Here is a 72,089-nt window from a genome sequence, read left to right on the forward strand (position 1 = left end):
AGAATGAAAGAAAGAAAGAAAGAAAGAAAGAAAGAAGGAGGGAGGGAGGGAGGATGCTTATTTCATCGTCTCTTGCACTTCCTCTTTATCCAGGTTCTTACACACACACACACACACACACACACACACACACACCACTTAGGCTGGTTTCTCACATTGCTCTAAGCCATAATATGGTTTGTTCATAGCATGTTGTGAGTGAATACGGCCATTTAAGGTACCTAGTCCACAAGAGTTTTTACCATGACAGCATTGTTGTTCTTTAAGGTATCACAAAATCCTTTTGTTAAAAAAAAAATCAGGGGCAGAGTAATAAAACTACTTTTCTGCTGGTTACCACTTTTTAGAAGGACATTTTTTGTTTCTATCTTCCAAATATATGGAGGAGGAGGAGGAGGAGGAGTGCCAATCCTATTGTTCTCTGGTGCCACATGAACAACAGCGCTATTTGCACAGAACTCACACTGTTTTCTTTGTGTGAAAAAGGAGAGAAGGGAGTGACAGCTTTATTCCACTGCAATTGTAGCCCTGGCAAGCCCTCCTTCTCAGAAGGGATAGACTGAGGCTCTCACTGAGGCACTCCTCCTCAGAAGAGGGGGGCCCCGCTACTCTCTCACCACGCACTCAGAAACGCAATAGAAGAAGCCATTGGGGTGAGGAGGCCGCTCGCCTGTCAGGATTGCTGACCAAACACAAAGCTGCACTGAGGTTCTCCGAAAGGATTCCAGCCAAGGAACAAGCAGTGCCTGGATGCAGATTCCATTCCGAGATAACGTGCTTCAGTGGAAAAATAAGTCTAGATCAAACATTCGTGAACACATACAACGGTCTCTCCGGAAGAGTAAATCTCAGCTGAATGACTCAAGGAACTTATTGGGGCGTAAAGAAGGCAAACTACTACTGAATTTCCATATTGTACTAGCCATTGTTTACTAAAGAGCAGTTGGCTGCTTTGCTTAACATATGGTACTATAGCATGTTAAGCTCTGGTACACAAGTCACAATAGCTAAATTCACACAGTCCATGTTATAATACACACACACACAGAGGGAGAGAGAGAGGGAGGGAGGGAGAGATCGTATTGCATAATGTCTTGAAGTATGAAGATTTTACATATCTGTAACATATATCTTATACAGGTACATTTACACTTAGCAACATGTTCAAACTTAAGATGGAACCTTGAAAGATACTTATGACCCAGTTCCAACATCATCCCCCACTTCCAGTGGTAGGATGCTGCCGGTTTAACAACTGGTACAGTTATCACATGTTTCATGCATGCACACAGTTACTTCTTGGGGAGTAACTCTCAATCAGTTGAGAGGATATAGGTAAGTAAAGCACAAGAGGTGGCCGGAGGGCCCACCTGATCATCAGAGTGAACCAGTTCACTCTCAGCTGATTGTCAGAGCTACTAGTTCACCCGAACCGATCCAAACCAGCTGAATCCCACCCCTGCCCCCCACCCCGAGCCATTACATGTTGTTCAGGCATAAACACTCATATCGACAAGTGAAGAGTTCAATTAGCTATGTTACTGCTCATGCCTATAATACAGGAATGTTCTCGGACTGGTGGCTTGCACCTGGGCCAGACTATATAAGGTTCAATATAATTCAAAGGCAAGGTCAGACCTTGCCCTCTTGTGCCTACATGGAGATTCTAGAACAATTCCCCACTTGAGGCCCTTGACTTGCCCTGTCTTTCTCTGCCACATAACTGCAAATTGGGTGTTCAGCGGCTGGCTCACATTTACAGCTGTTATTGGTGGTCATATTACCACAATATACACTATATTGCCAAAAGTATTCGCTCACCCATCCACCATAATCAGAATTAGTTGTGAGCGAATACTTTTGGCAATATAGTGTATGATGGTTTTGCCAGAAACCAGCATGTACGTCCAGTTTTTAGCAAAAACTAGTATGTGCATCCAAATTGTGGCAAAAAAACAAAAACAATCCAAAATGAGCAACGGGATTTTTTTGACAATCATCAGAAAAAAGTTATAAAATAAGGTCTGGTCATGTAGAGACCCACTTTACAACTGTCATCACTTACAACTGTAATTGCCAGGCCCAGTTAGGATTGTAATTTGAGGACTACCTGTATATCACTTTCTCTGACAGTCTAAGGCAAGGATGGACTGTACATATGATTCTTCTAAATGCAATACAGTAGATTCCTTCCTGCCTGTATATATCTAACGTACCATGGTACATGTTGTGGCCTGCAGATTCGGACAGTGAGGAGGTTGGGGAGGAACATGGGCCAGTCCTGGAGTCTGGGGAAGGCTCTGATGAAGGCTCTGTGTTGGTGGCAGAGGTGGGCCAGAGCGGTATCATCTGCCTTCTGAGTCAGACATCAGTGAGGCAGATGAACAGCTGGAGCCTGTTCCCAGTGTGTGCATGCACTGAGTTGCCAGACAAAGGGAACAGTTAAAGAACAGGGGTCGGCTTGGGAGTAAGACCACAGGTGGACAATGGGACCTCCCAGAGGAAATAAAAGAGGAGCGAAAGGGGAGAGGAGTTTGCAGGAGATAATTAGTTCACTTAATTGGCTTGTGACTCTCTGAGACTTCTTGCCAAGTTTTGCAGATATCGGCATGTCAGCTCTCCAAGCCAGATAAGGTCTGTGACTATAAATCGTCCCTTGAAAGACTTTGCTGGATGTGAATGAGCAGAATTCACAGTAAATTAATAAAAAGAGGTTTTGTTGGAACAAGGAGTTTGCTTCATGTTTTTGGGAAGCCTCGGTCAGAACAGTCCATGAATTCATTTTCCAATGCAAGTAGTCATCGCTTAACAACTGTCCTGTTTAGGAACCATCAAGGTTACAACAGCCGGAAAAGTAACTTTATGACTAGTTCTCACACTCAAGGCCATCAAGGTGCCTCCATGGTCACATGGCCAAGATTCAGGTGCTTCACAAGTGGCAGGTGTTTGTGACCATTACAGCATTCCACAGCCATATAACTGAGATTTGGGCACTTCACAACTAACAGGTGTTTAGCACCATTGCAAAATCGTATGGTCATGTAATCACCAATCACACATTTCCCAGCAAGCTGAGTCAATGGAGAGCCGTACAGTAAAATTCACAGTCATATAATATCTCACTTAACAACCATGGATGATTGCTTAATGACTGCAGCAGAAGTGATATTGTAAGTTTGCCTAGCAATGGAATCGAAGATCCCAATGGTAGGGAGGACTATCTTTGCATGGCTTGAACCCCATTGAATAAGATTGGGCTATGTACGTCTTTTGAGTCCCACTATAGGACTTTTTAAATGAATTTTGCAAGCACAACCTATCCTTTTCATGCAAAAAACCCGGAACCTCTTGCATCAGTATCCAGCCTATGGAATTGCTAGGGCACACTGATTCGTGCTTTGGTCCAGGAGTTTGCCTTGATGCCTCATTATTGGAATCCTTACTATCCAGAGCGCATCTCATTAAACTTCACTCAGCTAATACTGATGCCAGAGCTATATGCTGGGTTTCGAAGACACAGCTATCTGATAGTCATGCCTATTGCAAGAACTAAAAAGGTGTTAAGAAATATTCTAGCAACTATCAACATGCAGACCTGATCTATAATAGAAATAAAGTTGAGATCTTATGTGCTTTTGGTTTGTTCTGTTTTTGCCCATAGCAGATAGACTGGGGTTCTCCCTGGCGCAGAAGGAGAACCAGAGGCCACCTGAACCTTATTCTTCTAGGGGACTCAACTACTATTGGGATTACTAGTTCTAACAAAGTAGCCTCCATATCCCCCCACAACAGGAATGACTCTGAACAAACATTAATTATTACCGGTCAGCCACCTTGTCTCAATCCTATAACTTAACCACAAGAGTCCAGGGTCAGTCGTTAGACATTGCAAAATAAACTACAGAAAATGCTGAAGGCCAACTGATGTTTGGGTAGCTTCTCCTTTTACACATGTTTTTGCAATTGGCTGGGTTTGCACAACACATTTATAGCTAAGTTGTAAAGTATCATTGAGAGGCTTTACAACTTAGGAAGCCCAAACCAGGCTCTTTACATGAAGGGAAACCCTGATTATTGCAGATCACTGGCACCCCTCTACATTCCTTCAATACAGCTCAGTTAACTGTGACAATGGCCTGAATTCCTTCTCCCAAAGGACCACACACAAAGACTGTTTTACAGCATTTCTTCTACAGTTACGAGATGAGCAGTCATCCATGTTAGAGCTCCCATTTGGTCTTGGTTTTTCCTTTTTCCCGTAGCCAACAATGCCACAGTGCCTTGCCATCTTCCCATCATACGCCTCAATTACACCAAGTTGTAATTTTGCACAATTTACATAGTATATAAGCGATGCTTGAGCAGGGTCCACAGTATTGTCTGGGATGCTACACATCCTCTTCGCAGCCTGTTTTCCTTCGGGGAGGTGGCTTCCTGGTATCCGAAGCAGAACATCGAGATTCAGTCATAGTTTTGTTCCATATAGAATCAGTCTTCTGAACTCTCAAGTTTCCTCTTTCCCCTAGTTAGTGAACAACAACAACAACAGTTTGTATCCAATAGAACAAAAAGGAAATTATAAAAAATCAAGAGGAACAAAAGATCAGCTGCTCATTGAAAAATGGTACTAAAAAATGCAAAATGAAGAAAAAACAAATTTAAATATGGCATTTGACTCATTACCCCACAGTTGGATTAACACCTGTCTGGAAAACTTTGGAATCAACAAAAATCTCTGTACATTTTTAAAGCAAATATACAAAAATGGAAAACAATTCTAAAAGCAAATGGGGAGAACATTGGTGAAGTCAAGATCAGACGAGGAATCTTCCAGGGGGACTCACTTTCACCACTACTGTTCAACATTGCATTAATTCCACTGACAATAATCCTATGAAACACAAAACTGGGATACCAAATCTCAAGCCAACAGGGCAAAATAAACCATCTACTGTACATGGATGACTTTAAAATGTATGCATAAAGCCCCACTGAACTTAAATCAATACTCAATACAGTTCAACTGTTCAGCAGTGACATTAAAATGAACTTTGGACTTTAAAAATGTGCTATATTATCCAGGCAGTGAGGAAAGATAGAAAAAAATAGAAGGAATAAAATTGAGAAATGGAAGCATAGTGAAAGCATTAGCAAAGGATGATGGTTACAAATACCTAGGCATATTGAAAGCAGATAACATCTTGAATAGAAAAGTCAAAGAGTCAACAGAAAAGGAATACATCAGGAGGGTCTGCAAAATATTAAAATCAAAGCTGAATGCTGAAAACATAATTAAATCCATTAATACATGGGTAGTTCCACTGATACACTACTCAGCTGGAATCATCAACTGGACTTTCTCTGAACTGGAAAACGTGAACCGGAAAACGTGTAAACTTTTGAATATGTACCACACTTTACATACATGAAGTGACATCGACAGGTTGCACCTGCCAAAAAAAATAGGGAGCAGGGGGCTATTGCAAATCCATCAAATTGTAGAAGAAGAAAAATGAAGTTTGAATGATTATGTGAACCAAAGTACAGAAAAATTGCTGCAGGCTGTGAAAATAGAGAACAGTATAAAAACAATAGAAACAAAAGCAGAATATAAGGAAAAATAGCTGGATGACAGATTAAATAGATGGAAAACCAAAGCTTTGCATGGACAGCACTTGAAAAACATTGAAGGAAAATGTGTTGACAACTTGACATGGACATGGTTTAAGATGGAAACCATCAAGAAAGAAATGGAAGGTTTAATACTGGCTGCTCACGAACAAGCACTACAAACTAAAGCCATGAAAGCAAAGATACAATAATCCACTGACAATCCAAACTGCCAACTTTGCAACAACAAAGTCAAAACTGTTTCACATTTAATATGTGAATACAGCAAAATTGTACAAACTGAGTATAAAGCTAGACACAACCAAGTTGCTAAATTAATACACTGGTCATTATGTAAAAAATACGACTTACTTGAATCCAAAAAGTCAATGGAGCACAAAGTGGAAAAAGTTACCGAAAATGAGAAGGTAAAGATCTTGTGGGACTTTCAAATACAGACGGATCATCATTTGGAACACAACACGCCAGATATCATGGTTGTAGAGGCTGAAGTGTAGAGTTTATTGATATCGCTGTACCAGGAGATGCCAGAGTCGAAGAAAAAAAAATAGAAATAAATCATGAAATATTGCGACCTGGCCATTGAAACTACACAGCTATGGATGAAACATGTAACAGTGATACTCATTGTCATCAGGGCACTTGGTACCATGTCCAAGAATTTTACAAAATACATAAAGAAATTGCAGCTTTCTGCAATAACACCAGCGGAACTGCAAAAAACTGTGTTACTAAGAACATCATATATTTTAAGAAGATATTTGGTTGATACCTAGGATGCTGGCAACAACCTGTATCAACCAACAGCACCAGTCAATTGTATTTGTGACCCATCTTATATACCGTATTTTTCAGAGTATAAGGTGCACCTTTTTGCCTCAGAAAAGAGGCTGAAAATCTGAGTGCATCTTATACACCGAATATAGCATTTTTTGCCTCCCGAAGCCCTGCCCCTTCACCAAAATGGCCGTGCATGGTCTTATGGATGCTTTTAGAGAGCTCCTGGGAGCTGGGGAGAGCAGAAAAATGGCCCGTTCCCCCCCCCCCCAGTCCCCAGCATCACTCTATAAGCTTCCTAAAAGCTATGCATGAAATTTTTCTGACAGTTAATGGACCCGTTTTCATGAAAAATGGGCCATTTTTTGCTCATTTTTGCCCCCCTTAGATTTTTACAACCCCCAGTATGCCCAAATATGGGAGGAAGATCACTACTTCCATTCTCTGTCCTTCGGCTTGTCACAAGAGACCATCCAGACAGAAACCCAATATTTTTACTGTTGCCTTTTTGTTACAAATACAAATACAATATATATAGATTAGATTTTACAACCCCCGGTATGCCCAAATATGGGAGGAAGATCACTACTTCCATTCTCTGTCCTTCGGCTCGTCACAAGAGACCATCCAGACAGAAACCCAATATTTTTTACTGTTGCCTTTTTGTTACATTTGTTATATTTGTGCTGATAAATAAATAAAGGCCTCAATTACATGTTAAATGTTAAATGTTACTCAGCTTTTTCCATATTTTCTCAACCTTCCGATGACTCTGAGAACAATCATGTCCTTATACAAATTTTCTTCCTCGATCCTTAGGTTTGACTCAGCTCTAAATACTGACTCACACACTCCTCTCAGATGGCAAATATTTAGGCGAGTTGTATTTTTCTCTCCTTTCAAGTTTTAAAAAAAACATCCCGGGAGCAATTACATGGGTTTGCCAATTTATTGTGTAGATGTCTCCTTTTTGTCAGAAACGGGAGGCAAATGGGCTCATTAGAATCTGAGTAAATATAAAATCTGTTCCTAAATAAAAAAGAATAAAAATAAAATTTAAACAAGAAACACAAAAAATGTATTAGTGAAAAGAAACCTAGATCCAATTAAAAATGTACATAGCATTTACAGTAAAACAAAGAACCCTATCAGAACAGAAAATAAGATTTTTTCCTATGGCCAAAAAGATAAGAGAAAGGGGAAAATGTCATGCTCACCTTTTCAGCTGTTCAGGTTGCCAAATTTAAGTTTTAGAAAGGAATCTTAGAATATATATAATCTAACAAATGAAACTACAGTATGCCTGACAGATAGTCCTTCAACCTCTACCCCAATACCTCCAGAAAAGAAACATCCACCAGTTCTTAAAACTCTCTGATTCTCTGTGAAAACAGTGATAAAATTTTCTGTAATAATTTTCTCTAAATTCTCTTTCTTGCATTTTCCAGGAATATGCTTAGTGTTCAGATAAATCAATAGATGCACAGAGATAAATAACATTTATGTTCTATTCAAAAGAGAAAATAAAAAGCTTAAGAAAGAAACAAGCAGACCAGAAGACATCCTATCCAGATAAGCAATGATTAATACCAGAGGAACAATCAAGCAGAGAACTATACCTCAGTCAAGGAACTTCCATGGAGAAAAGGACATCCATACCAATATTGGTGGGCAAGCTATTTTACATAAACAAGGAGCAAACCAAATATCCACTGTGTTGATGTTACCTAATTGGGTAATGAAATGTCTGCAAGCAAACAACCAAGCTCAGGGAGCCTCCAAAGTTCAAACATGGGCTACCTCTATGCTCTTCTATTAAAATTAAAGTATGGCAAATTGCCCTCCTCTCATCTGTCAAAATTAGGTATGTGATTTGCAGGATCCAATCCAAACATGACAGAGAAGGAAGTAATTCTAACGCTAAAGAAGCAAATGGGTGCGAAATACTTGATTTTATGCTTAACAACAAAGCAGAGTAAAGATCCTTGTATATAAGTTTTTTTTCTCATGTGTGTGCATACATATACACATGCTCTCTATCATCTCCCTCTCCCTATTTCCACATCCATCTATCTATCTATCTATCTATCTATCTATCTATCTATCTATCTATCTATCTATCTATCTATCTATCTGGGTTTTATTTTCTTTTGACCCCCAAAATAAGCGCTTGGCCTTACTTTTGGGGAGGTCTTATTACTTTTGAGGTGCAGGAGGCAGTGAGCGTGGTCACCTCATGGCTGCTACTTGTGTTGTAATATTTTTGGGGAGGGCTTATTTTAGCACATGCGTTCAAAAGCCCGATTGGGCTTATTATCTGGGGAGGTCTGATTTTCGGGGAAACAGAGTATCTATCTATCTATCTATCTATCTATCTATCTATCTATCTATCTATCTATCTATCTATATATATATATATATATATATATATATATATATTGATACCAACATTGAGATAGATAGATAGATAGATAGATAGATAGATAGATAGATAGATAGATAGATAGATAGATAGATAGATAGAGAGGGAGAGAGAGAGAGAGAGAGAGTGAGTGAGTGAGTGAGTGAGTGTGAAAGAGAGATAAAAACTTTATTTCTAATTTTTTTAGGGTGGCCACGATAACCAGAAAAGGAGTGACTTGACTTTTTCTTGGGGGCTTATTTTAGCACATGCGTTCAAAAGATAAGCAAGTTGATTATCCACAAATGCCAGAAGGGCAGAGAGAAGGGACAGACTATGCTCCAAAGTTTGAATATTGAGAATCCAATCAGAAATACTCAGGAATAGAGGAGGTAGATCACCATTTCAAAATTCCTTTAGCACAATTTCCTACAACCTACTGCCCTTCCGTTGTGTTGGATTTCAGCTCCAGCCATTTGTCCCAGGACACATATTAATGGGTGATGCTGGGAATTTGAAGTAAAAATATCTTGTACCGAACAGATTAGTAAAAGAATTAATGTGCCATGTTATTGTATTATGCATCTTGCTCCAATTCATAGATGGCCATTCATGTTGCTTCCAGTAATTTTATTCAATTCAGAAAAACCACAGCTGGGTTAATGTATTGAATAAGATGAAATTGGATAGGGTTCTTACAATTGACTATGAAATATATTGTACAAGACTGTCCACAACCTGGGTTTCTTAGAACAGGAGTCTCCAACCTTGGCAGGTTTAAGACTTGTGGACTTCAATTCCCAGAATTCCTCAGCCAGTTTTGAAGTCCACAAGTCTTAAATTTGCTAATGTTGGAGACCCCTGCTGTAGAAGATCGCATGAAGCAACACCAGAGGCAATAGCCTGCATAGAAAAATTGGGCATCCAATTATGAGACCACTGCCATAGCTTTGTGGAAGATTTGTATATAATTACATGGATTGTGTGCATATGTTTGCCTCTCTTTATCAAGTTCACATCATACGCTATAATAAAACTCATTAATTCTTAAACATGGTTTAGGGTGACTGGCTTCATCCCACATATTTAAGTACACAAAGGACAACATTGCTTAAGATGTTTTGTGAAACTACCCTATATTTTATACGATTGCTTAAGTCTGATTTAGCATATTATGTAATAGCCACTATAGTGAGTTGCAATTGATTTAATTGTAGGTGTGTTACCAGGTCATAATAACGATTTATAATGAATGAATGTGTTCACCTTAACCAGCCAGAGTGTTTACCATGATATCAACCCTTCAGGAACCAAATCCATGAAGGTGAACTAGAGACAATATCTAGAAGTCCATCTGGAGTAGGTATAAGAGAAACTTTAACTTGGAATATCCAAGATGAAGAAATACAAGTCCTCAACTTCCAAAATTACCCAACTAGCATGATCTATCCAATTCTTGGTTGAAAATTTGTCTTTCTCGAAAGGCTAGATTTACTCTGGAGCAGGAGCAAATTTCTCATCTCTGCTCCTCTTCCCAAGTGGTCTTGTCTATAGGACTCTGTTACAGGTAGTCCTTGACTTATGGCCACAATTGAGTTCAACATTTCTGTTGCTAAGTGAGACATTTGTTAAGTGAGTTTTACCCCATTTCTTGCCACGGTTGTTTAGTGAATCACTGCAGTTGATAAGTTAGTAGCACAGTTGTTAAGTGAACCTGGTTTCCCCATTGACTTTGTTTGCCAAAAGATAGCAAAAGGGGATCACGTGACCCTGGGATGCTGCAACTGTCATAAATAGGAGTCAGTTGCCAAGCATCTGAATTTTGATCATGTGACCATGGGGATGCTGCAACGGTCATAACTGTGAAAAATAGTCACTGTCCTAATAGTGTCACTAAATGAAAACTTGTAATGCAGGGACAGTGGTGGGCTACGGATCCCGTTGCAACCAGTACGGTGCAACGGGGCTGGGCGTCCACTACCACATGAATGTGTGCAGTGCAGGCATGCTACTTACCACCTGCAACGTCTCCGTGATGCTCCATTTGCTCGGCGGAGCATTGCGCAGGCGCTGTACGCTCTGTGCACGGAAGCCCTGAAAACCTCAAATACTGGTAAGGAGCGCAGGTGGGTGGCTGGGCCCTCTGGAGTACAGTACCTGAACGGTACCTGGTGCTTCCGGCAGGGACCAGTATGCCCATACCAGGGCGTACCTGTCTAAGTCACCACTGTTCAGGGACTATCTATAGTAAAGGACACAAATTACATTGTGAAATGAAAGAGAGGAAAATGTAAGCTATGCTATGTGTCTGTGCAATGAAGAGGAGGAGGAGGAGGAGGAGGAGGAGGAGGAGGAAGGATGTAATTGGTATCTATGAAGATGGTCTGCTTCTGTGACAAAAAAAAATATCGATGGAGGCAGGCTTGAAAGTGAAGCTGTGTGTTTCATTGTGAATGAAAGAGCTAAAATAATTGTGTAGATTGTTTTCAACATTAATGAGAATAGGAATTAATTGGTGGCTGGTGGTTTCATTGTGGTCTAGGCAGGGGTCCTCATTCCCCAGGCCAGGCCCCACTACTGGACCGTGGCCTCTTTGGATCCAGACTACAGAAGAGGCAGGCCAGCATATACTCGCCAGTCATGCAAACAGAGCTGTGTGCGCGCGCGCACATCTGCTGCTTACATGTCCCAGTTCCCCTCTCCCTCCCAGGCTGCTAAGCCACTAAGGTTGGGGGTCACTGCTCTAGTATTGCCAGAGGTGGCATGCAGATCCCTCTCTGTGGGCATGTACGCCATCGCCAGCTGCTCTTCTGGCTTCCGGTGTGCACATGCACAGCTGGTCTTCACGGGTGCTGCAGCGCCAGAAAAAGGTGGGGAAAAGACCTCAAAACCAGCCCAAAACAGGGCGTTTCCAGTGCATTGTTTGGGCATCAAAAACAGCCCAAAAAATGGCCTGGAAATGGTCCAAAAAAACCCAAAACCAGACATGCATCTGGTGGCTAGCTGGCCTTCAGGTTTCTGGCAGTGAGGCACACGCACATGCATGCTGTTCCGGTTTGGGCACTTGGTGTTGAAAAGGTTCACCATCACTGCTCTAGGGAAAGGGTGATAACAGAAGAACGCGGGATGAGCTTGAGGGCAAAAATGTATGAGGTGATTGCTGGGGAGAAACACTTCGGTCACACGATATGAATGGATCAGTAGGAAAGAGGTGAAAGAATAGAGAAAATGCAGCTGAGCCATCCAGGAAATGATCAAGGATGATAATTGTTTGGAGGGCATCTGTTCAGGAAAAGATCTGTTTCAAATACCCGATTTAAGCACAAGCTGATTCACGAGCATATGTGAAAAATTAATCAAAAAGCATAATTAGTTTTCCTGCAATGAGAGGTTCTGGCTGAAAACCATGGTTTTTTTTTTATGGTATTCAGTGCAGATCTACAGAAAAAATGAATATGGAAATATAGTGGAGATATGCAGTGGCTCAGTGACTAAGAGGCTGAGCTTGTCGATCAGAAAGGTCAGCAGTTTGCTGGTTCGAATCCCTAGTGCTGCATAATGGAGTGAATTCCCGTTACTTGTCCCAGCTTCTGCCAACCTAGCAGTACAAAAGCACGTAAAAATGCAAGTAGAGAAATAAGGACCACCTTTGTTGGGAAGGTAACAGCATTCCATGCGCCTTCGGCATTTAGTCATGCCGGCCACATAACCTCAGAAACATCTTTGGACAGTGCTGACTCTGGCTTAGAAATGGAGAGGGGCACCGCCCCCTGGAGCCAGGAACAACTAGCCCTTATGTGCGAGAGAAACCTTTATGCAAAAAGTGAAAGGTTGATTGGTGTAGTGCTTAAGGCATCAGACCAGAAACCAGAAGGCTGTCAGTTCCAGTTCTGTTTTAGGCACAAAGCCAGGTGGGTGATTTTGGGCCAGTCATTCTCTCTCAGCCCTGGGAAGGAGACAATGGCAAAGCACTTCTGAAATCTTGTGAAGAAAACTGCAGGGATTTATCTGACTCCAAGATACAAGAAGCACTCAAAAGAAACAACAAAAAATAGAGAATGTATTTTGTTTTTGGACCTGAAATAAACGTAACAAGCTTTCTGGAAATTCTGTCAAACCATTCCAGATAGATTGCAGTTTGTCAGAAAGGAGACAAATCCTTTCAGTCCATGAAATGGCTTGATTACTTTGTGATATGTGCACCCATCATACAAATGTACTTAATTTTTAGGCATCACCCCTGGCTTATGGAATGGCTGCATGTCGTTTGTTTGTTTGTTTGTTTATATACAGTAACTGCCCATCTCAAAATGTGACTCTTGCTTAATACTTATGCAAACATTGGTATCTGAAAATTGAAAGAATTGTTTTTGTTCCTTTTTTGTTTTGTTTGTTACCTTAAGGATTAAGCAGAGGGAAAGATAATAAAAACGAATGTAAAATCCACAAAGGAATAAGGTTGTTAAGCGTGGCTGAAAAGGTGTTTGACAGAATACTGTTTGAAAAGATGTGAGAGGAAACTGAAGAAACTTGAAAAGTGTAATCCAATGGTACCTCAATACCCATTGTTAATTAGTTAATTGGTTCCAGGAGTTGTGATGAGTACCAAAAATGATGAGTACCAAACACTTTTCCCCACAAGGAATAATATAGTCTCATGGCGGCAAACCTATGGCACACATGCCAGAAGTGGCACACAGAGCCATCTCTCTGGGCACGTGAATCGTCACCCGTTGCTCTTTCGGGTTCCAGCCCGCTGGACAGCTAGTCTTCACATGTGCGGAAGCACCAGAAATTGGAATATTAGCTGCCCAGTGCGCATGTGTGCTCTTCTGATTTCTGGCACACGCATGTGAACCAGCTATCTGGTCTTCTGGTTTCTGGAATGCATACATGTTGAAGACCAACTGGCTGATATATATGACCAACTTGCTGCGCCAGAAACTGGAAGATCGTGTTAGCAATAGCAATAGCAGTTAGACTTATATACCACTTCATAGGGTTTCCAGCCCTCTCTAAGCGGTTTACAGAGTCAGCATATCGCCCCCACAGTCTGGGTCCTCATTTCACCCACCTCGGAAGGATGGAAGGCTGAGTCAACCTTGAGCCGGTGAGATTAGAACCGCTGAACTGCAGATAACAGTCAGCTGAAGTGGCCTGCAGTACTGCACCCTAACCACTGCGCCACCTCGGTTCACATGTACACCGGGCAGCTCAGCTAATTTCTTAGGCATACTACTTTGGCTCTTTGCATAACATTGCTTATCACCCCCACCCCCCAAAAAAACCCCAGTGTATTGCACAGTGGAACTTTGGTACTGATCATAAATTGATTCCTGATGGCAGAAAGAGTACCAATAACGATGCATGCAAAACAAATTTTTCCCTTAAGGAATAATGTATTGGGTCACAAATCAGGTTTTAGCATAGCAAACAAACCATGAGTGCTGAGACAAAATTGTCTTATCAAAATACATTGAATACTAAAACCAAAGAGTTTCAAAGCAGTTGAGTACCAAGGTACCACTGTATTTAAGTTGTGTGTTTGTATAATTTAGATAACACTTATATTAGTTTATTGATTTAACTCTGATTACCAGTTTTACAAATTACTTTACATTTTCTTTGCTTGTAAGTGCTTAATTAGGATGGAAATACATTACTTAAATGATAATGAGAACTTAGTATACCGGTATTATAGTAGTCTTTAAGTGTATGATGCCAATATTTTTAATTAGTATTCCAATTAAAAGCAAAATGATGACATTATAATATGGCACTCATCACAGAATGTACTGAGTAGTACTAGGTTCATCTGCCCCATATGTTTTGGGCTGTATACTGTAAAAACTGAGAACAGCATTCAGGATATCTGCACCTAAAAAAATTCACTATTTTGAGATATTTGCAAGCAAGCAAAACTTCATCCAGATGAAAAAAACACACACAGAGAAGAATGACAGATATGCAAATCCTGGGTAAAGGTAAATAAACCAGGTAAATCTGGTTAAAATATAAGAGCATAGAACAGGGTTTTAGGCTGCTGAACCTGTTACAGATAGTCTTTGACTTATGTCCATAATGGAACCTGTCAATTGCAGTCATAAGTCATGAAGGTCCTAAAGCAGGTCACCATACAACCCAATTTTACATCATTTGCAACAGTCGCTAAGTGAACCCATTGTTTGCTATGGGACAATTTTTGCTACAATGTAAATGCCAGTTTCCAGCAAATACGTCATAAATTGTGATCACATGACATGGGGCACTGCAAATTGCTGTAAATGCCGGCCAGTTGCCAAACACCCAAAATGCAGTCATATGACTTTGGAGAAGTCCGGAAGAGTGTCATTAGAATTTCAGAACTGGGTTTTAGGTAGCTTTTCAGGTCTGTTGTAATTTCTAACGATTGCTAAACAACTGATTGTAAGTGGAGGACTACCTATAGTGGGTTTTTTTTTTAACCGCAGATCCCCTGATCAAGAGGCAAAACTCTAGGGCAGTTTTTCTCACCTTTGGCCACTTGAAGGTGGGGTCATTTTCACTTTCATGCTGGTTGGGGTTCTGAGAGCTGAAGTTCACCCATCTTCAAGTTGTCAAGGTTAAAAAAAATGCCACTTCTCTAGGGATAAAAAATTGTTTGCCTTTGAATGAACTTTTTCTGGGTGGGGGTGGATTTGTTTTGCCCTTCTTCTCTCACATCCAGTTTGTTTTCAGTTCTGCTGAAAACCAGTTTGAAAAACCCTGGGGTAGAAAATTATTGTGAAGAAAGGATCTTGGTCAGCATTTCATGATCAACAGCTCTGGTCAGCCTTCACGGATTGCCTCCAGAAGGATCATTATGGCTTTGTTTGTGATGCAAACTTAGGGGTATTATTTTTGCTATGACGATTAATACGGCCACATTCCATGATCTTTTCTTCACAAACAAAATTTGATATTCTTATAACAAGCTAAGGCTAGCTTTTATCTCCCCCCTCCCCCCCCCCGAGACCAAGTTTTATTTTCTGTTTTGTAGCAAGACTTTGTAGCAAACTCCTATTTGTGAGAAAAACGAAGTGTAGAATTAAGGCAATGAACGATTTAGGACTAACAAAATGTTGCAAAAGAGCATAACCTCGTGCCATCTTTCATTACTCTTGATGGTGAACTATGGAAAAATTGCAAGTTGTTTCTCTATTGTGAAGCACTTTAGTTGGTTTTTACCATTGGCCAAACATACTGTGGGTGTTAGGAAATCCCCCTTTTTCTTTAGGATGCTGTTGTTAAAACCACCAGACATCCCACAGCTTATTCTCTGAACAGCTTCCACTTTTCTGTTCCTCCTCCTCCTCCTCCTCCTCCTCCTCCTCCTCCTCCTCCTCCTCCTCCTCCTCCTCCCAGAAATGAAAGGGCCGGATCTCTTAGCTATATACATTTGCAACATTCATTGTCATGCCCCAAAAGGGGATAGTTTCACACCCACCAGGGGGTTTATTCAACTCCTGTGTGTGCATGCATGCTCTTGTGTATGTATGTGCGCACATATATACACGCTTTCTTGTTCTTCAGATATCTAACCCCAAGAAACTGGCACACTAGCTTGCATGCTGATCAAAGCCACAGTTCTACCTTTATCTAACCTAAGCTTATCACGAATACCAAATTAATAAATGAAGGATCCAGTGTTGAATCATCATAACACTAAGGCAGGATTTGCACATTCATTCCATGCTAAAGCCGAACCAACCACATTGTGGTTCAGTCGAATGAGGAAACACAATCCCAATTGGTACCCCTAAAGTCCTTTGCCTCATCTCAAAGGAGGGATACCTAATGCCAGGTAAAGAAAAAGGAGTGTCACGTATGCTCAAAAGCATTTGGGTCACCAAGTGTTTTAACCTGCAATATAGCTCTTAGATCCCTTATTTGTTCCTCACAGAAACGGATTTGGGTTCCCAGCCCCCAACCGCCTTATTCACTTCCTTGTTGTCCCAGAAACTCAGGAATGTAGATCTCCAGTGGTCTCCAAATTAACTCTTCTTTGTGTTCCTAAGCACACTTGAAGAATGAAGTCCCTTTGCAGTTCAAAAGAGCAAACTGGTGGGGACACATCTTTAGGACTGCTCTCTTATTTTCAGACTCTGCAGCCTCAAATGAAGGTTTTACCTGCTTTAATGCTTTTTAAAGGGGGAGGGGGGGTTGCTTCCAGCTACATAAAGAAAAAAATCCCATGTTTGGAGGTAGCGAACCTCTAAGCGCTAGTTTTCTAGTAACCGCTGAGCCTTCCGGACGGCCTTGGATGTTGCATCAGATGGGTTTTTTGTCTGGTTTTGCAGAGGTTATTTTTTATAAAAGAGGAGTGGGAAGGAGACTTCTTTTATTCCAGAGGTTGCATTCCTTTGTGCAAACCCACGGATAATGGCATACCAATGGGAGGGAGGAGTTACTGACACTCACATTCACTTACACCTTCATACTTCAACATACACACACACACACACACACTCAAGACCTGCACAAGACATTTTGCTGCCTGAAGCACAAACAAAGCAACCACCCACCCATCCAGCTCAGGCATAAAGGTTGATACCAACAGTCAAATTTCACTTGGACATAACAAGCAGGATGCCCATGGGAAATCAGGCGGCTACCTTAGGGGGCAATTTAATAGGTACATGACATTCTACCTTGCTTTGTTCCCCAATTTCTTATTCCTGATCCCTGGACCCTGTTACAGGTAGACTTCGACTTACAACAATTCGTTTAGTGCAGTGTTTCTCAACCTTGGTGACTTTAAGTCCTGTGGACTTCAACTCTCAGAATCCCCCAGCCAGCACAGCTGGCTGGGGAATTCTGGGAATTGAAGTCCACAGGACTTAAAGTCGCCAAGGTTGAGAAACACTGGTTTAGTGACTGTTCAGAGTCACAGCGGCACTGAAAAATTCAGGTGCTCGGCAACTGATTCATACTTACCATCATTGCTGAGTCCCATGTTCATGGGATCACCTTTTGCGGCCTTCTCACAAGCAAAGTCAATGGAGAACCCAGGTTCATTTAACAACTGGGTTACTAACTAAATTATCAACTGCAATGATTCACTTAACAACTGTGGCAAGAAAAGTCATAAAATGGGGCAAAGCTCACTTAACAAATGTCTCCCTTAACAACGGGAACGTTGGACTCAGTTGTGGTCGTAAGTTAAGGACTACTTGTATCTGACAGTAGGAAAAAAAAACTGCCCTGTTTTGTCTAACACTAAGGCTGGAACTGATGAGTCTCATAAGAACATTGTTACTGCAATGCTGACGAACATAACCTGATCCATCACAAGACCCTCACTTGACACCTGAAGCCTTTATAAACAGAAGAACACTGAAATCCCCTAAACCAGGGATCAGCAACCCACAGCTCTAGAGCCGCATGTAGCTCTTTCATCCCTCTGCTGCGGCTCCCTGATGCCAGTCGGCTTCACAATTGATAGGGCTTTTGGTTGAGATAGGTAGAGGAAAAAGGGTGCCCTGCTAGGAGGAGACTCTATGGTAGGGGAACCAGACTTCCAGCCAGCTCCAGAATTGAACCAGGAGTGGGGGCTTCCGGTTAGGACCTTTGGACTCTTTGAGTGTTTAAGGTTGCCGACCCCTGCCCTAAACTCTGTTGAAGATGTTACCTGGCCTGGTAAAGAAATGTTTGGAAACCAACCAACAAGCTCAGAGAGCAAACTTTCACCCTCAAACATTGTTACTTTAGAGAGTTAATTTGAAATACAAATCCATAGAGTTTATCTTACCATGTCTGAATAACAGTTCCTCTGAGCACATGAAGAGGACAGAAAGCAGGACTGTTGGATTCCAAATCTTTTCTGTGCCATCAGTTAACCTGAAATCTGGCAATAGCAGTAATATAGGGACATTTTTGGGAGGGAGGTGGTGGAGGTTTCAAGTTTGTTTTTGAGTCCGGGCAACTGCCTGGACAAGTTGCTGCAGTTTTTTTCCCCCCAAGGCTTTTAAAAAATGCTGGCTCCTTCCTAAATCTGAGAGAGATTGACAGACCAAAGGTCACCCCACTGACTTCGTACTTAAGGCAGAATTGAACTGAATCTTCTCCTTTCTAAGCTAAAGGTTCCCCTCACACTTGTGCTAGTCATTTCCAGTTCTAGGGGTGGTGCTCGTCTTTGTTTCAAAGCTGAAGAGCCAGCGCTGTCAGAAGATGTCTCTGAGGTCATGTGGCCTGAATGACTCAGTGCCAAAGGCACAGAGAACACTGTTATCTTCCCACCAAAGGTGGTTCCTGTTTTTCTACTTCCATTTTTACATGGTTTCGAACTGCTAGGTTGGCAGAAGCTGAGACAAGTCACGGGATCTCACTGCATTGAATCCCTAGTGGCGCTAGGGATTCAAACCGCTGAACTGCTGACCTTCAATGTCTTAGCCACTGAGCCCCTATTTCCTACAGTACTTCTTTCTAAATGTTCTACCTGCATGATCAAACGACTTCTTTTCATCCACCACTATCGTGTAAAACAGAACAATACTAGTACATTCATACCACAGACTGGAGTAACTGTGGCTGGAACAGTGACTTGCTTGTCTGTGCGTCCAGGAGCCCTAATCTGAAGCCTTGGATGAGGGGGCAGAGGTCCTTCTCCCATCAGGTACAGAAGGCAGTTTACCAAAACTCAATCCAAGGTCCTCTGACAGAAGGTCTCTTTGTAGCTGGAAAAGACAGAAAGCTTTGCAAATAAATCAGTGAAATAACAGGACAAAGTCCCGAGTACCATTTATGGAATGAGTAGGAGAGCCACATTAGTCTATAGTGACACAAAAAATAAAATAAAAAACCAGTAAGTTCCTATGGCACCTTTTCCAGCTAATAAAGTTCATTAAGAGATATAAGGTATTGTGAGCTGCCATTCATGAAAACCTATACCTTTTATTAACATTTGCTGGTTGAAAAAGGTGTGGCCAGACTTCTGATTTTATGGACGAATGAAAGATAGATGGATGGATGGATGGATGGATGGATGGATGGATGGATGGATGGATGGATGGATGGATGGATGGAAAGGTGGGTGGGTGAGTGGACAGACAGGCAGGCACAAAGAGCAGAAGTCATCTCAAAGGAAAAGGATCACCCCAAACCATTTGTAAATGAAGATCATCAGAACTCCTTGGTTTCAAAGTGGCCATATTAACCTAGTGCGTGCAGCCGTGGTTTGCTTAACCTCGGCTTATAAATAAAGATACTCGTTGTATTCCTGAAAGAAAACAGAGGACGTTCTGATTCAACGCGAAACTAGTTCCTAGAAACGTACTTTCTGACTAGTCACTTCTCCCTTTCAATCTCGCCTTGCAAGGTTTTGGCCAGCCCCGCTAAAGCCCGGGATTCGTTCTTCGACCCCAATCAACGTGAGGAACCGCAATACTAGTCCAAGCATGTTGCGTTCAAACAGCCGAAATCCCCACCCCACCCCACCCCCGCCTCCCTCGTTCTCTTTGGGGTCTTGTTTCTCGTCTCGCTTCCTGTCCCAAGTCGCCAGTTTCACCTGTCGGTGACGTCATCACGGGATGGGAGGGGTGTGGTTTGGGGAGGGATGAGGGGGACGAGAGGGGTATATAGCTGGCCCCATATAGAAAGGTGCGTGCATTTATCCTTTGCAGCGTCGTATCCGGCTGTGGAAACGAACTTGAAACTTTATCTCTAACTGAACAGGTAAGAGTCGGGTCTTGATGAGGGAGAAGGAATATGTGGCTTTCCTGGTATGAACGGAATACCACACACACATATATACATATACACACAGAGAGAGCGAGTATATAGATATATATACGCACTGTATATATATTTAAATGCTCGCATTTGTATATTGCAGCGGTGGCGATCATCTAGCGATATGAAAACTGAGTTTCATCAGTCTTGAAAACTTTTGGATCAGGGGGCAGTGTTTGCTGTGTGTAGAAGTGGCGCCAAAACACCTTTGTTATGCCTCCAATCTTAAGAGGCTTTAAAAGAGAGGAGGGAGACTCGAACCCGACACCTGTTCTCTATTCCAGCTCAGAAGAGCCTCGTGTTACTAGCGGGGCGTTTAGGACAACCTGCTGTTTTGAGAGCCAGGGAGCGCCAAGGCGCGCCGGTGCCTAATGGATCTGGGTTGGTTTCTACTTATCCCAAATGTACTTTGCGGGAGTGGGAGTTAATCCCAAATTCTAACCAGCTGTATTGAATACGGTCATCGTTCATCTTCATTTATTTATTTGCTTCCTATATTTACTGGATTTATATCTCCTCCCATCTCTAATTCATGAGTCTGGGCGGCTAGTAATATTCAAGATAATTTTTAAAAAAAGTATCCCGAAAAAAAACATGCAGCCGCCAAGATTCGGGAATTGAAACTCAAGTGATCTTCCTTCTATAGGACAAAAAACTATTTTAATCCCAACTGGTGGGTTTCGGACAAAAGATCCTGAATATCCATCCCCCCGTCGAGTTTATTTTCCCTTTCCTTTCTCTCGTCTTTTAAGATCCTGCCATAAAGCGGGACTAACGCAAGGTAGAAGTAGGAGAATTTCCTTTCCTTTCCTTAGGAGTACAAAACGACAGGTGTACGGGGGGGTGGAATCGTGCGGTGGGCAATTGCATAAAAACCTGGCTCACTGCGGTCTTCTCTTTCCCCCATGGACGAGACAGCCGCCCTTCTCTTTCTTGATCGGGGTGAGGGTTGGGTGGCGCCCTGAAGTTTTGATGGCGCGCGCTAGTTTTGCAGAAGGAAAAAAAAAAACCTTTCGCCCTCGAGATGGGAGGAGGGGGGCGAGTTTCGGTTGAAGGGCAAGGAATAAGACCGCAGGGCGTCCCCGCCCTCTTGGCGTCCCCCCCACCTGAGCCCCGCCCGAAACCACTGGGGGGGGGAACCTTTGTTCTCTGGAGCGTAGCCACTCGGTGACCGTGTGTCGCTTTTTCCTTGGAAGTTGGGCAGGTGAACTAGTGAGATTGGGGTGACGGAGGTTCCCTTAACTCTCTGTAAATAATTATTTTCTTCCCGCCCTAAGAAAAGGATGCCTAAAGCTAAGGATGAAATCTTAAGTATTTCTTTAGTTGCCTCCACCACACAGACACAGCCAGCCACTCGCAAATAAATAACTTATTCTGAATAAATCAGGAAAAACAAAGGCCAGGGCCAATCCCCCGAATAATGATGCAAGATCCAATTTGGGTGGGTCACAGGGACCAGAGATTTAATCTTCTGATCTTCCAGACTTATGCTGGAGCCCATTTTTCAGGGAACTTTGCATGTATTTGCACAACCTGTTGAGAAAAACTATGTCAGGTTATTTTTTATTTTTTTAAAAAATGGCTTTAATTGAGTAAACTGAATTCTGGCGATGTGCATCTTGAAATTGAGCTCCCTGTGCCTGTTTGAAGTGGACTGTAGAGATGGTTTCGGAAAGTGAATATCTTTCTGAGACAAGTTGGGGAAGAAACCTCCAGGGAACAAATACTTTGATTCCTCTGAAATATTTCAGAGCCCTAAAGAAGAAATCCCAAGTTCTGTTTTGCAGTTATTTATTTAGTGTATATCATATCATACATGGACTAGTACAATATATTAAGGTTTCATATAGATTAATAAAACTCTTTTTCTGTTTTGCAGTTTCTCTGCTTCCTAGAAATGGTGTTAGCTGGGATTAAAAAAAGAGCTAGGCATAAACTCTTATATTAAGTGTTATACAGAAGTATTGCAACAGGTGAATTCTTATACACTTGTAGCTTTAAGCAATGACATGCCTATCTGAATAGCCATCCTGCCTCTGAACCCTAAGCTAAATGGAAGAGTTGGCCCAGTGCCCCTGTATAGCAGTGATATTTCCCATCAGAAATAATAGAGCCCCTCTTAACTGAACCGGGCTTCCTTCTTGAACAAAGGATGGTGACCATCCCTCTTTGTTACAAGCAACGGTTACAAAGATATTACTGGCTGTTCTAGTTAAGACTAAGTGAGATGATTTAATCTGTTGAATGAGCTTTAACCAAGGAATAGCATCCTATTCTACTTCTGAATTTTGTCTTTTGAATTTTTTTAACAATTGACCTTGTTCGTAGATTGGATAAGTAGAATGGGGTGCCATTTTACGTACAAACAAAAAGAGATGACGTGGAACTGATCCTGCCCCCATGATGTAAAATGATACAATCTTGTAGTCTTAACTGAATTTTGCATTGACTATTAAATTGAACTCTCCTGAACTTGAGAGACAATATGAAACAGTGATTAAGAGGCATGGTTCAAATCTCCATTTAAATATTAAGCACTGAATAACCAGTATAGCTAACTCTGGCTTACCAATTTACCACACAGAGTTATTGTTAAGAGAGAAAAATACCTGTGTATACCTCACTGAGCTCCCAAAGACAAAGTCAGGTATAAATAGAATATTGTGGCAAAAGCAGTGGTCATGTTGACACGACACATTGAGGTACAAGTTAGCCAACCAGTTTGTAAAATATTATGTTGTCCAAATTGAAACCCATGTGATTAGTTCATGGTACAGTTCATGAATCCAGAAATGAGATTAATTGCATAAATAGCCATTCAGTTAACTGTGGGTATAAGCATATTGTGGGAACATATCCAGTGGGGAAGCTGTCATCTTCTGGGTAGACAGCATTCAATCTCTTTTCAGATTAAAAACAGGGAACTATTTTGAGCTCTGTAAAATGAGAGAAGCTCTTTATGCTTCTCTCATTTTCCCTCATGGAAAAAAATCTCTGGAAGAAACATCATGGGCTTCATGAAAGCTTGTGCTTTTTAACCAAGTGTGTTAGTAAAAAAAAAAGGTGCTTCCAGATTCCTGACTTTGTGGTACCATGGTCTAACATGGCTCTCCTCCCACAACGATTGGAAGAAATTGCAACCTACCTGGAGGAAGACTGGTGTATTTCAGCCTAGGGAGAGGGGAAAGTGGGAAGACTGTAAATACATATCTATCTTTTCTGTCCAAATACATCTATTTGGACAGCGAGGATTAGAATTAAGGAGTTTAGTTTACCAAGAAGCAACTTTATTGAAGTTATTTCTTGAGAACAACTATAAGTGACCTGGGTGTGGAGGGATGGAGAATGTAACAATATAATTGCATTGTTATACCTGTGGGAGATAAATTATATGTACGCAAAATGCTTTTGAGTGAGCACTATAGATAAGAGTGCTTTATAGTCAGCCAAACAATTCAGAAACAAGAAACACACATAAACACACAGCGTATAAAACAATCAAAAAGATCACTTATATAGAGACAACCAAGATCCCACAAATAGATGTAGTCCTCTACTTATAACCACAGTTGGAACCAGAACTTCCATTGTTAGTGATGCATTTGTTAAGCGAGTTACAGCCCATTTTGCTACCTTTTTTTGCAGTCATTAAGCAAATCTGGCATTCCCCAATTATGTGTCAGAAGCCCCCAGGTAAGTCACAAATAGCAATGGCATGATTATGGGTACAAGGGATGGTCATAAGCATGAGGACCAGTTGTAAGCAAGTTCTCAGTATTGACATAACTTTTAATAGTTGTAAGTTCAAGGACAACCTGCGCATAAATACATAAATATATAATCACTAGGAAGAACCACTTCAGTATATAAACAGCCTGAACAGATAAAGCTCATAGTGAACTTCAGCTGTTCTTGGATGTTAAGCAGCAGTATTAGCTCTGCTTAGGACTCGGATGGGGCTGTTGAGTAAACAGAAAAAATTCCTGGAAGAAAACTGGGTAAGAAACTCTTCTCCGGCTTAGATTATTTTACAGATTTTAAGGACGGTTTATGTACACGGAGGTCTATAAACACTTTAGATAATGTTGCAATCAGACCAGAGTATGCAGAAATTGGAGGAAAAGGTCACCACCACCACCTCTGATGAGGCGCAAGATACTGTCTAGTACAATGTTTCTCAACTTGGTGGCTTGATGTTGTGTGGACTTCAACTTTCAGAAATTCCCAGCCACCCATGAATTTTGGAGTTGAAGTCCATATATCTTTAAGCCCCCAAGATTGAGAAATGCTGGTCTAGTAGATAGCAGTATCACTGAAACAAAACAGCGAAGTGGTTGGTCTTTTTACCCAAGGACCAAAAGTTTCAGTGTGAGCCTTCAATAAGACAATTCATTTGTGTTCTTTTCCTATACTTCATCCCCCCCCCCAAAAAAAAACAACCCACCCTGTTTTTATGTGCACCAGCGATTTTCATTGATAAAGTAGCCTAATTGCAAATCTTTGTCAAAGGCTCCAAAAATGATGAAAGACAGCAGTGGAAATGATTCACTTCACAGAGTCCCTCAGCATCCATTTCCAATCTCAGTGTCTCAGTAATTAAAACTGAGGGTCATTCTTTTTTTAAAAAAAGTTATTCCGCCCATTGATTTGGGGCAACCTGATCTTGGGATGCTGTTTGTCCTGCCTGTGAGTTGAAAGTCTTGGAACAAAGAAAACAATTAGGACAATCACTCAAACAAAACAAAACAAAAGTGTTTTTGTTTCAATTAGACATTGCAAATAGCCTGCCATATAAGGGGATGAAATTGACATTGTAGACATTTGTTGCTAATAAGAGAGAATATTTGTAGACATTTGTTAGTTTTAACATTTCAGGGTTCAAGGATAACTTATCCAAAGGCTTGTTTAAATATGTACATTTGTCCTCATCCTACAGGAGATGGGGGATTTTTTTGAGTGGTCAGTTTTGTAAAAAAAAATCAAAGGTGGACATTTTAAAAGTGGAGTTATTTTTGTTTTACAGCCTAAATTCCCCCCCTCCCCCTGTTCTCTCCATATCACCTGAAATTAATTTTTACTGCCAAATGAAATATGAGAACTATCTTTTGTAGTTGTTCTTATATTTTATATTTGGAAAATGTTTTAAGCCCAGGGTTTACTTGCTTAGGGACATGGTGGCTCAGTGGTGAGGGACACTGAGCTTGTCAATCAGAAAGATGGACAGTTTGGCGGTTCGAATCCCTACCGCTGCGTAACGGAGTGAGGTCCCACTACTTGTCTCAGGTTCTGCCAACCTAGCAGTTCGGAAGCATGTAAAAATGCAAGTAGAAAAATAGGGACCATCTTTGGTGGGAAGGTAACAGTGTTCTCTGTGCCTTCAGCATTTAGTCATGCCAGCCACATGAGATGTCTTTGGAAAGCACCGGCTCTTCGGCTTTGAAAGGAAATGAGCACTGCCCCCTAGAGTCAGGAATGACTAGCACATATGTGCAAGGGGAACTTTTACCTTTATCTTATTTGCTTGGAGGGGGATATGGAACTTCTGGACATTAACCTCTGCAATTTTATTATTTTAAGCATATGAAGAATATACTGAACCAGATACAAAATGGCAGCTTTAAAGTCAAATAAAAGACTCCAATGGACCCTTCCTGGTACCATTCATTTTAGATACCTGGACTATACTTTTCTAGGAGTGTCATTTGCATAGATTACTAGGAAGAATTTTCTTGTTAATCCACCCTTAATCCTAGAAAGTTCATCCAAAGCATGGCTTTCATCCAATATTATTTGTCTTGGTGTATTGTTTTTATAAAATTTTGGGCGAGTCTTTCTTGCACAGTAACATAGGGAAGGGCCTTTGGCTCGCAGGATCTCTTCTTTTTCTCCACATCCCTCAACTGTGACAACTTGATACTGGTGTCAAAAGCAAAACAAAACTCAGCAACAGCCAATATGGAGAGGCAGAACAAAAGGGTTTTGAGAACAGCTCAGCCTGAATTAGGTTTTCCTTCACTTAGTGTCATCTTGAAATGTTCAGCAACAAATATTATCAGCCAGCTGATCTTAAGAATTACAGCAAGCATGACTTGAAAGATGCTTGGCTGGAAGAATTATTCCCTGAAAATGCATATTCTACATGAAAAATTAAAATGTGAGATAATTCTTTCTCTTCCCCTGCTCTTTGGTTTTGGTTTCAGTAGCACAATTTGCCTGGGATTGATGAGACTGGGTTCATACATTAGACTAAGCTTTGTTTAACATTGGTTTTTCAATAAACTCCAGTTTGGATTCACAGAACAGGTTTAGCCAATGGTTGAGTTCACACAGTACTTATAGCCCAAACCAGGCCAATTATGTATATGAGGACACTGGGTTGAAAGAGGTTTTAGGGTTGAGGGACCAGTTTGGAAGTCAAGGGCCAAACTTAAGCAGGATTGGCTATTGTTAAGAAAAGAAAAGGGAAAAGCCCCTGGCTGAGTATGTCTAATAGCCAGGTCAACAGTTAACAGATACCTGTTATTTCCTCTGCTTAATGTTGCAAGCCAACTCCAGATGACTCCCATACCGCCCTGAGGGTAAGGGATGATGCAGCTACTGAGACAGCTAACAAGGCAACTATCTTTGACCTGTTGCAATAAAAGCAGGGAAAGAAGCTAATTGCACAAGAGCCATTTATAATCTAGGTACATGACTAATTGGAGGAAGAGTTGAAAACCTCCTTCTCAAGATGAGATAAAGAAAGGGGGGGGAATAAAACCAAGTGCCTGAGCTGTCCTTGGAACAATTGTTCCAGTGATGACTTGAGGTAAATCTTGTATTTGAAGCCAAACCACTTTTTTACGCCTCCACCTTTAGGCTGAGTCAGGCTTAGGCTGATTTTTCCCGAGTCAAATGTCAACATCATTTAAAAAAAAAAAACAACTTTTCCTCCTTCAGGAACAAGAAAGATTCAGCCGCTTGACTATCTTCCCTGCCCATTTAAATAGATGACTCCAAGTTTGTTTAGCTTTTGCTTCCTATTCCTATGATTCGTGGTGGTGCAGTGGTTAGAATGCAGGATTGCAGGCTACTTCTGCTTTCTGCTGGTTGTCAGCAGTTCGACCTCTGTCCCCTCATCCAAGGCTTCAGATTAGGGCTCCTGGACGCACAGACAAGCAAGTCACTGTTCCAGCCACAGTTACTCCAGTCTGTGGTATGAATGTACTAGTATTGTTCTGTTTTACACAATAGTGGTGGATGAAAAGAAGTCGTTTGATCATGCAGGTAGAACATTTAGAAAGAAGCACTGTAGGAAATAGGGGCTCAGTGGCTAAGACATTGAAGGTCGGCAGTTCAGCGGTTTGAATCCCTAGTGCCACTAGGGATTCAATGCAGTGAGATCCCGTGACTTGTCTCAGCTTCTGCCAACCTAGCAGTTCGAAAGCATGCAAAAATGGAAGTAGAAAAACAGGAACCACGTTTGGTGGGAAGATAACAGTGTTCTCTGTGCCTTTGGCACTGAGTCATTCAGGCCACATGACCTCAGAGACATCTTCTGACAGCGCTGGCTCTTCAGCTTTGAAACAAAGACGAGCACCACCCCTAGAACTGGAAATGACTAGCACAAGTGTGAGGGGAACCTTTACCTTATGGTAGAAAGGAGAGATTCAGTTCAATTCTGCCTTAAGTACAAAGTCAGTGGGGTGACCTTTGGTCTGTCAATCTCTCTCAGATTTAGGAAGGTTATAGGTTCAAGGTTGATTCAGCCTTCCATCCTTCTGAGGTTGATAAAATAAGGAACCAGATTGTTGGGGGCAATATGCTGACTCTGTAAAACCACTTAGAGAGGGCTGTAAAGCACTATGAAGCAGTATATAAGTCTTAAGTGCTATTGCTATTGCGTATGACCTCTGCCATGGTGATTTATATCATAAACTTCAAAGAAGTCACGATTTGTGTATCAACTTAGTGATCTCTCCATTTTCTTTTGTTAACAATTGCAGCAAGCGTTAATTACTATTTCCCACTTGGTCAGTGATGATAGTAAAATATCCAAATATCATATCTCAAATCTCCATTTGTAGCAAACCCACGACCTACATAATTTGAGGTCCTAATACTGTATTGAGGGGAAAAATCCTTCCTGAATTAGAATTCACCAAGGTCTAGAATTTTGCAATTCTTATAGTTAAATAATTACAATTAATAAAGATGCAGGAGCAGGAAAACATGAGTTCTAATTCTCCCATAGGAATGAAACTAATTGTGTGACTTTGGACCAGTCACTCTTTTTGAGCTTTACTGTAGGAAGATCACTAGAAATCATTTCTTGGCCAAGAAAAAGTCATCAGATGGTGTGTAAAATTGAAAGACTAGCAAAAAACAGCAAAAATAACTACTAAGCTTAATCAAAATTAGCAAAAGAAAATGAATAAGACTTATGCAAAATATATTTTACTTTTCCAAAAGAATTAATCAAGCAGGATGTTTTGAAAATCAGTATATGGGTCACATAACCACAGAGATTATAAACTGTTGAAAGTATATTTTATAGCTATTTGGTAATTTGGACATGATTCTGAGACAGTATGATTCATGGGGAAAGTGTGAGCATAACTTTGAAGAATTTAACAGATACTTGGCAACATGACAAAATTAGCTTTTAAAATAATCAGTTGTAGAACATAATGCAAATTCAGAGAAATGAGAATGATATTGTGATGGAAACCCTTGTATTCACATATACCCTAATTTCTTTCATGATCTGACTTTTAAAAATATTTTAATTTGCAATTGCATTCAAAGTAACAGATTCTGATTTATTCTGCATCTCTAAAGGAAGAATTATAAACCTGATTTTAAATTTTTGGCTTGGCTGGGTGGTGGGAAAATTTAAAAAGCAGCATTTGTGACTAGGATGCAATTACAAATTCATTTGCAAATTAAAGAGGAGGCAAATGGTTGAATTGGAGCACAGGATCTGCTCTAAGAATGGTAGAACAATGACTTTGTATGGCATGTGATCAAACCCCCAGGTTTTACAGGTTACAGTCTTACAGTGAAATTTCTAAGCTTTAATTGGTAATGGTTGAAATGTTGCCCTTTAACTGAGAAAACTAAGTTCAAATACCACTTGACTCAGCCATTAATCTCCATCATTGTTAGATTTACTTTTGAATCGACTTATGCACTGGAGCCACCTTGCACTGGGCCACAGGAGGTGACTCAAATTTTCGGGAATTTTGAGAGCAGGAATTCTGGGCCACAATGCCTAGAATGCCAGTCGGCTATTTGCTGATTTGCAGCCTAATGGTGGCAAGGGAGTCCAGTGAGCCAATTGTTATACATTTCTTTGCACATCACTGCTCATATCTCTCCTTTCCTTTGGGAGCTCAAGCAACATTATTCATAGTGTAGCCTCCTCCATTTTTTCCCATAACCACCACCAAGTGTGGTAAGTTGGGCTGAGTGATTGAGTGACCTAGTGAATTCCCATACTGATCTGGGAGGACTTGAAACTGGGACTTTCCAGTCCACAGTTTGCAAATGCTATTGTGGCCTTTCCTGGCTAAGACTATTTATTTAATTTGCATTCCAAGTGGCTCCAGGTGGCATACTGTACATGGCTTAACTGCCTCCAAGTCCCAATAACACAATAAACAGAAATAAACACCCAGAAACAATTAAAAAACACATCCACGCTTAAGAATCTGGGGGTTGAACGCAGCTTCTGGATATTCCAACTTTGTCTCCTCTAACTTAACATCTTTTCTTAAGTCAAAGATGGACAAAACTGCACCATGAGAACTTTTGCACATAAAATGTCCTCCCTGTGAACAAGCAATGGTTCTTCTCTCAAGGGCATATTGTCAGCATGGGACTATTTATACCAATGCTGAGGAAATATTCCTTTAATGGTTCAGTTGCCACAGAAAAGTTTTATCAACTATATTTTCCAGGCTTGCAAAATGCCTACCAGCTAAGCCAGCTTTTAACCAGAACTGACTGAATCTAGAGTTAATCTCCAAAGAGCAAGGAAAGAACTCTCTAGCTTCTTATTTATTTTAGATATCCTAATCTATGAGAGGAAACAGCAGTCTGGAAATTGGAGAATAAGTGCTATTTTTAAAAAGAGTCCCTCCCCTTCCCCCTAATATTTAAACTCTATAATGGGCAAGCAATGGGATGAGTAAAAGATTCTTAGTGTGCTTGGGAAACAAACACACAGCTAATCCTTACTGGGGGGAGTGGGGAGGTTGGCCAGGGAAAACCGGCTCTGCAAGAGGGAATCTGTAATATCGGCACAATGGGCTCTGTAACTTCCACGATGGTTGGCTCTTATGACCTCATCATTACCTTTTTTTTGTCTGAAATTTAGATTAACTGTCTTCAGTTTTACAATATTTGTCTAGAGCAATGTTTTTCAAGCTTAGCAATTTTAAGTTAGGTGGTCTTCTTCAACTCCAAGAATTACTCCTCCTCCCTCCCTCCCAGTATGCTGCTTCCTTGGATATCCTGGGAGATGGTTCACCTACCTTAAAGCTGTTATGGTTGAGAAACACTGCTCTAGCTTCTGAAAGATTTGCCACAGAGAAACGTTATTGGATTAGAGCAAGGTTTTTTTAAAACCTGGATTTACAAATTAGATACCGATTAACAGAATTGGAAGGCACCTTATAGGTGATCTAGTCCAACTCCCCCCCCCCGCCGCCGCCCAAGCAGGAGACCCTACACTATTTCTGACAAATGGCAGTCCAATCTCTTCTTGAAAGCCTCCCAGTGATGAAGCTCCCACAACTTCCGAAGGCAAACTGTTTCATTGGTTGCTTCCCCAATCTGATGCCCTCCAGAACTGTGCCGAATATGTCTGGAAGCCAAAGACAGGAAAGCTTTACCAATCCCCTTTTTCTCTCTAGCAACAGGAAAGGGGAACTGTCCTCCTGAACCCAAAGTTTTGGTTCTACCTCTTCTGGTTCATAGTAGTTATGGACTTGTCTTGTCCTGGATCCTCAAAGGAGTGCATGCCGACTTGCATTATTCCAATGTTTGACTTGGGAAATATAGTAATGTGAGTTATGCCTCAGTAATGTTACAGGATCATTTGGCATAATCCCCCTCTAAATCACTAGCTAAATTAGCACCCATCAGCAAATCTAGGATTTTTTACTAGATCAGATGCTGTATAGAGAAGGCTGTAGGTGCCAAAGGAAGCATGGCTTGGTCCCTACAGCAGAACTAAACCACAGTTAACAAACTGCAAGAGACAGTGATTGCAAATAGCAACATTTGTGGGGTGGGAGAGTAAGTGACATCAAAATGACAGATTTGACTGGGCAACTGAAACTCACAACCCTGGCACTGACGATGTTATCTAGTTAGGATAATGAAACATCTGCAAGAAAACAAGTAAGCTCAGAAAGCACCAAGGACCCCAACCCTTGCACTAGATGCAGAGAAGGTAGGTTGCATCCTGAAAATAAATTTGAATGAATTTTCCTGTTGTTGGTTTTTTCTTTTTCTTTGTTTGCATAAGATCATTTTGGACTCCTGTTAAGAGCTTTATGTGTTTTGTGTTTCAAAGTGGTGGGAAATCAATGGATAGTTCTGGCTGCATCCTTGGCAAATATTAAATGTAATGATCTGGTGCACTGTTATACTAGGGTAACATTTCACAAAATTCTTATGGTACATTGTTATTTCTCTCCAGGACTGCCTACTTTGAATCATGGTGTCAGCTGCTTTTCAAATCATGGGCATGGCCCTGTCTGTAGTGGGCTGGATTGGGGCCATCATCACGTGTGCCTTGCCTATGTGGAAAGTGACGGCTTTCATTGGTACCAATATTGTGACAGCCCAGATCACTTGGGAGGGGCTGTGGATGAACTGCGTGGTGCAGAGCACTGGCCAGATGCAATGCAAAGTCTATGACTCCATGCTGGCCCTGCCTCAGGATATGCAAGCCGCCCGGGCTCTCATGGTCATCAGCGTGCTTCTGGCCCTCTTCGGCCTGATGGTTGGCATCGTGGGTGCCAAATGCACCAACTGTGTGGAGGACGAAGACGCCAAGGCACGAATCATCATTGTCGCCGGGGCCATCTTTGTGTTATCAGGATTGCTGTGCCTCATCCCAGTCTGTTGGTCAGCCAATACTATAATCCGAGAGTTCTACAGTCCATTAATTGTGGAGGCTCAGAAGAGAGAGCTGGGCTCGGCCCTCTATCTTGGTTGGGCAGCTGCTGCTTTGATGATCCTCGGAGGAGGATTGCTGTGCTGCAACTGCCCCAAGAAAGAGAGCAACAACTACAGTGCTCGGTACACAGCTGCTGTCTCTCAACCCCGCAGCGATTACCCCAGCAAGAACTATGTTTAAGAGAGTCACATTGTTCTGATTATGCTGTTGCCACCCTGAAAGCTCATTACTGGTGGATTCCCTGAGAGCATCAGAACTGCATAATGAACATCCCTATGGAAAACAGAGCATCCTGCTCCACAATTTCCCAACATTTCTGGCCCATCAGTATTTTTCTCTCTCCCACACTGTTACCACTAAATAGATGTATCCCCATGTGTTTCAGCTCTTCTTTTGAAGAGAATCCTTGATTTGTGATTGAAGAATTCAGTATAGGTAGATAGGTATTGAATCAATGTCCTATTTTCAAGTAGTTTGTGATAAATGCCTTTGGGTGCTCTTGCCCTCCCCTCCCCCAATTACACAATCCCAAATAGCCTGTAATTGCTCAGAGATCACATCCTGTTCAATAGGCTGATGTGGGGTCAGGTGGGGGCGGAAATTTGTTACTCTATATATCTGTTTTTGAAGCTGTGACATGTTGTACAGTATTTTATGAAGAAATGGGATGTGGCCTTTTAAACCTGTTGTTTTTAATTTTTTGCAATTGCTCTTGCATGTATTTCATACCAAAAGCCAGTTTTTTCCTCTTTTTTAAAAAAATATATATAACCTGAATAAAATTAATGCTTTTGTATATAGCAGTTTGCCTTTGTCTTTTTTGTGTGTGTGTGTCTGTAATTCTGATGCTAACTTGAGAATCTACTAGCAATAGCACTTAGACTTATTGTATATACCGCTTTTACAGCCCTCTCTTAAGTGGTTTTACAGAGTCAGCATATTGCCCCCAACAATACTACTTGGGAAAAAGCCTTCCTTCTTTTTTTCGGAATCATGGGCTCAAAGCATTTATCATGTGACTCTTTCCTGAATCTGAAGGTGAGGGTGGATGGTTTCTCACAATAGGGCATTCCCAAAGTAGAAAGGCTTGCCTGGCAGAAGGGCAGAACAGAAAGAATGACTTGTGTGGGAGGACTACACTCATACCAACTATATTTATTTGCCCAACAGAAGACAGGAAACCATATGATGATAAATAGTTGAATGGGAACACCCCCACAAATACACTTTGTTGTGTGGTTGTTATTGCTGGGTTCACAGATAAGTCATAATGGGATTTACAGGGTTTCATTTTAGAGCAATAGTTGTCAACCTTCAAAACTCAGGTTGCCATGACCGACTAGGAAATTCTACATATCTTAAAGATGCCAAGGTTGAGAAACACTGACTTAGAGTGCTATATGAACTTAGATAGCTGAATCGTATTCACTAGCCATTCCAGCAGAGTTGGATGCAGCACCCAACCAACCTTGACTTAGCTCAAAGAACTAACTGAGATTGATTCTGATCAGTAGAACCTTCACTAGATTGGAATGACTTTCTGTATTATGGTCAAGAAAAGAACTGGTTGTCTATGAATGCACCCCAAGCTCAGACTAATATAGACTTTACAGAATTTGCATATGCCTAGTCTTCCTCAATCTGGGGTTATCTAGAAATGGTGACTTGAATGCCCAGAATTTCTTAGGCAATATGGCCATTGTTGAGAATTATGGGAATTTTAAACCCATAATTTAGAGGTTGATCAGATGGGAGATAGCTGCAGAATATCATTAGTAAGCAAGTTGTTAGTACTACATATGAGCCTACTTTGAATATATTCATGTGTTAATCCATGGTTTGTTTACTCAATAAACTACAATTGCCTAGGTTCATATCTGATGTGCTCAGTGGCTGAGTTTGCGCAACACATTGTCACAAAAGCAAATACACCATGCAGCAACATTCATAATAAACCACCATGATGCAAAAAAAAAAGATATGTAATGATATTGTGAAAATGCTTCTGCTTACATATTTGCATTAGATATCACATACGGTATGTGTACCCTTCTTTATTCCCTTGGAACCATTCATGACAGTGGATGTCTACAAAGTGACATCACATTCATCATGAAATCACCCAAACAATTTAAATTATATAATTTGTAGGGTGGCACTGTGATGTCATGGCATCATTGTATCTTCTACCAGTTTGCCTATAGAGTAGGAGCTCTACTCCTCCAGCACAATCACAAGTCTGGAGGTGATGGAAGGTATTTCATGAAGACCGCTATGTTGGGGAAAGACATTTGTAGGTTACATCATGAACTCTCACTGAAAGATGTAGTTTTTTGTAAAAGTTTCCCCTGTCCAGTCATTTCAGATTCTAGTGAGCAGTAGTCATCTCTGTTTCTTAACTGGGGAAGCCAGCATTGTCTGAAGACACTTCCATGGTTATGTGGCCAGCATGACTATATGCTCAGGTGCATGGAATGCTGTTGCCTTCCCACCAAAGTGGTACCTATTTATCTACTCATATTTGCTTTTGAACTGTTAGATATACAGGAGCTGGGACCAGTAATGGGAGCTCACCCCCTCAAGCAGCACACAGGTCTCGAACCTGGGCAACTAACTTTCCAACCGACAAGTCCAGCATCTTAATTGTGGAGCCATCACATCCCCCTTTTTCCTTACATCGCCCATTTTTTGTACTGTCCCCATCAAAATAATATTGAGTTTCCAGAACTTTCTGCAGAACTCCTTCCAGAATAGCTAAGTATTATCTATCAAAAGCATCTAGAGATATTCAGGTTGAAGGCAGCTGATGGAGATTCAAAACGAGGCAAAGCTCTCTCTCAATTCCATGTCTCAAGTCTCGTGTCTCTCAAGAGAAATAGGTTGAGCAAACATCTGTACTAAAGATGTACAGCAAGGGTGCCCAACCTTTTGCTGCATGAAGTGAAGAGCATAATGTATGAAAATAACTGAAAACACCACATGGAAGTGTTAAAATCTTGTGGAGCTGTGTTACAAGCTGCCCAGGGCTGTATGTGACCCATGGCCATGGGTTGGACATATCTGCTGTATAGCTTAGGATATGTGAAGATCATCATGTTACTGGAGGTTGAATTAAGTACTCCCCACCACCACTAGTTTTAATGGAATAAGCTTGCAAATTACTAAATTGAGCTATGGTGGTGCAGTGGTTAAGAGTGCAGTATTACAGGCTACTTCTGCTGACTGCCGGTTGCCTGCAATTTGGCAGTTCAAATCTCACCAGGCTCAAGGTTAATTCAATATTCCATCCTTCCGAGGTGGGTTAAAATGAGGATCCAGATTGTTGGGGGCAATAGGCTGACTCTGTAAACCACTAAGAGAGGGCTGTAAAGCACTGTAAAGCCATATATGTGTAAGTGCTATTGCTGGAATGGATCCTAGGGTTGGGAATTGGTCACAATTCCCTAGATAACTGTGGTTTAATTAATTAATAAACCATGATTAAACAGACATATAGTAGGACAGGATGCTAACCCAAAAGAGCCATTTTGGTATAGTGGTTATGGCAGCAGGTTAAAAATAGGGGAATGTGAGTTCTAATTGTGCCATAGGCACAAAGCCAACTGGATGACCTAGAGATAGTAATTCCCTCTCAGCCTTAGGAAGAAGGCAATGGAAAATCATCTCTGAAAAATCTTGACATGAAAGCAGCAGGGACTAGTCCAGGCAGTTAGCAGGAATCAACACTGCCTTGAAGGCACAAATTAACATAAAAAAAAGTTAACCAAATCATAGTGTACAAGCTTTTGGCACCAAGGAGTCATGGACCAGTAGTTTACATGAAAAGAAGATCTTTATCAGGCTTGAAACATTCAAGTTTAGGGTAATGATTCTGCCCCCCCCCCCCGCCTATGCCCCAGGCTAAGAATACAAAGCACCATTTCTAAAACATTAAACAAGGTCTTCACGCAAGAGAATAAGAGAAGGACAAATTTGGAAAGGATATATAACAGTTTCATTCGCATATGCAGTCAACCTGACATGCTTTGGCCCAATATTTTATTTTCCATCCCATAACTTCTAAATATTTTCTTTCAGATCCACAATCAACAAGTTACAGGTATTTCCTTTATCTTGCCCATAGCATTAATACTAGATTCCCCAAGGAGATACCCTTTCTTCTGTAGAAGACCTTATTCTTTAAATTATCAGCAAAAACAACCCAATAGCATCAATATCTCAAGGAGAAATTATTCTAAATTCTTTAAATTTTCAACATTGCAATGGAGATAGTAAAGCCCTCTACACATATTCAGAAGTTCCAAAAAGATTGGTAGTGTAGGCTTGAGTTCGGATGAAGCTGTACACACAATTTTAGCCAGATGTTTCATCCAACAAGCCTTTCTGAGACAGATAATTCTACCAATTAAGGGTTCAAAACTGTAGTATGGAGGAAGCAGGAGCAAAAGAAGATAAGCAATCATATTGCCCCAAGGAAATATGTACATTCCTGATGGAGATTCAAGAGTACCGTATGTAGCAAAACCACAGGAATCCATAGCCTTGAGGCAAGGCTAGTTCTTGGAAGAATTTAGGTTTTTCCCAACATATCTTCACTAAAGTCATGACCAAGCAGAGATACCAGCATAAAAGACAAATAGCAATAGAGCTAGTATGCACAAAATAGTTTGATTCTCAGGAAAGTGATGAGCAAATTCAAGGAGCAAAGTCAAGCTGGAGAACTAGGAATTGGCTAAAGTTGAGTATAGACAGAAAGAGATACACCAAAAGCAACTTGAAGGGAAAAAGTTGGTGATGAAAGAAGTTGGGGTTGAAGCAGGAACTTAACATAAGTGTTGAAGACTGGAGTTCTGCACACAGATATCAAAGAACTGGGCGATTGCTGGGAAAAGATGGGAGAAAGACTAAATACCCAGAAAATGAAAATATAGTACAGAGCTGAAGAGTTGGGGTGGGTGGTGGGGAGGGATTTTAAGTCATGCTAAATCTACCACCAAAGCAGCAGTTTTAAGCAAGTGATTTTAGATGCCAAGAAAGGGCAGCACACGGTTAATTGTTTAACTAGCGGTTGTGTTTTTACTGCCAGGGAAGTGAAGCACTTAAAGATTTCTTGCCTCAAATTCCACAATGCCACAAGCGTTACACACTTGAATTAGCAGAGATTGAATTTTCTAGTCTGCTTCAAGCAATGAAGTGGCTTGGTCTAACCTCATGCTTTGGAATTGGAGAAGATAATGGCTTTTAGTTTTGATGTTAACCTTCTCTTTTGCCAAAAAAACGTGCCTCTCATTTCATACTCAAGGAAATGTTATAAAGTAGATGAGGCTGAAAGAGAGATCTTGCCAGGTTGCCCAGTAAATTGGATGGAGATTCAGGCTTGGGAATTTTCAAATATTTCATTGTTGTTGTGCTTTTGAGTCAGTCTGACTCCCGGCGACTGCCTGGACAGTTTTCTTGGCAAGATTTGCCATTGCCTCCTTCCTTGGGCTGAGAGAGAGCGACCGGCTCAAAGTCACCCCATTGGTTTCTCACCTAAAGTGGGACTAGATCTCACAATCTCACAGTTTCCAGCCTGGTACTTTAACCACTGCACCAAATCAGTTCTCATGCTAACATTGGGCATTGTTGACATTGTCCCAATCGTGAGAAACTTCTTTGGGTTTTAGAAGGTAAATTTAGAATGTAAATGTGACAAATGTCTAAGCCAGAGGTGATATCCACTTACTTTCCCTACCAGTTTCGCAAATGTGTGCACATGCTCAATTCACTCACGCACAATCTGTTCACACATGCGCTCAGCCTTCCGAGCATGCACTTTGATCACACACGCCGCTTGCACGCATGCACGTGGCTTGAAAATGTGCCCAAATATAGCCAGGATGAGCCAGTCCAAACCGGCTGAATACCACCTCTGGTCTTAGCCCAACACCCCCAACCTCAGCACTCCAGAAAGTGGACTTCAATACCCAGAATAACCAGCAGCTAAGGATAGACAAGTACAGATAGTCCTCCACTTAGGATCAAAATTCAACCCAAATTTTTATTGCTAAGGGAAACATTTCTTAAATGATTTTTGCCTCATTTTACGACCTTTCTTGCTATGGTTGTTAAGTGAATCGCTGCACTTGTTAAATTAGCAATATGGTTGTTAAGCGAATCTGGCTTCCCCATTGACTTTACCTTGTGAGAAGTTCACAAAAGGTGATCACATGACCCTGGGACACTGCAACCATCATACATATGAGTCCCTCGCCAAGCATCCAGATTCTGATTGCATGTCCGTGGGGATGCTTGTAAGTGTGAAAAATGGTAACAACTCACTTTTTTCAATCACATTGTAACATTGAATGGCCGCTAAATGAACTGCTGTGTGTCAAGGACTACCTGTACTAGTCTTAGAATTTGGCAAGCGTAGAAAGTTTTCAACCTGCTACTACGTACTCAGCATAGCAGAAGCAGAAGATGGAATTAGAGGCAGTAAGCCAACCACTGGTGTCTTGGATGTAAACAATTAAGATGACATGGGACTTGCATTCCCTCTCTCCCCATCGCCACCCCCCACCCCACACTCAATTGTTTCCTGCTAGAGTTCCTCCCTTGGCAGTACCTTGTGCCTCGCAAACCAACATAGATGGAGGAAGCTGTACTTCATGCCAGGGGGGCTGGCCTGTCCCTATGTGCCTGACTGTGCAAGGCTTAGCCTGGCACTGGAATGTACTGGTACCTCTCCAAGAAGCCAGGCAGGGATCTCGTCTTACAAGGTTCGACTTCTGGGCCCACATCCAAGAAACTTGAAGTATTCTGCCCGGGAGAGAGCGAGGGGGTGGGGTGGGGAGCAAAACTATAGGTCTTGCACTTCTGCATTCTGCTTAAAGAAAAAGGAAGCCAGGTAGCCAGGTTTTCTCCTCATGGCCCAGATTCCTAGCATTTGAGAGAAATACTTCCAATGCAACTCCCCATCCTGGGGAACAGAATGTTTTGAGCAGAAGGATGTTTAGTAGAAAAGAAGCAATCATATGAATCATGGCATGATTGGATCAGGTTCCTCCTTGTATATTTCTATTAATTTTTGTAGATGCGCTTTTTTCACTTTGACAATGCAGTGTAGCAGGAAACAGATCAAACCCTTGCGGCCACAATTGAACCTAAAATGCCTGTTGCCAAGCAAGGCAATGGTTAAGTGAGTTTTGCCCCATTTTACTACTTTTTTTTGCCACAATTGTTAAATGAATCACTATGGTCACTAAGTGAATCAGGCAGTTGTCAAGCGAATCTGGCCTCCCTCACTGACTTTGCTTGTTAGAAGCCATTTTGTAATGTTACGAATGATGATGACATGACTCCAGGTGTGGCACGACAAAACCGCGCTTGACTAAAGCGGCCCGATTAAACCGCGTCACTGATGTCATCAACAGGGCGACAACAGCGAGCGCGGAGAAAGAAGGGCGCTTTAAATAGCGCTTTGAAAGCAAGCCGATTCAAGTTAAGGTAAGGGTTAGGTTTAGGGTTAGGTTTAGGGTTAGGTTAAGGGTTAGGGTTAGGTTTAGGGTTAGGTTAAGGGTTAGGGTTAGGGTTAGGTTTAGGGTTAGGTTAAGGGTTAGGATTAGGTTTAGCGTTAGGTTAAGGGTTAGGTTTAGGGTTAGGTTTAGGGTTAGGTTAAGGGTTAGGGTTAGGTTAAGGGTTAGGTTTAGGGTTAGGTTTAGGGGGGTTAGGTTAGGTTTAGGGGTTAATTTTAGGTTTAGCGTTTACAGTGTGCTTTTTTCTCCGCACTGTTGTCGCGCTGTGATGACGTCAGGTACGCGGTTTCGTGGTGGAACCGACTCCAGGACAGTGCAACTGTCAGAAATACATTCCAGTTGCCAAGTGCCTGAATTTTGATCAGGTGACCATGAGAATACTGTAATGATCATATGTTAAAAAACAGTAATAAGCCACTTTTTTCAATGGCAGTTGTGACTTCGGTCACTAAATGAATGGTTATAAGGCGAGGACGACTCATACTTATTTACTTCAGGAACCATAACCTGACTTGCTGTTTGTTTCATGCTATGTCGTCTCTTACAAAGAAAAAGGAAAGGGTGAAGTGGGAGGCTGGGGAATTCTGGGAATTGAAGTCCACGCATCTCAAAGCAGCTGAAGCTGAGAAACACTGTTTTAAGGGATATGTCTCACCTCTCAGTCCTAACAATGAAAACTGAAGAAAAAAAAATCAGTCCTGATCTGTGGGAAATGCAAATGTTTCTGTAATTTACCACACCCTCCGTCCAGCATTTGACCCTGATAAGATTTAGCTCATATTATATTTAGGTTCCCATGTAGTGTGCGGGGGTCTCCAACCTTGGCAACTTGAAGCTTGGCGAACTTCAACTCCCAGAATTCCCCAGCTGGTTTGGTTTTAGGGCATATGAACTAGTTCCATGTTAGTCATCCATCCACGATTAAACAAACCATGGCGAAAGGTGATGGAAAACCTATCCACTCACTATAAAGGAAATACTGTGTTCTTTCATGCTCATTTCAGATTCTAAACCATTCTTCTATGCAGGAATTGAATCTTCTTTCAATGGGGAAAGCTATAGGTGGATTCTCTTCCCTGTGCCACATATCAGGAAAATCCCTGGAATTCCCCCAGGAGTGTGATGCTAAAGAATAGGTGTCATTGATGTTATACCCTGGTTGTTGGATGTATGAGAAAGCCATGTAGAGACCAAACCATTCCCAAGATCTGCTCTTTAAGAATCTGTGGAAGGGGGAAGAGGTCAGTAATCATCTACAGGTAGACCTTGCTTATTGACTGGTTGCTTAACAACCATTCAAAATTACAACAGACCTCACCAAAAGCTACTTATCACTCAGTTCTGGAGTTCTAATGACTACATTCTCCCACAGTCTCATAAACACACAGTGAGTGCTTGGCAAGCAGTTCACCTTTTCACAGTCACATGTCCATGATTTACAACATTTTTTTGGCCTTTTCAGCCAGTTTTAAGCACAAAAGCGTTCATAGGAATACATTGATTCGCTTAATGATTGTCACAAAAAATGGCATCAAATGGCATCTGGCCATGTGGGTGGCTTGACTTATGACTGCCATAAATTACAATGGAAATCCCTGGCTCCATTACAGCTGTAACCTGTGATCTATTTTTATGAGAATAGTAAATAGCAAGATAAATGCTTTGATCCTCAAATTTGAGGAAAATGCCTCTTGGTGAGCTCTTTCTTTCCTCTGTTATCCTCTGCTAGCAATGTGGCAAGCAGCAGTGATCTACAGTTTAACATATAATGGATTAACAGGCTTGGAAGGGGCCTTGTAGGTTATCAAGTCCAATCCCTCCATCTGAGCAAGAGATTATACACCATTTCTGACATATGGCAGTCCAGTCTCTTCTTGAAAGCTTCCAGTAAGGAAGCTGCAACAACATCTGAAGACAAGCTGTTCAATTGGTTGATTACTCTCACTGTCAGAACATTTCTCCTTATGTCCAGAATCTTTCCTTGTTCAGTTTTCATCCATTATTGCTTGTATGGACTTCAGGTGCTTTAGAAAATAGCTTGATCCCTTCTTCTCTGTGGCAGCCCCTAAAATATTGGAACACTGCTATCATGTCTCCTCTGGTCCTTCTCTTCACTAGACTAGCCATGCCCAGTTCCTGCAACCATTCATCGTATGTTTTAGTCTCCACTTCCCTTATCATCTTGGTTGCTCTTCCTGTGCATATAAACTAAGGTGACCAGATGTCCCGCTTTCGGCGGGACAATCACAATTTCTAACAATTTGTCCCACGTCCTGCGGCGTTTTAAAAAAGTCCCGATTTTGGCTTCATGTTGAAAGCGCAGTGGATTTGCTTAAGAAATCCTAACCAGGGCAAGACAAAAGACACTCTGTCTAACCCCTCTCTATGTCTCAGTACTTTCATTGAAGATATTAAAACGTTAAAGCAAGAAAACAGAACCCCCCCGCCCCTTTTACTTCCTTTTATAAGAAAAGATGACCCAGTACCATAGAGCTCCAAGAAATACTTTGGCTAGAGAAGTAGCGACTGTTGCTTCCTGGATTTCCCAGATGGGAGGGGCACGGAGGCTCATGTGGGAAAAATGGTGGCATGCGAGGAGCTCAAGGTTTTTTTGAAAAATATTTCCCTGGGACTAATTTCACCATTTTAATTTGCTCAGTTCTTTGTATTAATATCTACATCATTCTGGATTGACTTGGAGTGCTTCTTATGATTCTTGATGAATGTATTCTATTTTATTTTTCTTTATGTACACTGAGAGCATATTCACCAAAGACAAATTCCTTGTGTGTCCAATCACACTTGGCTAATAAACTACTCTACTCTACTCTACTCTACTCTACTCTACTCTACTCTATTCATTTCTATTTCAATTCTAATAAGGAGTTTAGCTTCTCTCTCTTGAAAATGTAAGCTAGCATAAGGCATTATAATGCAAGCTAGCCTTAGCTTTCAAACAGTTCATTTAGTGACCAAAATTACAATGGCATTGAAAAAAGTGACTGATGACCATTTTTCACACTTAGTGACCATTTTCACACTTAGCGACCATTGCAGCATCCTCATGGTCACGTGATCAAAATTTTGATGTTTGGCAATAGATTCGTATTTATGATGGTTTCAGTGTCCTGGGGTCATGTAATCGCCTTGTGTGACCTTTTGACAAAGTCAAATGGGGAAACCAGATTCACTTATGTTATTAACTTATCAGCTGCAGTTATTCACTTAAGAACTGTGGCAAGAAAGGTGTCATAATGGGGCAAAATTCACCTAGCAAATGTCTCACTTAGGAACAAAAATTTTGGGCTCAGCTGTGGTCGTAAGTCAAGGACTACCTGTACATTAACCATCCTTTCTCTGGAGACAGCATGGTCATTCTCACTGCTTCAAATGGGGGGGGGGTCTTGGGGAGCAAAAGGTTTTTGGTTCCTACACCTGTGGATTAACATCACGTCTCCTTGGATGAGCAGCCAGGGATAGAATCTGATTCCTTTAGGTCAGTGCTTCTCAACCTTGGTCCACCTGAAGATGCGTGGACTTCAACTCCCAGAATTCCCCAGCCAGCTGGCTTGGCGGATTCTGGGAGTTGAAGTCCACGCATCTTCAGGTGGACCAAGGTTGAGAAACACTGCTTTAGATGGAGAGAAAAGTTGATGTAAAGAATCCTAAAAGCTACTTAATGTTAACAGTAAAATAACTAGATAAAAGCAGAAATTAAGTCTCTAAATCATATTAGATAATAACATTCTTCTTGCCTTACAATGAAGAGTAATGGGAACCATTTAAAAAAAAACCTAGCAAGGAGGGAAGTGTGTCAAAGTATTGTGCATAGAATTTTTAAAAATGGTTTATTTCAATCTGTTTTGGATAGAATCTTTTTTTAAATAGTCTAAGACAATTTAAAAAAAGAATCCACACAGAATAAATTGAAGTAAAACATTTCAAACTATTCCACACAGAATAAATTGAAGTAAAACTATTTTTAAAAATTCTATGCACAATACATTTCAAAGTATTTATAGAATTTTTAAAAATGGTTTTACCAATATGCCAAAGAATAAAATTATACTGTACATAATTTTTGTAAATATATTTAATAAATGTAAATAAATGTATTATATTTGTAAATTGTAGTTATGTTGAAATAAAAAAAATATTGCAATACTATTTTTGCGTTGTATGAAACTTTTTGTTGCTCCGTATAACATTTTTAATCAAGCCCCCACCCCCACCCCCCCGGTCAAAGATGTTCCCCTTTACCAATCTGAAAATCTGGTCACCTTAATATACACACACATATAAACTCCATTACAATTTTCTATAATTATAATATAAATGGATTCCCTTTTCAGAATTGTGGGGAACTGAAACAGATAAAAAAGGAAATGAAACTTCCTAGGTAAATATTAATAGCCAATCTTATTTGAGGAATCATTGACAGCAATTCCAGATATTATTTATGGTATATCATACATGGGCTAGCAGCATAAATTAACATTTCACCTAGATTAGTAAAACATAACAAATTATAAATTTGTAAAAGATTTATATTCAAATAATAATGTCTAGGCCAGTGATAGCTAAACTTTTTGTTGTTGGGTGCCAAAAATGCGAGTGCATGTGCGAAAAATGGAACAGAGGTTCGGAAATGATTTGTTTCTGGCTTGTGGAGGGCCTCCAGGGGGCCAGGGACTCACCCTCCCCAGGCTCCAGGAAAGCCTCTGGAGCCTGGGGGAGGGGGGAAATGGGCACAACAAGCCTACTGGAAGTTCAGAAATGATCCATTTGTGGCTTCTGGAGGGCCTCTGGGGGACTGGGGGAGGCCGTTTTCATTCTCCCCAGGCAAGCCTCTGGAGCCAGGGGATGGCAGAAATGGCTTCCCCCAGCCCCCTGGAGGCCTTCCAAAAGCCAGAAACAGATCATTTCTGAACTTCCGGTAGGCCTTGTTGCAGCCTCGTAAGTCCTCACACTTACGAATGACAGCTCGGCAGCAGCCAGGCGCGTCTTAGCCAATCAGACGCGCCTGCTGGTTGCCGGGCTGTCATACGCGAGGCTATTGGTTGGGTAGCTTGACAGCCAGGTATAAAAGGCTGTTAAGCATCGCAGACTCCCCGGTTTACTCACAGTTACTGTTGCTGTTCGTTCTTGTTGCAATAAATGGTTACTGTTACCTCAGAAGCCTCTGTTTCTTCATACTGCCGATCTAACACTGGCGACGAGGACTAGGGAACTGGCTCTGACCACAACCTATAACCGACAACAAGCAACATCTTAAAGGCATTAGGCAGATTGTCACCGCGCCTCAATTTCAACAGCTGCATCCAGAATTGCCTCAGACAATCCTGATGGCCGGAATGCCAGCTTTTGCTCCTTTCGGAGTTGGCGTAGAATCTTGGGAAGCCTTTTTAGAAAGGTTTGAGTGTTTTTTAATCACAAATAATAGACAAGGCTACTCGCAAGCCAGGAAGTGCGGGTTTTTCCTCACCGCATGTGGCTCTGAAATGTTTGCCACTGCCAGGTCATTTGCTGCCCCAAGGGCCGTTTACGATTTAACCTGGCAAGAATTAACGGACGGGCTACAAGCTTATTACACTCCAACACCTTCACAAATTGCTCGTCGGTTCGCATACCGCAGGCGGGTGCAGAAGCCTACAGAAACTGTCAACCAATTCCTACAGGCTCTGCAAGTCACCGCGGCTCAGTGTGACTTTCCAGACCTTGAAGATAACCTAGCAGAACAATTTGTGTGCGGTCTAAAAGACATTTTTCTAAGGCGCAGGCTACTGGGCAAACCAAAAGTTACCCTAGTCTACGCTATTGATGAAGCTCGAGCTGCCGAGCTGGCTGATTTATCTTCCTCAGAAATAGATCGCTACCTAGCTCAAATGTCCGTTACTGTCGGTTTACCCGTCGCTCAGAACGCTCATGCCTTGCCTTCTCTACCAGCTCCTGAGCCACCGCCGCCTCAACAATCCTCTTATATCACTAACTTAATTGACGAGTTAGCTCCGCTGCCTGACCACCTCAGACACGCTCAGGTAGACAGGCTGAGGGTTTCCCCTCGTCATCAACAGCATCAACAAACCCAAGCACTTGTCCGTTCTCCTACCAATTCATCCGTCTGCCTAGGCTGCGGTGGCGTGCATCTCCGGTCTACCTGCCCTTTCAAAGCAGCGGTATGCCGCCGTTGCGGAAAGAAAGGACACCTAGCCCATGTCTGTCGAGCCTCCCTGCCTGCTCCGTCTCCTAACGAACCTGCTACCATCTTTGGACCTCCTCCTCCTCCTAAGAACCCACAAGCCCGCAGACCAGCGCAACGCCAGGACGACTGCTACAATCTATCTGAGGCCATCACTTCTCTTCCTGAAATAGCTGTCAACCTGGCTTCAGAGGGTACGACAAAGATCAACATAACCTTATCTATTGAGGGAAGACCATGCCAAATGGAGGTTGATTCCGGCTCCTCCAAATCCCTCCTTTCTTGGGACAAATTTTCTAAGCTCTGCCCTAACGTCAAACGGTCCCAACTGTCACCACCGGACGCCATTTTAAGAGACTATCAAGGGTCTCAAATCCCCACCCTGGGTTCCTACGCACTACGGGTTTCCTATGGGACTCACTCTGCTGTCTTGCCAGCACTAATAGTTCTAAAGCCTTTACCATCCATTTTAGGGTTGGATTGGTTCTCTCCCCTAGGGCTATCGCTTAACGGAATTCATTCCATAGCGGACACGCCCCCTTCTGATGTAGCAGCAGTCCTATCGGACTACGCTGACATCTTTGATGGACAGCTAGGCCAGTATAAGGGCACCCCCATTTCCCTTAACTTGGATCCCCAGGTTGCACCAATCAGGCTGAAGGGCCGCAGGGTGCCTTTTGCCTTGAGGCCAAAGGTGGACGCCGAGCTTGATAAGCTTGTGGCGCAGGGCCTACTGGACCCCATTGACCATTCACGTTGGGAAACCCCCATAGTGATTCCAGTGAAGGCCAACGGCTCCATTCGGATCTGCGCCGACTACAAGTCGACGATCAACCTTGGCCTCCAGGCAAACCCCTATCCAGTCCCTGTAGTGCAGCACCTGCTCCACTCCCTGGGGCAGGGCTGCATGTTCGCCAAACTGGATATGGCGCAGGCCTACCAGCAGCTTCCTGTGGATGACGATGCGGCGGCTGCCCAAACCATCATCACCCACCGGGGGGCTTTCCGTTGTCGCCGCCTCCAATTCGGCATATCTGTTGCCCCGGGGATCTTCCAGAGCCTCATGGAGCGCTTGCTCCATGGGCTCCCTGGTGTGGTTCCATACTTTGATGACGTCCTGATCGCTGCAAACAGCCGCTCAGACCTCATCAAAGTTCTGCGGAAGGTCCTCGACCGTTTCAGGGGCGCGGGGTTAAAATTGAAGCGCAGCAAATGTTTCTTTGCTGTGCCACCGGTGGAATTCCTGGGCTTCTTAATAGATGCCCAGGGAATTCACCCCTCCCCCTCAAAACTAGCCGCCATCAGGAACACTCCCACTCCAACCTCAAAGGCGCAACTGCAAGCGTTCCTGGGACTTTTGAATTTCTACGCGCCATTTATTCCCCACAAGGCATCACTAGACGAACCGCTACATCGGTTGCTCGACCGAGCCGCGGCCTGGCAATGGGGCAGTCGCGAAGCGCATGCGTTCGCGGCTTTCAAATCCCTGCTGACGTCAGAGGCAGTCTTAGTCCAGTTCTTGTTGCAATAAATGGTTACTGTTACCTCAGACGCCCCCGTTTCTTCATACTGCCGATCTAACAGGCCTGTTTTTTGCCTTCGCCGGGCTCTGGAGGCTTTCCTGAAGCCTGGGAGGGAGAAAATGGCCTCCCCTTTCCGGAAGGCTGAAAATCAGCTGGCTGGCGCAAGCATGCACGCTGGAGCTGAGGGCTCATGTGCCGGCAGATATGGCTCTGCGTGCCACCTGTGGGTCTAGACCATCTAACCTTTGAAGCAAGCATTATTTATATTTTAAAAAATCAAACAGAATAGAACTGGAAGGGACCTTGGAGGTCTTCTTGTCCAACTCCCTGCTCAAGCAGAAGGCCTGATACAATTTCAGACAAATGACTGTCCAGTCTCTTAAAAACCTCCAGTGATGACGCACCCACAACTTCTGAAAGAAATCTGTTCCACTGGTTAACTGTCCTCACTGTCAGGAAGTTTCTCCTTAATTCCAGGTTGCTTCTCTCTTTGATTAGTTTCCATCCATTGTTTCTTGCCTGCTCTCTGGTGCTTTGGAAAATAAATTGACACCGGCCGCCCCCTTTTCTTTGTGGCAGCCTCTCAAATACTGGAATTCTGCTATCTTGTCCCACTTAGTCCTCCTTCTCTCTAGTTTAGCCAAACCCAAATCTTGCAACCTTTCTTCATGTTTTATTCTCTAGACCTTTAATCATCTTAGTTGTTCTTCTTCGCACTTTTTCCAAAGTCTTTTTTGTAATGTGGTGACCAAAGATGGATACAGTATTCCAGATGTGGCCTTAGTAAGGCCTTGCAATCAGATACTGGACCTGTATATGCCTTCAACTTACTGCTGGTCACACTATGGTCTACAGTTTGACATAGGACTCTGCAGTCACACTGCCCCCTTTATATAGTAAGTCCCAGCAGACACCATGTGAGGTGCAAATCCTATTCAGGATTGTCTATTGCTGGCATGGCAGTTCAAAGCCTGACACCTTTTCTGAGGAGTCCTGTCAGGGGTGGGATTCAGCCAGTTCGGACCGGTTCAGTCAAACGGGATGTTAATTTTACATCCGGTTCGCCGAACTGGTAGTTGCAAAGACTGACTGGCCCCATCTACCCTGCCCCTCCCCTCCCAGGAGTCTCCACGCAGCCCATTTTGGATGCTCGCTAAGTGCAGGGCCCACACAGAGGCTTTGTGAGGGTGAAAAACTAGCCTCCGGGAAGTTCCGGAGGTCCGGAAATGGGCCTGTTTCCATGCTCCAGAGACCTGCCGGAGCCCAGGATAAACCATTTTGGCCCTCACAGAGGGTCAAGGAAAGCCTCCGGAGCCTGTGGAGGATGAAAACAACCCCCCTGCTATGGTGCATGAGGCCGAGTTGGCCATGCTCATCATGGCCACGCCCATCGAGCATCCTATGTCTGGATGTTCAGCGACTCATTTGCTTTCCATTGGAAATCGATATTAAAGTTATTTGGCAGATGTTGTGCAAGTGTTAATGGGGACTTACTGGATCTGAGTCTATTTGAGCTATTCTGATGCCATCTTTGACTTATTGAGTTGCTCTTACAAAGAAGAGCAGGAACACCACACACTTCACAGTATATACTGTATCTTTTCCCTGTATTTTACACTTTTTACACACAATTCAAGCGGGAGCTCAACCTCAAAAACTTGACATTTCATTATCTCTATCACCTATTTCCTTTGCTAGCAGAGCCTTGGCCTGAAATATGCAAAGAATCAAAAGGAATGAAGTGTGCCTAAGTATGCTTGAAATGTATACCTGCATTTTCCCCAAACTACCAGCCTCGTCTTCTCTTTGTGGAGTGTAATATGTCTGTCTCCCTTTGCACCTGGGGCCTTAGTCCCCCAAAGCACATGCTGGGAAGAAATGTGTTAGTTTTCAGGTGCCAAGTTTCTTCAGGTGCCTGCCTGCTCGGTACTTTTCCTCCTGTAGACCAACCGAAAAGTATACTATCACTGCATTTGCTTGATAAATTGCTGGCATATTTTTCTACACCACAGAGTACAATCAATGGCCTTGGCAATTTGATATCCTCTCATTACGGTACTTAATTTGAGGCTTGTTGCATTCTCTCTCTCCCTCGTGATCAAGGAGCTTGTTTCTCCCTTTTTTTTAATACATTCAACTTGGCTGAAAAGAAGAATGCTTCTGATTATGCCCAGACAGCATCCAATACTACTAAACAGTTTCAACAGATTCAGGATTAAGTGTAGAACCAGTTTCAAAACCAGCCACAAACTCCTGTATCTTTGTTTATTATGATTTTTACTTCTGATTACAATTGTGCAATTGCATTAGCCTTACTGTACATTGTACTGTACTGTACTGTTTTGATTTGACACATTTGAGATTGAAACTGTAGGAGAGCTTAACTGTAGATCCACTGTAGATACTCAGGATCAGGAACTATTGAGTCAAACAAGATTTGCCATGAAACATCGTTGTATTCTTAATATTCAGCATCAGTTCTACGCAAAATGAAACACCGGAGGAAATACTGAACATTGGATGGCACCCTGTATACAGGGATGGGCTACTGGGGATTCAGGCAATCCTCTAGCTTGGATTCTGCTCAGTTCAGCAAACCCCCAAATGCCACCAATGGCTGGCCATGCCCACCCGACCCCGCCCACCCCTCCCCTCCCAGGAGTCTCCACATGGCCTGTTCATCATGCTAGATAAGTGTAGGGACCACCCGTAGACTCACGGAAAATGGGCCTAACAGAGCAGAGGTGGGTTCTAGCTGGTGTTACTGCCGGTTTGCTCATGTGTATGCTTTCCGCAAACGCACTGGATGCGCGCTGTGCACACATGCACAGTTCAATGGAAATTGTTCTGAGCATGCAGAGAACTCCAAATAAAGATGGTGGCGGGGGCTGCGACCAGGAAAGCGATCAGGGGCATGGCCAGCCTGGGCTGCTGGTGGTTCTGCGATCCAGGCCAGCATACCACTACTAGTTTGGCCATAACAGACTGAACAGGGAGCAACCCACCTCTATACTGGAGGTTCCGGAAGCACAAAAACGAACCTGTTTCTGGCCTCTGGAGGTCAGGGGAAGCAGTTTTCAACCTCCCGGAGGCTCAAAAAAAACCATTGGAACCTGGGGAGGGTGAAAAATATACCCCCTGCCGTGGTGCAGGAGGCTGACCAGGTGACCCCCCACCATGGCCATGCCCACCCAGCAACGGGGCAGCGAACCCTGCAATTTTTGAAGCCTACCCTTGCCTGTATGCTCATGACATTCTTAGGCTGAATATAGTATTAAGAGCATGCATTTGCCCAACATATCATACTTGTCTAAACTTAATCATGTTTTATTTTGTGTTGGTGTGGCTGTCCTTGTCCAGACTTGTCCATTTGAATCAGTGTCCTGTATCACTCTTAGCTAACACAGGTTAGCAAAATTAAGTGTATTCTGCAAAGCTTGCCCCCCTCCCCTTTGACAGTTAGACTTTTTCATTGATACCACCAGTGGTAGATTTCCCTTTTTTTTTTTTTTACTACCGGTTCGCTCGTGCTTGCATGCATGTTGGTAGGCAGCACCTCCTGCCGCCACCACCACTACCGGTTCGCCCAATCTGAGCTGAACCGGCAGAAACCCATCTCTGCATACCACGTTTCTTTCAGAAATCCTTTACTCCCCTTCCCTACTTCAAAAACAAGTCAGGCACAATTAGGTTACATTTTTTTATTTATTTATCTGAATAATGTAATAATATGGTTGTCAGTTAATACTATACATTGTTCATGAAAAGGATCCCCATGATATCTTGCAGCTTAAGTCAATTACCTTATTTCAGAACATCTTTGAAAAACCAAACACATAGAGCAAACAAGAGAGAAATAATCTTTTTCCAGGGAAAAATCAAACAGATTTGCAAGCCAGAATATCTCTGCAAAAGGAATGGGGCTTAATGCATTTGTCCAAAGTCCTATTTCTTTCTGCTGAATTTCTTTCTATGCAGGTATGAAGCAGGTGGTTATAATAGATAAAGATCAATGGTCAGGGAGAAAACAGACCCCTTTGTTTACGCAGGCCTTTGAGAATAGCAAAATCCTCCACTAATTATTAACAAGAGAGTAAATAGCGCCAGTCCCATGCAATTGTAGGGTCAGGGTTCTTTCCCACCCCCCACTCCCCCCGTCTGCTCAGAACAAGTTTTTTTTTACTAAATCTAAACTAACGTCTTTGCTCCCAACTTCAGTCTTCTTTCTCCTGCATTATCTTTGCAGGGAATTTCAGCCTTTGTCCAATATTTACATCTTTCATGAATCTTTGTTATTTACGCAGGTTTGGGTTTGTTACCTTTTTTCTTCCTGAGTCTTCTTGCATTCATTAAGTCCCCAATTCTTTCAGTCAGATATGCATTCATTCCTCTTGTGTTCATTTCAATATTAAATTCACCATTTTTCTTCAACTCTTGTCTCTTTTTATTTTGACCCAAGGAAAAAATGGCTTTTGTATCAGAGTAGTCAAAAGAGTTCATACAACAGCCAGTTCTCAGTGCCATTTTCTGTTATTTAATTTGTCTGCTTCTTGATCTGTTCTTGTAGCCTCGTACTCTTTATACATCTGCCTAAGCAGACCCAAAGCAATATGCTGATTGAGACAAAGGATACGTATTTATTTATTTGTGTATTTCAATGGAAGGGACATTCAATTCCAGGTCACTCTGAGCAGCTTACATTAAAAAAAAAAAAAAAGAAAACCATATAACAGGGGGGGGGGGAAATGTACATTCAGAAAAATAATATATCAAGGAAACAACTGTCAGAGGGTCTACACCTACCTTACCTTTAAAAATATTTTGGAATGTCGTCAGAATGAGAGCCTTAGAGATTTCTTGATGGGATGCTGTTCCAGAGGATAGGTATTGCAATAGAGAAGACATACTTCCTAGGTTTCCACACTGCTTAATTAAAGGGATTTGGAATGTATCATCTCTGCCTAATCTCATTGGGTGAATAGAAATGGTCAGAACAGGCCTGTAGACGTTCTCAGTCATCCGGGTCATGGTTGTTCCGAAGGAACTTTTTCAGGAGGCAATTGGGCTTTCTTGTTTTTACTTTTGAACAATGGTGAAATTCAATTTTTTTTACTACTGGTTCTGTGGGCATGGCTTGGTGGGTTTGGCAAGGGAAGGATATTGCAAAATCTCCATTCCCGTCTCACTCTGGGGCCAGCCAGAGATGCTATTTGCCGGTTCTCCAAACTACTCAAAATTTCCGCTACCAGTTCTCTAGAAGTCAGAACCTGCTGAATTTCACCCCTGCTCTTGAAGACATTTCACTTCCTATCCAAGAAGCTTCTTCAGCTTCCCCACTATCCTGTCATAGCTGACTAAGCTTTTGGGGTGAGAAGTGAAACGTCTTCAAAAAAAACCCCAAAAACTAGGAAGTCCAGGTGCCTCTTGAAAAAGCACTTTTGGGATATCTCAGAACAGGCAATTCATCAAATAATCAGGCCAATGAAAGCCTTTATAGGTAATAATCAGCACCGTGGATTATACTTAGAAACAGACTGGGAACCAGTGCAGCTCATGCAGCAGCAATGATAAATGCTGAACATCACTGCCTGCACTGCTGCATTCTGGAACAGTTTTAACTTCCAATTGGTCTTCCAAGGCAGACTCGCATGCATCGTATATTGCAGTAGTCCATTCATGAACTCCCCAAGGCCTAAGTGAGCATCTAAACGCCCCGCCCCCCCCAATCCAGGTACAGCTGCAACTTGTGCAACATATGAATCTGTATAAATCCCCCCTCAACCCCTTGGCCACAGCTTGCTACCTGCTCTTCGAATAAGAGCTATGGATCCAGGATGAGCCTCAAGTTACCTACAGTCTAAATGGGGGAAGTATTATCTCATGTAAAACTAAAGATGGAAACTCCCCAGATCAAGGGTGGGAGGGAATATATGTAAATAGTCCATTTTGTCTTGTCAGGATTGAATCAATTTGTTCCTCCCCTCAAGACCTGAACAACCTCTAGACACTGGGACAGGACATTGACAGCATCATCTGGATGGTCTGAGATCAAGATGGGTATCCTCTGATACTGGTGATGCTGCCAGATGACATCATCTGGCAGCTCCGTATAGTTGCTAAATAAGAGGGAAGAAGCATCAAGCTCTGACATACCTTAGAAACAAAGAGCTGCAACATCCCCTTCCCAAACACTGACTAGAGCTGACCCCTGGGAAAGAGGAGAACCATTATAAAAGGATGCCGTTCCTTCCCCAAACTCTGCAGCTGGTCCAGAAGGATAATGCAATCATTGGTATTGAAGCCACTGAGAGGTCAAGAGCATTATTCCCATCCCCACTCCCCCAAAGGTCATCAGCAAGCACAACCAATGCTGTCTCTGTATTGTTCTATACTATACTCTATTGTACTATACTATACAGGTCAAACTCAAGACCCGCAGACCGAATTCAGCTCATGAGGTACTTAGATCTGGTCTGCAGGGTCTCCTTGGAAACAGCGAAGGACTGGGCCACGGTGCTTCTGCCAGTGAAAATGGGGTCTGAGGGGACAGCACATACCCCCGGCTCTGTTTTCACTGGCAGAAGGCTAACAAAACAAACTAAAAGCAAAATAAAACAAAAGGATAAATGTTTCCTCTTTTGCATTTGAGCATCCAAAGGACAGGAAAGGGGAAAGGGAAAGAAAAAGAAAAAGAAGGAAAGATGTGAAGAGAGCAAGGAAGTAAAAAATCAGGAAAGAGGGGAAGGGAGAAGAAAGAAAGCAAGGAAGGAAATACAAGAAAAGGAAGGAAGGAAGGAAGGAAGGAAGGAAGGAAGGAAGGAAGGAAGGGAGGGTTATATGAGGGGAAGGGAGGATCTGAGGGAAGTCCTGCCTTAGCACTTGCTGACCACAGGTGCCCCTGACACAAATGACGTTGAGCTGGCCATGCCCACTCCAACCCCCCAAAGTCAAACACAACCCTGATGCAGCCCTCAATGAAATCGAGTTTGACACCTCTGCTATACAGCACGAAACCCGACTTAAATGGATCCAAATAATCTGTTTCCTGCAAGATCTTCTGCTGCAGATGCCTAGCCTCTTTTCATTATGGTAACATTCTATTCAAAAGTCCATTGGTTGGAAACTTAACTCATACTTCATCATCTCTGACAGGCCCGCTTATGAGGACATCCAAGTGGTTTAGAAGCCCAAGGCACACCTTGTGTCTCACAGTGCAGTCTTCCAAGAGAAGGAACAGCCTGAACTCTTTGAAAGGACAACAGGAAAAAGGAGAAGACCACAACTTTGGCCTAATTACAGTATCTCATTCTCCAGATGGCAAAGCCATTACCATGGTATTTCTATTCTTCTTCATCTACCTCTTTATTTTTTACCTCCACATGTTATGCACTGTTAACTTATCCATACATTTGTCCTAAACCTGCCCTTGTTTGTTCAGCTGCCCCACTTGTTCCTGCATTCCACTTGTGTTTGCTGACGTGTTCATCTCATTTGAAAAGATTTGTTCATTCTTTCACATATCCCTTTATTTGTTCACATTTCCTCAGCCACTCACATTACTCATTATACTTCTATACCCACACATACACGCACATATACCACATGCACCAACATTCCAGAATTGCCAGATATCATAGCTGAACCCAAACTGATAAGGTTGTCCTATCTTCCTGTTCCAGAAGTCAATAATGCCTGTCCTAGTTTGGGTCATGCAATATCTGGCAAATTTCACCACCATCCCACCGCTACAACTGCTCATACATAATCCCGCTTGTCAATCGTACTGCCTGGTGGAGCAGTAGATCTGGCTGGAACAGAGTATGCAATACGGCCTGGGTAGCGGTTGTCCCGTGGTGGGCAGGAGCAGCACAGGAGTGATCCTCCAAGGAGTAGTAAGGCCGAAGCTGCCCAACCAACATAGAGAGCAGCCCCCAGTTCCCTTTTGAGAGGTTCAGCCACAATTGGATTGTAAAAGTCACGGATGATGGAGTTGGCAGACCAGCAGACAGGAATAAGTGTGAGAAGTCCTGAGACGATAAAGAAGGCACCTGAGGTAATGACAATACGTGCCTTGGCACCTTCTTCTTCCACGCAGTTGGTACACTTGGCTCCAACAATACTCACCAACAATGCCAGGATAGCAAGCACCACAGAGATAACCATGAGGGCCCGGGCAGCTTGAATATCTTGAGGCAGGGCTAGCAACGAATCATAGATCTTACACTGCATCTGGCCAGTACTCTGTACAACACAATTCATCCACAGTCCCTCCCAGATTATCTGCGCCACAACAATGTTGCTTCCGATGAATGCTGAAACCTTCCACATGGGCAAGGCACATGAAAGGATGGTCCCCAACCAGCCAAAGATACAGAGGCCCATTGCCATGATCTCTAGCCCTGCAGATGCCATTATGGGTATCCTTCACCTTGGCTACAAAATGCACACCTCTTTTTTCTTTCTTTCTTTCTTCTGCTGCCTTCCGTGAGGACCGACGATGGTGGTTTATGGACAGCGACACCACACTGTTCTGAACAGAAATCAATGAAGACAAGAATTCCAAAAATACACCCTCTAAATGGTGGTATGCAATGTCAGACGTCTATGTTCTCGCCCTGAAAGCAAATGCCTAATAAATAAATCCTAAAAGAATATTGCACTGAGGTGGCTATCCAAGACAAAGAAACCTACGGAGCTTTTCGGCAAAAATTAAGTCTCTCTAGTAGATTAGCCAGCAGAACTGTTACAAAAGAGGCCTTCTTGGGTTACCTGCATATGGAAAGCAGCCTCGAAGGTGGAAATCTATAGCTTCCGAGAGTCTGTTTTTGATGTAGGGTCATCCAGAAATAACTGCCTGTGGTGTGTCAGTTTAGGAGCTGGGTTGGAGAAAGGTAGACCAAAGTCTGAAAGGTAAAGAACCCCTAAAGGGGAAATAAGGATAAATCCAGTGCTATCTTTTCTCTGTGGCTCCAACAACCTGCTTGTTATTGCATTGTTCTGCTTCACAGGTACCTGTTGTCTAGAAGGATCCCAAGGGAGCTTGAGCTTAGGGACAGAGAGGGGCGGGTTATATGAACCCCCAACAGGTGGCTGGGAGGGGCACCAGACCAATCTGAGAAGGGCATTGGGGGATCCATGGTAACCAAGACCTGGGTGGTGATGTTATGGAGAGAGTTTGAATATTTCTTTATTTTCTGCTGGCTAGTTGGGAAGCTGCCCATTCCAGAGGAGAAAGAGGGGGGAGAGGAAGCGGCCGAGAAAAACAAGCAAGGGTGGAAAGGGAGGGAGGGAGGAGGAAAGACAGGGAGCTATAGAGGGAGTAATTGTGGTCAAATTCTTCTAGAAAATATTTTTTTAAAAAATAGAAACTTTTAGATATTAATTAGGCCGACCAGGCATAATGCCAGAGTTACATAGACGTGTTACATCTACTATATAAATTAACTGAAAGCTTTCACAAAGGTCCACATGCATGCATGTACACACAACCAACACAAAAACATCCCGTAATTTTTGTTACACAAATGCAACTCTCTTTAATAAATGCATCACAGAAGCTTTTGTGAAGTTCGTTTCGTAAGATAAAATATTATCTTGAGTTGCACTGAAAGAATAGACAGAACTACTATTGTTAACAGTGGTCAGTCACAAAATATTTGTTGGAGCAGCATAATCTGATATTAGTATTATATATTAATGTGCATAATAATATGATTAAAAACACCCACAACCTATTCAAACTAAAGAAGACAGAATTTGTTCTGATTATTTGTATTTTAATGGATTCAGTCCTGTTGTTAACTGTATGAGTTTGACCAAGTTGCTTTTAGTTCAATATGTTGGGAGAACGAGTCAATGTTGGTTAAATAATAAATGTTATGTACTAATCCAGTCCTTGGGACTTACAGATGTGCTTATCCATGTTGTGATTAGGGTTACTTTAGCACCCAAACCCGGTTAAAAAGTTGTGACTCTAGATGAGTTCTTTAGCTTCAGTGTGAAACCAGAATTGCAATTGATCTAAACCTTGGTATGCACAGTAATTCTCAATTTTTACCCATTTTAGCATGTATGGACTTCACTTCCCAGAATTCCCCAGTCCAGAATTCTGAGAATTGTGAAGTTCAAGTGTTTGTGTATGTGCTTGTGTGTCAGGGGTGGGTTGCTCCCGGCATTACTGCCATTTCAGTGTGCGCAAAAATCGCTTTGCTCACACGCACACCAGATGTGTGTGTTCCGTGCGCATCTGCATTTGCAGAAAAATAGGTCTGCTCATGAGCAAAAAAAATACATTTGTGCAGTTACAATTGTTCTGCACATGCGCAGAACCGAAAATCAAGACGGCGGCCCATAGGAGAACCAGTGCAGGGGCGTGGCAGGCTTGGGTCGCTGCCTGTTCCAATGACCCAGGCTGCCAAACAACTACTGGTTCTGCCGAACCAGTCTGAACCATTAGGAACCCACCCCTGATGTCTATCTGTGAGAGAGGGAAGATGGATGAAATATCAATTTTAACTGCTTTTTCCTGCCTCAGGATGCAAAGCTAAGACATTAGAGTGGTCTCAAAATGAGATTACTCCACCGATGCCATCTCTGCTGCTTCTGCCTCCCAGAAATATGCAGAGAGAAGAAAAGGGGACACCAATATGATAAATGGATATAAATTATATATACTTTCCTATTACTCCTAGGTTTTTCAGCACTACAGCCATTAGCTGTTGGATTCTCCCGCCTAAATTGACTAGAACAGAAACAAGCTTAAAAGTCCATTTTCATATGTCAACCCCTTTCCCCTCTTTGGCCTGGTATTGTACCCCTACTAAGGGATTCCTCTGGTGCGTTACCTTTTCTACCTGTGCTGGGAAAGCAAGTGTTAATTGCTTTCCTTTTTTGTGGATAGGTCTTTCAGGACATGTGGACTTTAGTCCACATTTCCTTCTGTTGACTTCATCTCATACATGAAACTTTTCTATCTGGTGAAACTATTGGTTAAAAAAAGGAGATGGGAACCACCATTTTCCAATTCTTCCTGTCCCTTGGGCTACAAAAAAACTGGCAATATTGTTTCAAATAAAGATCCTAGTAGCATCTTTTCTGACCAATTTTATTGAAAGACTCTAACTTTCAAGAGCTGCAACTCATTTTATCAGATGCACTGAGCGCTAGACTGATGTAAGGTTTAAATTGGGATAAGGTATGGTGAGGGGTGTGTGTGGAAGCGAGGGGACAAGAGGTTAGTTGTGTAGATGCAGGTTATTTGTGAGACAGAGCATACATATCTTATCAACTAACACTTATAATGTGTTAAAAACCTTTTGTGTTTGTTGAAATCTTCTGAGATTGTCTAAAACCTTTGAGCCAGCAGTCTTTTGCTGACTGGTGATGTTGGTCTCTCCCCCCGCCCCCCAAGATGGTCATTGTAAGGTCTGTCATAGAGGTTAAAAAGCTGTGATATTATTTTGTCCTTGTTTTGACTCCTGTTGTCAAACCTGTGTCCATTCATTCTTTTGCAAAAAGTGTGTCCCATTTGATTTACGTATAATCTGGGAGATCAGAATGGGCAAGTGTTGGTGGTATATATATATAGAGAGAGGTGGTATTCAGCCAGTTCTCTCCAGTTCAGGCAAACCAGTAGTGGTGGCTATGGGAGGTTCTGCCCACCCGACCCAATGTAATGTGTGAGCACTGCGCATGCACAGAAGGCGGTGCACATGTGGAGACACGGCACATGCAAGCGAAGCATGGATGCACACTCACACTTGTGAACTGGTAGGAAAGGTACGTGAATCCCATCACTGGTATAAATATGGCTCTTGAATTTTCCTGTGGCAAATTCCAATTTCCATGTTAGCATCACTATTCTGTTGCTTGTCATTCTTTGTGAGAATCTGCTTTGGACTGGACAATTGTCTGAATGCAAACTGGTGCCTGAAAAAGCGCGGTGTCATTGTCTAATATGGATTGTAGCTTATTAATAATGCATTTGAGTATTTTTAGCAGTGAGCTGGAAGAACCTGCAGTGGTCTGGCAGAACTACTGTACATTTCACCTTTTTAAAAATCCACCATTTCATCAATGAACCTGCCAAGGAAGAGAGGGAAGGAAAGAAATGATAGTGAACATTAAAAAAAAAAGTTCCTGTATTTCACTGATCAAAATCCCCTCAGAAGAGGAAAGACTCTAGTAACCCAGGGCAGGATGGCTGGGGAAAACAACAACAGCCAGTGACCAGAGGGAGGGACTATCCTTGCCACAGCCAGCAGACAGTAGTTGATTGCAAGGGGAAAAATGAAATGAAATGCAGTAGGCAACATGGGGAAGTGCCATCTGTCTTGGAACAAGCAGATAAAACTTTTCATATGTAGCAAAAAAAAAAAGTTGATAGAGCAGGGGTGAAATTCAGCAGGTTCTGACAGGTTCTGGAGAACTGGTAGCAGAAATTTTGAGTAGTTTGGAGAATTGGCAAATACCATCTCTGCCTGGCCCCAGAGTGGGGTGGGAATGGAGATTTTGCAGTATCCTTTCCCTGCCACAACCACCAAGCCACGCCCACAGAACCGGTAGTAAAAAAAATTGAATTTCACCACTGTGACAGAGGCTTTCCTCCCCAGTGGGTTTTGGGGGTGAGGATGGGGGAAGAAACAGGATGACGCCAAGCACTCCTGTCCTTGCAGGGGCAACTGGTCACACAGATCAGCCCTAATCCTAAATCTCCGTGAACACAAAGGGCTTATTTCTGAGTTAAGCATGTACCAGACTGTGTGGTATGTAAACTGTCACATCCCCGGATATGGCTCTTATAAGGCAAGCCTAAGACAGTCAAATAAAGTAATCCGGTAGTCTAATGGGAGTTTCCTATCTCCAGTTCAAAATGAGGCATGTTGCCCAAGACTGATAAGATGCTGAGCACACATAACTCTGAAAAGAGTTGATAAGGTGGCAACCGCAGTTGATAAATAGGAGATTATTGTTTGCCAGGCATAGCTGTAAAAGGAGTTGCCTTCTAACCCCAGGATGGCCTTTTTGTTTTCCTTGTGGAACAAATGAAAAAGAAATAGGGCTCCCTACAGTTAACCCATAGTACTTGTATGTACTATTCAAAGCGGCATTTGGATTTTTGCACTGAAAAATTCAAGAGCCATCAAAGTAATGGAGGAAATCTCAACTGAAGAGTTCATTATTTCAAGCATAAAAGCAATAAATATTTTTGTAACATTTTAACACCTAAAATCCTTAATTATCCCCACCCTCATTATTATTATTATCTGTATTCTCTTCGTACACTAAATTTGAGATAATGTACTTGCCTCAATTATTCCAATTATCACTTCTTATCACTTTGTGAGATAGCTTAGACTAGAGAAGGTGATAATCTGAAGTCTCTTCTGTACTTTATAACAAAGAGGATGGGATTTTAATTTTGACTTGCCTTCCAAAGCTGACCATCGCAATATTGCCTTTGCAATTTGCTAAGTCCCAAGATTCCTTTATCACCGCAACAGACATACTGCCCAGGAGATTACAGCATGGAGTTATCCAACATTACATCTGGGCAGCACCAGGTTACAGAAGTATTCTAAGCATAAATTACTACTGAAAATATCTTGCTCTGTCATTATTCACTGCAGCAAGCTATTCTGCCTTTCCACTGCAAAGTTTTAGAGCAGTAGCAAAATAATGATCCTAAATTGCATTAACAGATGGATACAATCAAGATCAAGTGAGGTACTAATACCACTCTGTAAAGCCCTAAAAAAGCTATACCTAGAGTACTGCATCCAGTTTTGGTCACCACACTATAAAAAGATGTTGAGACTCTAGAAAAAGTGCAAAGAGCAACCAGTATGATTAAGGGGCTGGAGACTAAAACGTGAAGTACAGTTACAGGACCTGGGCATGACTAGTCTAGAAAACAATAGGACTGGGGGAGACATGATAGCAGTGTTCCAATATTTGAGGGGCTGCCATAGAGAGGAGGGGGTCAAGCTATTTTCCAAGGCACCTGAAGCCAGACAAGTAATAATGGATGGAAACTGACCAAGGAGAGATTCAACCCAGAAATAAGGAGGAATTTTCTGACAGTGAGAACAATCAACCAATGGAACAGAAGTTGCCTTCGGAAGCTGGGGGGGTGGGGTGGAGGCTTCATCACTTGAGACTTTTAAGAAGAGACTGGCCTGCCATTTGTCAGAAATGGTTTGGGTCTTCTGCTTGAGTGGCGGGTGGAGGGTTGGACTAGATGACCAACTCTATTAATCTGTTATTAATCTGGATCAAGGCTTTCTCACCTGCTACTTATAGTAGGAGAAAAACTTTTCCAATAAAGTAGCAGTTTTCCATTAGACTGGAGTCAAGGGATAAAAATATCTGTGTTTTCTCTACTAAGGTTTAAACATGAATGATTTCTCAACACTATTCACATGCTTATTTTCTCTTGTTTAAAAAAAAAATAAGGCCTTTACCTTAAGCTTATTGAGAACTGTTAAATACATTCTGCAAATGCATAGGGAGTACAAGGCTGTGTAGTGTATTGGATTTTAGAGGTTCGGAATGAGGGACGCGACCACAGGGTGAACAGCTAACAGGATTTATTCCAGGCTAAGTATAACAGCGATTCAGTTCATAACCAGCCCGCCAAAACCTTATATACTCGGGCTTCAACCAATCAGAAACAAGCATTCAGCCGGCAACAGCCTCCCTCGCGTCCTAACCAATCCGGACGGAGGAGGCTGTTGCTGGCCAGCACAAAGGTGCTGAAATACAAGAACAGCGAGGCCATTTACATGGCTTATACATATTACTGAGGCTATGAATATTCAATACCCCTTCCCCCCAGTTCCGCGCATGCTCCGCAGGTGGAGCATGCGTAGTCCTGTAAGTAGGCGGGGCGGTGCCGGACCCGCCCTGATCTGCGCAGTTCTCCACTAGTCGTCGGCGGAGGAGGACCTCCTTGTGGTAGCTCCTCCCGGAAGGGGGTGTAGCTCCAAGGCACGCCTTCTTGGGACGGCCCAGAAGGAGGGCTCAACTGTACTGGTGAGTAGGGGCGAGGTGGCGTGTCAACTGTGCTGGTGTCGTGTTTGGAAGGCGTGTCGGGAGGGAGGACCCTTGGCCTCGGTGGGGACTGTTCTGCGGCGGCTTGAGATGATTGTGGACGTTCCCGGCAGGGGGCGCTCGGGCAGGTTGGGCCTGGTGTGGCGAAGGCCCGCGGCGTGTTTCCTCCGGATTGAGTTCTCGGTTGTGGACAGGAGAGGCCTGGAGTGGCGAAGGCCTCAAGCTGGGTGCCCGGGCAGGCGGTGCCGGCATCGGTTGGGTCCGGGCCGCCGGCTGGCGGTGGGAGGCGTCTCCTCAACTGATCCAGGTGACGCCTCCATTGGGATCCGTCAGCCAGTGCGATTCTAAAAGAACACGGGCCTGTCAGGGCAGTCACAGTGGCTGGCACCCATCTAGAAGGCCCCGAAAATGCCCGGGCCCACACCGCGTCCCCTACTTTAAATGAACGGGAAGGGATAACCCCCAGGTTGCTCGGCTGATCCCCTGAATACAACGGATGTAGCCGGTCCAGGGGAGTCCGTAGGCGCCTGCCCATCAAGAGCTCCGAGGGGCTTCGGTTGGTCGTTGGGCAGGGAGTGGAATGTTGGCTTAGCAGGTAAGCCGCCACTTTCTCCTGCCAGTCGCCCCGGTCCATGCGGCCCAGTGCCTCTTTTGCTGAGCGGACCGCCCGCTCCGCCCGGCCATTGCTGGCCGGGTGGTACGGGGCTATGGGCGCATGTCGAATCCCTTGCATGGCCAGAAACTCCTGGAACGTGGTGGACATAAATTGGGGCCCGTTATCAGAAACAATCAGGTCCGGCAACCCATGGGTCGCGAACAGCCTTCTCAAGGCCCGGACTGTACTCTCAGCTGTGGTGGAGCCCATCAGGATCAGCTCCACCCAGCGGGAGTAAGCGTCCACCACTACCAAGAAATTCTGGCCGTGAAAGGGACCGGCAAAATCTAGGTGGAGGCGTGACCATGGGCCTCTCGGAGCCTCCCACTCACGAGCCGGCCCAGCTGGGGGATTAGGCCTAGACTGTTGACAGGGGTTGCAGCGGCCAACATAGGCCGCTATCTCTGAGTCCAGTAAGGGCCACCAAACATAGCTACGGGCTAATGCCTTCATTCGTGCTATGCCCGGATGATCCTTATGGAGCAGGGACAGGACTTGTGGTCGCAGCGCGGTGGGGATCACCACTCGATCCCCCCAAATGAGGCACCCCCCGTGGAGGGAGAGCTCCGCCTGCCGGATTTTAAAGGGCTTGAAGCCCTCTGCCACTTTGTCCACTGGCCATCCCCTCGAGACCCAGTAAGCGACCTGGGAGAGGATCGGATCGGCCTTGGTACAGGCCGCGACATCCGCGGCCGAAATTGGGAGACCGGAAGACGCGATGGACAGGACTGAGAGACAGGGCACTAGGGCGGTGTCGGTCTCCGGTAACAGGCAGCGGCTTAAGGCATCGGCATGCCCCAGCTGCTTGCCTGGACGGTACTGCAGCGTATAAGAATACGCTGCAAGGAACTCCGTCCATCTAGTCATTCTGGGGGAGAGGATGGGGGGGGTCGGCTTGTCACCTGCCAAAAGCCCAAGGAGTGGCTTGTGGTCAGTGACAAGGGTGAAAGGCCGACCGTAGAGGTAGTCATGGAACCTCTTAATCCCGGACACTGCAGCCAGAGCCTCCTTGTCTATCTGGCTGTAATTACGCTCCGCCGAGGAGAGTGTCCGGGAGTAATAGGCCACAGGGGCCTCTAAGCCATTTGGGAGGACATGGCTTAGGACGGCCCCGACTCCATAGGGGGAGGCGTCACAAGCCAACGTCAGAGGCATCCTGTCATTGTACTGGACTAGGACTGCCGCTGACGTCAGAGCTTCTTTGACAGCCGCGAACGCATGCGCTTCGCGGCTCCCCCAGCGCCAGGCCGCAGATCGGTCGAGCAACCGATGCAGCGGCTCGGCTAGTGACGCCTTGTGCGGTATAAAAGGGGCGTAAAAGTTCAGAAGCCCTAGGAACGCCTGTAGCTCCGCCTTGGAGGTGGGAGCAGGGGCGTTCCTAATGGCAGCTACCTTAGACGGTGTAGGGTGGATGCCTTGGGCGTCAATCATGAAGCCCAAGAATTCCACTCTAGGAACAGCAAATGAACATTTGCTGCGTTTCAGTTTTAAACCCGCGCCCCTGAAACGACTGAGGACCTTCCGCAGTACTTCGATGAGTTCTGAGCGGCTGGAAGCAGCGATCAGGACGTCATCGAAATACGGAACCACGCCCGGCAGCCCATGGAGCAGCCGCTCCATCAGGCTTTGGAAGATCCCCGGGGCCACGGAAACGCCGAATTGCAGGCGGCGACAACGGAAAGCCCCACGATGGGTGACGATGGTTTGGGCAGCCGCCGCATCGTCATCCACCGGGAGCTGTTGGTAGGCCTGCGCCATATCCAGTTTGGCGAATGTGCAACCCTGCCCCAGGGAATGGAGCAGGTGTTGCACTACAGGGACTGGATAGGGGTTTGCCTGAAGGGCCAAGTTGATCGTCGACTTGTAGTCGGCGCAGATCCTCACCGACCCGTCTGGTTTAATTGGGAGGACGATGGGGGTCTCCCAAGGGGAATGATCAACGGGCTCGATGACTCCCTGCGCCAACAACTTATCCAGTTCGGCGTCAACCTTGGCCCTTAAGGCAAAAGGCACCCTACGGGCTTTCAGCCTAATGGGAGCAACCTGAGGGTCTAAACTTAAAGATATGGGGGTCCCTTTGTAACGGCCTAACTGGCCGTCAAAAACGTCCGAAAATTCCCTTAAGGTGTCCTCGAGAGTGCTAGGAACCACCCGGTGGACCCCCCCAATTGATAATCCCAGGGCAGGAAACCAATCCAGGCCCAGAAGGGCTGGCAAGTCATCCCTGACTATAAGGATGGGTAGCTTTCCCCGGAATTGGCCATAACATACAGAGATAGGGAAGGATCCCAGCGTAGGAATCACCCTCCCTTGGTAATCCCTTAGGGAAACCTCAGATTGCCTTAGGCGTTTCTGGGGCACTTTAGGGCACAGTTTGGCGAAGAGAGACCAGGGCAGGAGGGACCGAGAAGAGCCAGAGTCCACCTCCATCCGGCACGGCTGACCTTCCAGCTGGACGGAGGTCGAGACCTTCCGGGCCCCTGCAACGGCTTGGCTCGCCGTACTGTCAAAAGTAGATGGTTGACTGGTGGACTGGTAGCAATCTTCCGACCTCTTCGGTGGCCGCTGCTGCTGGCGGCGCGGTTGTGCCTGGGAACGGCCGGGAGATTGAAGGAACGAGGGTGCCGGCAATAATGCCCTGCAGACCTTAGCCAGGTGGCCTTCGCCCTTGCACCGATTACAGATGGCATTCAAAAATGGGCAAGCCTGGCATTTATGACGGCCTCCGCAACCCCGGCAGGGCACTGCGGACGCCTGTTGGGCTGCAGGTTGCGGTTTCGGCTTCCTTTTAGGCACAGTCCTCATCTGGGCCACCACTTCTTCCTCTGGATCCTCATAAGCCAGGTCGTCCTCGACCATGTGGGCTTGTGGCGATGCGTCAGGCGGTGCTCGCTCTGGTGTGGCAATCTGTAACCGCTCAATGTCGGCCGTGGATTGCTCAGATAGTTCAGCGGCTCGGGCAGTTTCCACGGCCTGGAGGAGTGTAATTCGGTGATTTCGGAACATGCGGCTCCGCAGGTTGACATCGCGGACCCCGCACACAAACTGTTCCACCAAATTTTCCTCAAGGTTGGAGAACTCGCACTGGGCAGCCACCATCTGCAGAGCCTCCAAAAATTGACTGATGGATTCATTCTGTTTTTGGACTCGCCTGCGGAAGGCAAAACGGCGAGCGATGACTGAAGGGGTGGGTGCATAGTGATTCTTCAATCTGGCCATGAGTTCGTCCCACCCAAGTTTGTATGCTGGCCGTGGGGCTGCCAAAGCTCTTGCTGAGGCGAACATAGATGGCTCGCAGCATGAGAGGAAAAAACTGCATTTTTCCTCTTCGGTTTGAGCCTGATTTTTGGAAGCGATCAGGTAACACTCAAACCTCTCCATAAACCCTTCCCAAGATTCTCCGGCCGAACCAAAGGGGGCAAAAGGAGGTAGAGCAGATGTCATCCTGACGGTTGTGAAGGGAGAGATACTGAGGGCCACAAAAAAAATTTTTTTCCCTCTTCAGGCAGCGTTCGTTGCCGGTCTGGAAGGCGGCAGCTAACTGTCTGTCTCTCTCTTTCCACCCTAGCGTCGCGGAATCGCTGATCCCATCCTCGTCGCCAGTTTAGAGGTTCGGAATGAGGGACGCGACCACAGGGTGAACAGCTAACAGGATTTATTCCAGGCTAAGTATAACAGCGATTCAGTTCATAACCAGCCCGCCAAAACCTTATATACTCGGGCTTCAACCAATCAGAAACAAGCATTCAGCTGGCAACAGCCTCCCTCGCGTCCTAACCAATCCGGACGGAGGAGGCTGTTGCTGGCCAGCACAAAGGTGCTGAAATACAAGAACAGCGAGGCCATTTACATGGCTTATACATATTACTGAGGCTATGAATATTCAATATATTTTCTCTTGTTTAAAAAAAAATAAGGCCTTTACCTTAAGCTTATTGAGAACTGTTAAATACATTCTGCAAATGCATAGGGAGTACAAGGCTGTGTAGTGTATTGGATTTTATCTCCAAAAGGTGTTTTGGAACATGTAAGAAAAAAAATCCAGATTTTGGAGATGACACCAAAAGTGCTCTAGTGCTGAGTAGCAATTGATGGTCAAGCAGAAATAGCAGGAGATTATTGGTGTTTTGATATTCTTCAGGAAGTATCCAGCTAAACATGGTGTGATCTAGCAAACTAGGTGGCTTGCTAGTTTAACCTATAACAGCTGTTAAATATATATATATATATATATATATATATATATATATATATATATATATATATATATATATATATATATATATATATATATATATATATATTAAAATAGAGGCCCTATGATCTGCTGGTTATATAGGATTCATCCGTAGCTAAAGTGTGAAGCAAACATAACTTTTTATATAGTTTAACTGGAGTTGGCATTTTCCAGTAACAAGCCCCTTTTCATGGATCATGGAGCCCCCTCTTGCTGAAAATCAACAGTGCAACTTCTGCCATTTTTTGGTAAAAAGTGTAAAAACGTCATGTAAACTAAACAGGCTTCATACAATTAAAATGAACAAAATCCTCAAAAAATAATTTTAAAAAGCCCACAAAATTTTGCCTATTTATATTTTATGCATGTTCTTTGCAATTGACACAATTACAAACTTAAGCTAGCTAATGAAGACGCTGGAAAATATAATGTCTCTTTGAACAAATCTGCTTGTTTTCTCCTCAGCCACTGCTTACTTTAAAAATATTTTCAAGGCTATTATTTCCTCCATTTTTCAAACTACTGCAGTCTCAATACGTTTTTGTCTTTTCAGTCATTATATAGTACTTTCCACATGTAGAGACTTTAAGTGTGCATGTATTATAGCACTTCATCTTCACAGAAATGGCAACACAGACTGTGATTGGATTTATATAGTATAATTAATCACAAATGAGCCATTTACATATTAACAGCATACTATGTCACCTAAAGTCCATCAAATTAGTTTGAAAGTATTTGGGTTTATATAACATTTGCAGCTACTATGGAGTAACGTTGTGTATTTTTTGTGGCTTAAATGCTGTGACAATCTAGCTATTGTGCTTGCATATTGTGTGGGAGTGAGCATCTTGTTAAGCCATAATAATTCTATTTCATTGAACAAAGCTTATTATACAAACATAGCAATTGTGTTTCTGATTTAAATTAACTAGTTTGCTTTTTCATACATTGATGTCTTGTGACCAACCATGTTATCTTCTGCAGCCATTTTGTCTATAGCAGCCATTTTAGGACCATGCCCATAACATGCTCTCAAAATTCCAACTGTTCTCATTATTGTTGTATAACAGCTGTGCTGTAGGGAGATAAAGTAGTTTATAAATGCACTGATTTGAGTTAGTATTTGGGCCACTATTTCTCAGTCCAAACAACCTCACAGAGTTGTTTTTATAGGGAACAAGCAGAGGAGGATACACTATGTGCATTACCTTGAAGGCATAGAAATTGTTAAGTCCTCAACTTATGTCCGAGCGGCTAGCAACAGCCAAGCTGCATCCTGATTGGATAAGACATGGCTTGGCTTCGCACGGGCCACTAGGGGAGTCCTATTGGCCTCCCTGCTTGACAGCTCCGTATAAATAGCTGTCAAGCAGGAAGGTGCTGAACTGTTTCTGAACATAGTTGTCGTGCTGTTTGTTAAATAAAAGAGCTGTTGGTTACCTCAGACTGCCTTCCACCTCGTCCTTCGTCCAGACTCCTAAACTGGCGACAAAGGTGGGATCTCAGCGGTCCTGCTGAACAGCCATCTAGATCAAGAAGCGAGAGATTTGCCTAGCCTGAGTGGATCACAAAAAAAAAAAATTCTCTCTTTTCGCTTCCTCGCGCCTCACAAACAGCACTCTGGCTTCTCTGCCTCCCTTCGCTCCATTCGGAAACACTGGCAAATCGTGGGCCGGGTTCCTGGAACGGTTCGAATGTTTCCTTATTGACTAAAAATCATAATTTGCTGTCGGACCAAAAATGCAGCTTCTTTTTGAGCTGTTGCGGTCTGGTGATGTTCGCCTCAGCCAGAGCCCTGGCTTCTCCATTGCCAGTGTACGAGCTTAGTTGGGAGACTCTGGTGACCAAGCTCAGAAACCACTACGCTCCAACACCCTCTCGGATCGCCCACCACTACGCATTCAGACAATGTGTCCAAAAAGACTCCGAGACTGTGAGCCAATTTCTCCAGTCTCTCCGGATGGCGGCGATCCAGTGTAGTTTATCGATCTCGACAACTCACCCATGGAACAATTTGTCTGTGGCGTCAAAGACCCCCACCTGAAGCACTGGTTGTTGGCACGGGCTGAGATCACCTTGCAGCAGGCCATGGATGAGGCCAGAGCCGCAGAGCTGTCAGAGCAGTCCACGGCTGACATGCAGAGGCTCCAACTGTCTCCTCCACCCACCCGCGCCTGCCTCATCGAGGAACTCATCCCCATGGATGAGCCGGAGGAGGACCATGTTGATCAGTTGAGGGCCCAGCCCAGGTGCCTGCCGCCTCAGCTGGCCAGCTCTGCCACCTCTGCCACCTCTGTCTGCCTGGGCTGTGGGGGCAAACACGCTCATTCTGCTTGCCTGTTCAAGGCCACGATTTGCCGTAGATGTGGGAAAACTGCTGACCAAGAAGATAAGCGGCCATCCTTGCCGGCCAGTCGCCACGCTCCATCCTGTCCAGTGCCTCTTTGGCCGAGCGGACAGCCCGTTCTGCCCGGCCATTGCAGGCAGGATGGTAGGGGGCAGTAGGCACGTGACGAATTCCCTGCATGGCCAAGAATTCCTGAAATGCCGTGGACGTGAACTGCGGACCGTTGTCGGACACCATGATGTCTGGCAACCCGTGCGTTGCAAAAAGGCACCAGAAGGCCCTAATAGTGCTCTCTGCCGTGGTGGACGTCATGAGGACGAGTTCCACCCAGCGAGAGTACGCATCCACTACCACCAGGAACACCTGGCCATGGAAGGGACCCGCGAAGTCAACATGGATACTAGACCAAGGCCCCCTTGGAGCCTCACACTCCCTGGACAGCACATTTGGCACAGGGGGCACTGAGCCATGCAGGCTGCTATCTCCTTGTCCATATGGGGCCACCAGACATAGCTGCGGGCCAGAGCCTTCATGCGCACTATGCCCAGGTGGTCCCCATGGAGTCGGGTAAGCACCTGGTGGCGGAGAAAGGGGGGAATGATGACTCTGTCCCCGCAGATCAAGCACCCTCCATGGATAGCTAGCTCCATCTGGCCGGTCTTATATGGCCGGAACTCCTCGGGGACCTTGCCCAACGGCCAGCCCCTGAGGATCCAGGAGAAAACCTGTGACAGGACAGGGTCGGCCATGGTGTGAGCCGCCACGTCCGTTTCTGTGAGAGGAAGGTCAAGGGAGGCGATGGACAGCATGGACAGGGATGGCACTGGAGACGGGTCAGTGCCAGGGAGGGGACAGAAGCTGAGGGCATCAGCATGCCCCAGCTGCTTGCCAGGATGGTACAGCAGCATATATGAATGCGCTGCCAGGAACTCCGTCCAGCGTGTCATCCTAGGAGAAAGAATGGGAGGGATCGGCTTGTCACTGGCCAGAAGCCCAAGGAGAGGCTTGTGGTCCGTGAAAAGAGTGAAATGCAGACCCTAGAGGTAGTCGTGGAATTTTTTAATCCCGGACACAGCAGCCAGAGCCTCCTTGTCAATCTGGCTGTAGTTCCTCTCAACCGAGGAGAGTGTCCAGGAAGAAAAGGCCACAGGGCCTTCTGAGCCATTTGGGAGGACATGGCTCAGAACCGCCCCCAGACTGACAGGGGAGGCGTCACATGCCAGCATCAGTGGCAGCTTGTCACTGTATTGGACTAAGACAGCCGCTGATATAAGCATGGCTTTGACAGCCATTAACGCATGTGCTTCACGGCTGCCCCAGCGCCAGGCCGCGGATCAGTCGAGCAACCGATGCAGCGGCTCAATTAGTGATGCCTTGTGCAGCAAAAATGGCACGTAAAAGTTCAAAAGGCCCAGGAACGCCTGTAGCTCCACCTTAGAGGCAGGCGCAGGGGCGTTCCTGATGGCAGCTACTTTTGAGGGGGTAGGGTGGATTCACTGGGTGTCAATCAAGAACCCCAGGAACTACACCCTGGGCACAGCAAATGAGCATTTGCTGCGCTTTAATTTTAAACCCGCACCCCTGAAACGGTCAAGGACCTTCCGTAATACTTCGATGAGTCCTGAGTAGCTGTTTGCAGCAATCAGGACGTCACCGAAGTAGGGGATGACGCCAGGGAGCCCATGGAGTAGCCACTCCATGAGGCTCTGGAAGATCCCCGGGGCAACGGAAACACCAAATTGGAGGCGGCGACAGGAAAAAGCCTCACGGTGGGTGACGATGGTCTGGGCCACCGCCGCATCGTCATCCACTGGGAGCTTCTGGTAGG

At 43.7% G+C, this 72,089-nt stretch overlaps 3 protein-coding genes and 1 long non-coding RNA gene across 4 annotated transcripts; 1 reads left to right on the top strand and 3 right to left on the bottom strand.

Moving 5' to 3' along the window:
- Nucleotides 1-7,237: 7,237 nt before the first annotated feature.
- Nucleotides 7,238-18,935, bottom strand: LOC116520537. The gene is made up of 2 exons (XR_004256801.1): nt 18,579-18,935; nt 7,238-7,437 (listed from the first exon to the last, which is right to left on the bottom strand). It is a non-coding gene; the product is annotated as an uncharacterized LOC116520537 (long non-coding RNA).
- Nucleotides 18,936-20,296: 1,361 nt separating this feature from the next.
- LOC116520430 (claudin-4-like) lies at nt 20,297-33,001 on the top strand. The gene is made up of 2 exons (XM_032234622.1): nt 20,297-20,500; nt 32,247-33,001. Exon 2 carries the CDS (start codon nt 32,265-32,267, stop codon nt 32,907-32,909), a length of 645 nt encoding a protein of 214 aa, XP_032090513.1. The 5' UTR covers nt 20,297-20,500; nt 32,247-32,264; the 3' UTR covers nt 32,910-33,001.
- Nucleotides 33,002-55,385: 22,384 nt separating this feature from the next.
- LOC116522730 (claudin-9-like) lies at nt 55,386-57,007 on the bottom strand. The gene has a single exon (XM_032237750.1). The coding sequence runs from the start codon at nt 56,378-56,380 to the stop codon at nt 55,724-55,726; it is 657 nt and encodes a 218-aa protein (XP_032093641.1). The 5' UTR covers nt 56,381-57,007; the 3' UTR covers nt 55,386-55,723.
- LOC116521592 (uncharacterized protein K02A2.6-like) lies at nt 56,771-66,533 on the bottom strand. Its single transcript, XM_032236249.1, has 5 exons — nt 66,349-66,533; nt 65,183-66,021; nt 63,651-64,606; nt 63,365-63,548; nt 56,771-56,871 (listed from the first exon to the last, which is right to left on the bottom strand). The coding sequence occupies exons 1-5, from the start codon at nt 66,531-66,533 to the stop codon at nt 56,771-56,773; spliced, it is 2,265 nt and encodes a 754-aa protein (XP_032092140.1).
- Between the last annotated feature and the right edge of the window lie 5,556 nt (nt 66,534-72,089).

Source organism: Thamnophis elegans, chromosome Z (assembly GCF_009769535.1).
Source record: "Thamnophis elegans isolate rThaEle1 chromosome Z, rThaEle1.pri, whole genome shotgun sequence".
In the NCBI taxonomy this organism is placed as follows: Eukaryota; Metazoa; Chordata; class Lepidosauria; order Squamata; family Colubridae; genus Thamnophis; species Thamnophis elegans.

Excerpts from the sequence above, each read along its gene's own strand:
- LOC116520430 (XM_032234622.1), top strand. The coding sequence starts at position 32,265 with ATGGTGTCAGCTGCTTTTCAAATCATGGGCATGGCCCTGTCTGTAGTG.
- LOC116522730 (XM_032237750.1), bottom strand. The coding sequence starts at position 56,380 with ATGGCATCTGCAGGGCTAGAGATCATGGCAATGGGCCTCTGTATCTTT.
- LOC116521592 (XM_032236249.1), bottom strand. The coding sequence starts at position 66,533 with ATGGTCGAGGACGACCTGGCTTATGAGGATCCAGAGGAAGAAGTGGTG. Across the intron at positions 66,022-66,348 it reads TTGAATGCCATCTGTAATCG|CCTAAGGCAATCTGAGGTTT; the intron begins GTGCAAGGGCGA and ends GCCCCAGAAACG. Across the intron at positions 56,872-63,364 it reads GACAGGCCCGTGTTCTTTTA|ACTTTGGTCTACCTTTCTCC; the intron begins GAATCGCACTGG and ends TTTACCTTTCAG.